This window comes from Panicum virgatum, chromosome 2K (genome assembly GCF_016808335.1).
Source record: "Panicum virgatum strain AP13 chromosome 2K, P.virgatum_v5, whole genome shotgun sequence".
Taxonomy (NCBI): Eukaryota; Viridiplantae; Streptophyta; class Magnoliopsida; order Poales; family Poaceae; genus Panicum; species Panicum virgatum.
In genome coordinates, this window is record NC_053137.1 from 35,197,710 (window position 1) to 35,269,798 (window position 72,089).

The 72,089-nt window shown below is 47.5% G+C and overlaps 1 protein-coding gene across 1 annotated transcript; it reads right to left on the reverse strand.

The window, feature by feature from the left end:
• Window positions 1–40,578: 40,578 nt before the first annotated feature.
• Window positions 40,579–41,079, reverse strand: LOC120695252. Its single transcript, XM_039978544.1, has one exon. The coding sequence runs from the start codon at window positions 41,077–41,079 to the stop codon at window positions 40,579–40,581; it is 501 nt and encodes a 166-aa protein (XP_039834478.1).
• Window positions 41,080–72,089: the final 31,010 nt, after the last annotated feature.

The window sequence follows — 72,089 nt, forward strand, 5'->3', positions numbered from 1 at the left end:
ATACCGGGTATAATCAGAAGAGAACAATTCTCTTCGAAGACCTACAAGTGAGCATAGGGGCATTCGTCCTTTCTACTAGAGAAGGACTGAGACGGATCTCGTAACCATCAGATATTATGGGGTGGCAAGATGGTGGTGGTTCCAAATACTCGCTAGATGGAACTACCGGATAACTAGGAGAAAACTCCATGGGATAAGATGGAAAGTCGTACTGCTGACTAACTCTAAATCTAGTGTTGCTACCGTTCCCCAGCAACAGCGCCAGAAAGCTTGTTGGCACTCCTAAGCCTAAACGAATTACTCCGCAAGCGTACAGAGACCGATGTAGCCATCACCAGGGAGTATACTTGGGATATCGAATCCAAGGAATGGTAAAGCTTTGACCAAATCTAGGATTACTCAACCGGACACATCAGAAGAGAAAAGGTAAGAGGGAAGAGGGCCTAACACTAGATAACTTACTATTCTACCTAGCGACAAGCTAACTACTAACTCGATCTACTTCGGCGGCCTCAGAGAAGGACTCAGACTAGGGTGAGAAGGGAGTCCAACGGTAGTCGGCACTGCTGCTATGGAAAAACCTGAACTTGGTGGACTACGAGGGACGGACAGGGCTGTCAGCACCTGCCGCCTACCACAACGGTACCATGGGGTGGAACACAACCTGAGATAGCTAACCAAGCCTGGGCACCACACCCACAACTATCGAGCTAATTGAATGTAGTTGACCGTGGGGAGCAAGACGTTAGCGACAGCCTACTTCGTCTCCGAGGTGCAAGGTAATTTCAGCTTAATACTTGGATGTGATTCGATTCATGCCAATAAATGTGTGCCTTCTACCTTGCATCAAGTTATCATTTAGTGGATCGGCGATGAGATCGAAGTACTCCACGGTGATACTTCATCCTTCATTGCAACTGCCGATTCCAACACTCTCGGGGTGCATGATGACATCAAATGTTTATCAGGATTGGATTTGTCTGATTTTGAGTTGATCAGTTGCACAAAGGACGGGTTCGTGCCTGCTACTCTAAAGCCAATGGAGAATGGACTACATTATTGCAAATAAAATGAGTGCAACATGCAGCTCATGCGAAACCGGTCAGACCGGATGTCCCGACCGGTCAAACTGGTCCTCAGATCGGCACATAGTGCCGACCGGTCAGACCAATCAGTTTAACCGGTCAGACCGGTCTGGCACAGACTGGTTGATGGAGAGGATTGAGCACTATCGGTCGCGGATGAATGATATGTTCGAGGCCATTGAGGATATTGAAGATATGGATAAGTTAGGCCAGGGGTTTATGTCGGCTGATCCTTTGGAAAAGGTAGATATTGGAGATGGTAGTGTTCCTAGGCCGACTTTTGTAAATGCAAATTTATCGGCTGAATATAAAGCCGATTTAATAAAGTTGTTAAAAGAGTATGTGGATTGCTTTGCATGGAGTTATTCTGAGATGCCTGGCTTGAGTCGTGATTTGGTTGAACATCGGCTGCCGATTAAGGCCGGTTTTAGACCTTATAAACAACCTGCTAGGCGATTTAATCCTGCTATGAATGACCGAATTAAAGAAGAAATTAATCGCTTGTTGGAAGCTAGATTTATTCGGTCTTGTCGATATGCGGAGTGGATCTTTAATATTGTGCCCGTTGAAAAAAAAGATTCGAGCAAGATTAGAGTGTGCATTGATTTCAGAAATCTCAATAAAGCTACTCCTAAAGATGAATATCCTATGCCTATTGCCGATATGTTGATTAATGAAGCATCCGGACATCGTGTCATTAGTTTTCTTGATGGTAATGCCGGTTACAATCAAATATTTATGGCTGAAGAATATATGTCTAAAACGGCCTTTAGATGTCCGGGATTTATCGGTTTGTTTGAATGGGTTGTCATGACTTTTGGATTGAAAAATGCCGGTGCTACTTATCAAAGAGCTATGAATTTGATCTTCCATGATTTGCTTGGTGTTATATTGGAGGTCTATATTGATGATATTGTGATTAAATCGGCCAGTTTGGAAAATCATTTGGCTGATTTAAGGTTGGCCCTTGAAAGAATGGGTCGGTATGGTTTGAAGATGAATCCACTCAAATGTGCTTTTGGAGTATTGGTTGGGAAGTTCTTGGGCTTTATTATTCATGAGAAAGGCATAGAGATTGATCCAAAGCGGGTTGAAGACATGAAGCATGTTGAGGCTCCAACTTGTAAGAAAGATTTGCAGAAGTTCTTGGGCAAGGTGAATTACTTGAGAAGTTTTATATTTAACCTATCCGGGAAGATTGATTCTTTTACTCCAATTCTTCGGTTAAAAGATGAAGCTGAATTTACTTGGGGGGCAGAACAGCAAGAGTCATTTGAGAAGATTAAGAATTACTTGTCTTCACCGCCGGTGCTTAAGGCGCCTAGGAGATGGGTTCCTTTCAGGCTTTATGTGGCTGCAGAAGATAAAGTTATTGGTGCTGTTTTGACTCAAGAGACCGAAGGAAAGGAATATATTATCACTTATTTGAGCCAACGACTTATTGATGCGGAAACAAGGTATACATTTATTGAAAAGTTGGGCTTATCTTTATACTATGCTTGTACCAAGTTGAGGCATTATTTGTTATCTAGTACATGCATAGTAACTTGACAAGCCGATGTTATTAAGAATATGTTACAAAAGCCAATTTTGAGTGGGAGAATCGGCAATTGGGCTTATGCACTTGTAGAATATGATTTGGCCTATGAATCTTTGAAGTCCGCAAAAGGCCAAATTGTAGCAGATTTTATTGTTGAACATCAGATTAATGATGAGCATGTTTTGGAAGTCGGCTATATTACTTGCACACCATGGAAATTATATTTTGATGGATCGGTTTGTGATGATGGGAGAGGAGTTGGCATTGGTAATGTTCTTATCTCTCCAAGTGGTGTTGTTTTTGAGTTATCAAACCAGTTGGAAGAATTTTTCACGAACAATCAAGTCAAGAATGAGGCACTTCTATTTGGCTTGGAGTTTTTGCAATCCATGGGCGTGAAGCATGTTGAAGCCTTTGGTGATTCATTTCTGGTGGTGCAGCAAGTATCCAAGGTATGCCAATGTTACAATGGGGCTTTAAATGCATATCTTGACAAATGCCTTGATATTATCTCTTGCTTTGATGAATTTGTAATTATACATATTCCAAGAGAAGATAATGAAAAGGCTAATGCTCTGGCTCAACAAGCATCAGGCTATAATGTGACGAAGAAATATTTCAACATTAGAAAGTCGATGCGAATTAAAGCCGAGTCGCTGGTTTTGGACGAACCGGTCCGACTGGTCACTGAGACCGGTCTGACCACTCCAACCGATCTGACCGGTCCAGAGACCGGTCTGACCGCTGAGGGCGGCATAAGCAGCAGTTTGGCCGAAAATTCTACTCAAGAGGTTGAGGCCGAGGTGCAAGATTGGAGGATGCCTATCATAGCATATTTAAAAGATCCTGGTCATGGTGCAGAGAGAAATATTTGGCGTTTGGCATTTAAATATGTTTTGGTTGACTATGAGCTTTATCGTCGGACCACCGATGATGTTCTTCTCAAGTGTTTGGGTACCGATCAGGCCCGTGTTGCTATCGGAGAAGTGCATGAAGGCATCTGTGGTACACATCAATCGGCTCCTAAAATGATGTGGTTGCTTAGGAGAGCCGGTTTTTATTGGCCAAGTATGATTTCGGATTGCTTTATATATTATAAAGGATGTGAAGAATGTCAGTGATTTGGTGATATTCAGTTGGTGCCTGCTGCGTTATTACATCCTATCATTAAGCCTTGGTCATTGAAAGGATGGGGTTTGGATTTCATTGGTCAACTTAACTGTAACACCCGGTTTATAAAAGGACATAAAGCGAGCAATCATATACGTGCCAGGATCAAGTCACACATATATACAACAGAATGAATAGTATATCACAGCACATATCACGTAAAAAGATATAATAAAGCGAATACAAATGTTATTTATTACATTAATGACAAAATGTCTGATACAGCGAAAGCGTAAAAACATATACGAGAAACTCTTGGAAGCAGGGCGCCACAGGGACGTCGACTGGGAGACGAACGCCTAGAAGCCCTCGTACTCCTGGTAGCTCCGGGTGCACTCCCTCGCGTCGGCAGAAACTGAGCAGCAGTAGAGTATCCCCAAGAGGAAAAAGAGTAGAGTAGGCAAGAGTGAGTACACAACTTGTACTCAACAAGTATAACACAAACTATGAGGCTCTAAGGTTGGCTGACTCGACTGCATTAGCTTTTAATCTTGGCAAAATTTTATTAAAGCTATTTACTACAAGTTGGTGAATTACCATAAAACCCAGTTACATAGTAATTAATCAAAATTATTTATGAACTACTAAGAACCAAACCAAACCAAGCCATCCGGGGAAACCCTCCTAACCAAAGGAAGATAACCCCACTAATCAAAAGGAGGATCTGGGCCACTCATGACCGTGAGCACGGCTAGTATACCAGTTTTACACTCGGCAGAGGTTGCACATCTTTACCCACAAGTCGTGAGCTACGCTAGTTGTTCATCACACTTCCTTAGGTGAGATGACTAGCAAACTCACTACGAGGCCGTTACAAAGGACCATGTTGGTAAGGTGTAACCGCTAAGGATTCAGGCAATGCAACGATGATGCCCACCTCGAGGGGGTACAAGATAACACAGACCAGCCTCGTAGCGCAGGGACCATTGAAGCTCAACCCCCCTCTTGCCCCGTCGGTAAGTTACTCCTGAACCAAAATGACCTAATTAGTAAGCCAAGACCGTCCCATTCCAGTCTTGTGGTAGCGCTGTTGTCCCAGGTTATCGCTCTATGAACTGGTCCTTATGGAGAGTGGCCAACCCAGCACTAAGCACCGTGCTGGCCCCCTAAACCATGTTTCTAACAAAAACCAATTTTTAACGAGACGTGAGCCACTCAAACGGGCCACTCCCAGAATTAAGTTGCATACAACATTAATCAAATTAATTAAAAAGGACCAAGTGTGTTATAACGCAACAACCTAGCACAACTAACCAAAATGCAACCCAAGGGATATATAAATGATATAAAGTGGCTAGGAGAGTCCTTATAGGCATACAGTATTAAAATGCAGAATGAAAATGTATTTAAAGTGATAGGTGTTGTTCATGTTATACTTGCCTTCCTCAAACTGTTCCTGCTACTCAAACTGCTCAGAAGAAGGTGGCTGCTCCGGGTACTGGTACTGGGGCTCCTCTAGTAGCTCAACGTCTACTCACGAACACATGGCCAAAAACAAGGCAATAACATAAACATACATGCAAATAAAGGCTAACACTAAGAAATAGTACAACAATACATAAAAACAGCAAACGAAACTAAGCTAGAATTATTCTACGTGTTACAACGATCGCGTGGACATAAAGAACGCCTAAAACGGAGTTAAAACGCGAAAACTAGGCCTAAAACAAGATCCAGGGACTTAACTGTAAGAAAAACAGAGTTCCTGGGGGTTTTCTGCAAAAACCAGGGACCTATACATAATTAATGTATAGATCCAGGGGCTAACGTGCAAAACCGACAGGGCTGGACTGCGCATTCTAAAAGGGAAAAGAACAGGGGTCTAGATGAATAAAACAGGACTTAACTGGAATTTCTTTTGAACAGGCTTGGACCGCGGGTTGATTCTGAAGAAGCTGAGGGGCTCTTTAGCAAAGTGGTGGGCGCTGACTGTTTTCTAGTTTATTTGACTTCGGGCCGACCGGATCTGGGCTGCAGGATCCCGATCCGACGGTTGAGAGGGGGGGCGTGAGGCGTCGCGGCGGCGTGGGTCGCCGGAAGCAGGGCTCCGCGGCGAGACCTCACCGGAGGCTCGCCGGAGTTCACGTTTCTAGAGCTCCAGGGGCTAAATCAACTTGTGTTTGGGTCTAGAGGGTACCACGCATCACGCGTAATCCACCGGAGGGTTGAGCCGGGTTCAGGGATGATTGGAGCGGCGGGTTCAACGGCAGTGGCGGCTCTGGGTAGCGGCGCTCGCCGGCACAGGGGGTTTCAGGCCATCCCAGTGCGGAAAAACGGGTGCACATGGCTAGTGGAGCATGAGCAAGGCAAGGCACACCCTTTGGTGCGCTTTACAGGGCTATACGCGCAGTGAAGGGGGGAGTTCACCGTGGCGCGGCGGCTCTACACGGAGGAGTTCACTGGCATGCGGTGCCTGGGCACCAAGGGTGCGCCACGGCCAAATTAAATAGCGAAAAAGGACGGGGAGGTGGTGTTTACGCTCACCGAGGGCTCGGGTCGGGGAATCCGGCACGCAGGGTCGCCGGCATCGAATTCTGGCGGCGGTGTACGGCTCTGAGCATGGGGCAGGGTCGATGTAGCGACGCTCAGGGCTTCTGGATCCACCAGGGAGGTCTGCGCGGCTATGCGAAGGTGCAGCGGGGGTCTGAAGAGGCTGGGGCATGGCGATGCGGCGTGGCCGCGACGGGATAGTGGCTCTGCTCCGGCGGCAAGACGGGGCGTGGACGCTGGGGTTGTGGTGGCGGCTATGGTGTGGGGGATGGGGAGCAGGGAGACGGTGGGTGCGTTTTAAGAAGGAGGGCGGGGATCCCGGGGCAGGCGTGCCCAGGGGAAGGCGCAGCGAGATCACGGCCGTGACTTGCGCGGAGGAAGTAGATCGCGCAACCTCTCGGCGCGATTTCCTGGCTCGGGTGGGGAAGCTTCTAGAAGGGGAGACGCTCGGGTGAGGCTGGCCGGTAGGGCCTGCGGAGCTGGGGTGACCCACGGGGCAGCGGGGTCGTGGAGTGGGCCACGCGGAGCGGAGGGCCATCGGCAGCGAGCTCGTGAAGGAAGGTAGGGGATGAGTCTGTCCTGTGGGACCGGGCTGCCAGCAATAGAAAAAGGAGCGAAGGCGCGGGGTGAGTGGCGCCGACGTGTGGGCCTTGGCCAGCGGGCGACGCGCGAGCGGCGTCAGCGGGGGCGCGCGCGGAGTGGGCCGAGGCACTTGGGCTGGTGCGGGAGGACGTGGGTCGCGTGCGGGGAAGGGGAAGCCCGCGGGCCGACTGGGCGATTTGCTGGGCTGAGCGGGGAAAAAGGGATGGGTGAGTGGGCTGGGCTGCTGGGCCGCGGGGAAAGGAGAGGGAGAGAGAAAGCTGGACCCGCGTGGAAGGGGTTGGGCCGGACTGGTTTGGGTTTTTTTTTTGTGCTGGATTGGTTCTCTTCTTTTTCTGTCTCCTCTTTTTCCTTTCCTTTTCTATTTCTAATTCAAACCAAACTAAACTTGTTTCAATTCAAATTTGAATTTGAATTCGAACCACAATCAAAAATAAATTATGCACCAGCATGAATGCACAAATAAGTTGAACCTAAGATAAATTTTAATTACTTTATGAAGCGAAAATAAATTATAAATGCAAGGCTAAGCACATTAAATCCTAGAAAATTAAATAAAGCCAATTAAATTTATTAGTAAAAGCTGAAATTTAAATTAGGGTGTTGCAAATCCTACCCCCTTACAGGAATCTCGTCCCAAGATTCTGGGCTGGCTTGCAAAGAGATCCGGATATCTCTTGATTAACTCCTCTTCCTTCTTCTGGCAAGTCCTCCGGAAAGACATCCGGGAATTCAGACACCACGCGAATACCATCCGTGGGTCTAGCCTCTATCTGATGAAGAAAACCAGAAGTCTCTGTAGCACTGACTGTCACCTCTTGGCCATCAGATGCTTATAAGCGAACTGTCCGCTGAGCACAATCAATACGGACTCCCCATCTGGTAAAGGTCTCCATGCCCAAAATCACATCTATCCCCGAGGAATCAATGACGATCAAACCAGTGCGGAATTGTAACCCCCTTATGACAATACTAAGTCTAGAGCATATAGAGCATGTGTGTATCTGGCCCCCAGGTGAGGTAACTACCATAGCTGTCCTCATACAAGAAACTGGTATACGATGCTACTCGGCAAATGACTTGGAAATGAAAGAATGAGTAGCACCGGTATCGAAAATCACTGTAGCTGGATGGGAGTTGACCATGAACGTACAATAACCACGTTAGGAGCCTCGGCCGCTGACTCGGCCGTCACGTGGTTCACCTTCCCCTGTCGTGGCGCCCTGGGTAGGGCTGGGCGCCCCTGCTGTCCTGTCTGCCGTGGAGCCTGAGGTGCTGGTGGAGCCGTGACATCCCTACCCCCTTACAGAATGAACAGTATATCATAGCACATATCACGTAAAAAGATATAATAAAGCGAATACAAATGTTATTTATTACATTAATGACAAAAATATCTGATACAGCGGAAGCGAAGTACAAATACGATAAAAACTCTCCGAAGCTGAGCAGGGCGCCACAGGGACGTCGACTGGGAGACGAACGCCTAGAAGTCCTCGTAGTCCTGGTAGCGCTGAGCGAACTCCCTCGCGTCGGCAGGAACTGAGCAGCAGTAGAGTATCCAAGAGGAAAAAGTAGAGAAGAGGCAAGAGTGAGTACACAACTTGTACTCAACAAGTATAACACAAACTATGAGGCTCTAGGTTGGCTGACTGACTGCATTAGCTTTTAAGTCTTGGCAGAATTTTATTAAAGCTATTTACTACAAGTTGGTGAATTACCATTAACCCAGTTACATAGTAATTAATTAAAATTAATCATGTTACTACTGAGAACCAAACCAAAACCACCAAGGTAACCCCGAGAGGCACCCCCCTCGTCGGAAGGAGATAACCCCACTAATCAAAAGGAGGATCTGGGCCGCTCATGACCGTGAGCACGGCTAGTATTCCAGTTTTACACTCTGCAGAGGTTGCACATCTTTACCCACAAGTCGAGAGCTATGCTAGTTGTTCATCACACTTCCTTAGGTGAGATGACTAGCAAACTCACTACGAGGCCTTTACAAAGAATCTCATTGGTAAGGAGTAACCGCGAGGGTTGGATCGGCGACTATGTAGCAGGTCTAGTGGGCGTCAAGAATACCATAGACGAGGCCACTCAGTACGAGGGACATAGAAGCTTACCACCCTTGCCCCGCAGGTAAGTTACTCCAAACCAAAAAGACCTAATTATTATGCCAAGATCGTCCCATTCCAGTCTTGTGGTAGCGCTGTTGTCCCAGGTTGTCGCTCTATGAACCGGTCCTTATGGAGAGTGGCCAACCAGGCAGTAAGCACCGTGCTGGCCCCCTAAACCATGTTTCTAACAAAACCAATTTTAACGAGACGTGAGCCACTGAAGCCACACAGAGGGCCACTCTCAGAATTAAGTTGCATATACCATTATTCAAATTAATTAAAAGGACCAAGTGTGTTATAGCGCGGCACCTAGCACAACTAACCAAAATGCAACCCAAAGGTTATATATGAAGGATATAAAGTGGCTAGGAAAGTCCTTATAGGCATATAGTATTAAAATGCAGTATGAAAACGTATTTAAAAGTGATAGGTTGTTCATGTTATACTTGCCTTCCTCGTACTGCTCCTGCTGCTGCTCAAACTGGTCAGAAGACGGCTGCTCCGGGTGCTGGTACTGGGGCTCCTCAAATGGATCAACGTCTACTCACGAACACATGGCCAAAACAGGGCACAACAATAAGCATACAAGCAATTACTAACAAAAGCTAAGAAACAGTACATCAATGCATAAAAACAGCACACTAAACTAGTCTATAGCTATTCTACGCATTACAACGATCGCGTGGATATAAAGAACGCCTAAAACGGAGCTAAAACGCAAAAACTAGAGCTAAAACAAGATCTAGGGGCTTATCTGCGAGAAAAACTAAGTTCCAGGGGCTTTCTGGGCAAAACCGAGGACTAAAACGTAATTAAACCTTAGCTGCAGGGGTTAGCACGCAAAACTGCCAAGGGTGGACTGCGGGTTCTAATTTAAAGGAACTCAGGGTGTTAAGTGCTAAAAACAGGACCTAAATCTAATTTCTTTTGAACTGGCTAGGAGCTCGGGTTGAATCTACTAAAGTGCAGGGGCTCTTTAGCAAATGAACCAGGCCGAACCGGTATCTTTGCATGTCGTTCGTTGGATCTCGATCGCGTGGCTCTGGTTTGGTGGGATCCGGATCTAATCAGAGCCGTTCACCTCAGATCTGACGGCCCAGATCAGATCTGCGTGAGGGCGGCGGCGGAGCTCGCCGGGGAAACCTTTCCCGCGGCGGCGCGGATTGGGAGCTCGCCGGAGATGCTCAATCCGGTGCTCCGGGGGTCAAACCGAGCAGGGCTTTGGCCTGGGATGGAGTACGCAGCATGCGTAATCCACCTGGGCCTCGTGCGCGGGGCGGGGAGGCTCTTGGCGACGGGCGCTAAGGCGGTGGCGGGCCTGCTCGATGGAGCTCGCCGGCGTGGTGAGTTCGGGCGGTTCTGGTGCGGAAATCTGGGCGCAAAAGCCTCGTGGAGCGCCTGCGAAGCGAAGGCAAGCCAGAGCGGGTCTTGCACGGGGCTGCAGAGCGCTGCAGCGAGTTCGCCATGGCGAACTTCTTTGGAGCGGCGGCGTGCGCCGTTCCGGCCTCTGCAGTGGTCTACTAGCCCTAGGATCTAGCGCAACAGGGAGAGGAAGCCGGGCTGGTGCTCACCGTGCAAGGAATGTGACGGAGGGGTGTCACAGGGAGGCCGGCGACGAGGTTGCGCGGTGGTGTTCGGGGCAGAGCTCAGGGACAAATCGGAGCAGGGCTTCTCCGGGCCTGCTGGTGCGTCGAGGAGGTCCGTGCGGGCACTGCAAAGGTGTATCGGGGTTCAGATCAGCTCAAGGCCCAACGGCGGTGAGAGAATCGCGGAGGCGGCCGACTTACCCGCGGCGGCGTCAGGCGCAAATCCGGCCGCTGCAGGTGATGTAGCTGATGTTGGTGGCCGCTGTGTCGCTACTGGCGCTCGGGCGGAGCTCCTGCGGGGGTTTTCCGGGGCTGTGGCGTGGCCGGGCTGCTGGACCGCGGCGACGCAGAGCTACGGCGCGGCGGAGCGAGGGGAGCGGGCGCTAGGGTTAGGGGTGGCGGCTGCGGATGGGAGGAGGAGGGGAGGCTCGGGCTTCTATTAGTAGGGCGGCGGGTTGCCTTGTCGTACGCGCCTGAGGTGGGAAGGCCGGCGGAATTTGTGGCCGGGGATCTCGGCGTGCGGTTGCGAGGACGGGAGAGGCGGGGAAGACGGGCCTCACCAGGCGGGCCCGGACGGTCAGTGACGGGCGAGCGGTGCACTGGCGAAGCGGAGCTGAGGCGCGGGGAACGTCTGGGCCGCGCGCTTGGGCCGGGCAAGCGGGGAATTGGGCTGCGAAGGGATGGGCCGCGTGCGTAGATGCTGGGCCAGAGCGCGGGAGAAGGAGGGGGTGAGCGGGCTGGATTGAACGGGCCAGACTGGGTCGGGTGCTGGGCTGGTCACTGGGTTTGGGTTTTCTTTTCTATTTCTATTTCCTCTCTCTTTTTCTTTTCCCTATTCAAACTCAACTCAAACTAAAACCAAATGAATTCAAATTTGAATTTGAATTCACTCTAGCACTCAAACAAATAAAACAATGCGCCAGCATGATGCAACAACAAAATTAAACCTATGAGAAAATTTTAATTACTTGAGGATCAAAAATGGATTAAATGCCATTTCTAAACACCATAAACCTTAGAAAATTAATTAAAGCCAATTAAATTTATTATTAAATACTGAAATTTAAATTAGGGTGTTACAGACCCTACCCCCTTAAAGAAATCTCGTCCCCGAGATTTAGCTGGGCTGGCTAGCAAAGAGATCTGGATAGGTCTTCTTCAGCTCATCTTCTCACTCCCATGTAGCCTCAGCTTCACTGTGGTGACTCCACTGAACTCTGCACATCTTGATGCGCTTGTTCCGTGTAACCCTCTCTGATGTCTCCAGAATCTTCACCGGATGCTCAGTATAAGTCAGATCTTCCTGCACATCTACTCCATCCAGTGGTGCCTGCTCCTTAGGTACCCGCAGACACTTCTTCAACTGAGATATATGAAAGACATCGTGAACTCCTGAGAGGCTGAGAGGTAACTCCAGGCGATAAGCAACTTCGTCTTTTCTCTATAGCACCTTGAATGGACCAACATACCGAGGTGCTAACTTCCCCTTGACATTAAACCTGCGGATTCCTCTCATCGGAGACACCTTCAGGTATACATGATCACCAACACTGAAAGTCAGGTCTCTCCGTTTGCCATCTGCATAGCTCTTTTGCCTACTTTGTGCAATCCTCAGATTTTCCCGCACAGCTTGAACCGTCTGCTCTGCATCTTCTATAATATCAGGGCCAAAGAGCTGCTTCTCACCAATCTGATCCCAATAGAGGGGAGTCCTGCACTTTCTGCCATACAATGCCTCGAAGGGGGACTTCTTCAGACTGGCCTGATAGCTGTTGTTGTATGAAAACTCAGCATATGACAGACACTTATCCCAACTAGTACCATACTGAATAGAACAAGCTCTCAGCATATCCTCCAACACTTGGTTGGTTCTCTCTGTCTGCCCATCTGTCTGAGGATAATAAGCGGTACTGAAGTGCAGCTTCATATCCAACGAATCATGGAGCTACTCCCAGAACTGTGAAGTGAACTGAGATCTTCTGTCAGATATAATCTTCTTGGGCACACCATGCAAGCAGATAATCCGAGAGATGTACAACTCAGCAAGTCTAGCACCGGAGTAAGTAGTGGTCACTGGAATGAAGTGAGCAACCTTCATCAGACGATCCACTACTACCCATATGGAGTTGTACCCTTTCTGAGTACGAGGCAATCCAACAATGAAGTCCATAGTGATTTCCTCCCATTTCCACTCTGGAATCTTCAAAGGCTGTAACAGATCTGCTGGCCTCTGATGCTCAGCCTTGACATGCTGACAGGTGTCACAAATAGCCACGTACTCTGCCACTGAACGCTTCATCCCATACCACCAGAAACGTTCCTTGAGATCATAATACATCTTCATGCTGCCCGGATGAATAGAGTAAGCTGTATCATGGGCCTCACTCAGAATCAACTTCCGGAGATCATTCACATCAGGCACGCAGATCCGGTTCTTGTACCACAAGGTACCCTGATCATCCTCTCTGAAGTGTGGAGCCTTGCCCTTCTTGAGCAACTCACAGATCTCCTGCAGGTAGTTCTCGAGACCCTCCATGAAGTGCTCCTGCTTCTTGCTGTCATCCGCAACATCGGCAGGGGCGTAGCGAGCAAGCTGCAGGAATCGATCACGATACTCCGTGACCGTCATAGTCCCCTGAAGTGAAAAAGACAGATATATATATATCGAAGGATTAATTCATGACTCAGAAAGATAGAACAAGGGATTATTAGCTCAAAAGGAAACGCTGAATGATTTTATCTAAGATTACCTGCTTCAGTGCAAGGAACTCCTTCTGCTTCATCTTCATAACGCCCGCGGGGACGTTGTGGCTGCGGAACCGCTCCCTAAACTGGAGTCAGGTGAGAGCCTCACAGTCCTGAACTGGGTGGGACTCCCACCAGTCCAAAGCTGCCCCTCGCAGCTGTCCTGCTACGTACAAGACTCGCTCACGATCATCGCACTGGGCGATGTCCAGCTGGCGCTCCACTGCACGGAGCCAGTCGTCAGCCTGAAGAGGGTCGGACGTGTGAGAAAACGTCGGCGGGTGACCCCTCAGGAACTCAGCACGCCTGTCGTGAGGCTGCGGCAGTGGAGGAGGTGGAGGCTGAGTGTGAGCCTGCTGAAGTGCCAGAACAGTGTTGTTCAGGGTAGCCATCATCTGCATCTGGAGCTGGAAGTACTGCTCCGGGGTCAGAGGCGAAGGCATCGGGATCCCAGTACCCTGGTTGTTCTGCCCCTGCTGGTCAGAACCACGCCTGGTGTTCACCATCTGATTTTTGGACAAAAGATTTCATGAGTAAGGATATTGCAGGAATAAATTCAGATGGATAGGGTAACGCTTTTGCGGAAAAGACTCAGACATGATAAAGTAGACAGGATAGAGTGGACTGTTTTACCCCCCAATGATCTAACTCATTTTATTAATTAATTAACTTTAACATCAGAGCGATTATCTTTAAACAAATTTAAACTACTACGCTATGCAATCATTCAAAAATCCAAATCAAACATGTAGCGTAATAACAAGCAGACAATTTTCACGACTTAGCCAAGTTTAACACACGACTCGACTAACACAACGCGTCGCGGAATGTGCTATCGTATTATTATAAAAGGGTCACCTAGCTTATACTCATGGTGGTCAGATGACTGATTCAGGCCAAAATCTACGAAAACTATTCTTTCGAGAGAGAAATCAAGGCAAGACGAGTAAAAGTCAAAGAATTCAAGGGGTATATTAGCAAAATAGTTTCAGCAGACAAGGCTGAGAGAGGAGAAGACTTAAAACTCGACCAGTTCTACCTAGGCTTTCGTCCTACAGTCGATACGGCTCTGATACCACTCTGTAACACCCGGTTTATAAAAGGACATAAACCGAGCAATCATATACGTGCCAGGATCAAGTCACACGTATATACAACAGAATGAACAGTATATCATAGCACATATCACGTAAAAAGATATAATAAAGCGAATACGAATGTTATTTATTACATTAATGACAAAAATGTCTGATACAGCCGAAGCGAAGTACAAATATGATAAAAACTCTCCGAAGCTGAGCAGGGCGCACAGGGACGTCGACTGGGAGACGAATGCCTAGAAGTCCTCGTAGTCCTGGTAGCGCTGAGCGAACTCCCTCGCGTCGGCAGGAACTGAGCAGCAGTAGAGTATCCAAGAGGAAAAAGTAGAGAAGAGGCAAGAGTGAGTACATAACTTGTACTCAACAAGTATAACACAAACTATGAGGCTCTAGGTTGGCTGACTGACTGCATTAGCTTTTAAGTCTTGGCAGAATTTTATTAAAGCTATTTACTACAAGTTGGTGAATTACCATTAACCCAGTTACATAGTAATTACTCAAAATTAATCATGTTACTACTGAGAACCAAACCAAAACCACCAAGGTAACCCCGAGAGGCACCCCCCTCGTCGGAAGGAGATAACCCCACTAATAAAAAGGAGGATCTGGGCCGCTCAAGCCCGTGAGCACGGCTAGTATACCAGTTTTACACTCTACAGAGGTTGCACATCTTTACCCACAAGTCGAGAGCTACGCTAGTTGGTCATCACACTTCCTTAGGTGAGATGACTAGCAAACTCACTACGAGGCTGTTGACGCTCCTTAGCGCCCCCGATTTATATACCGCAAGCGCACGGTTTCGTGTAGCTTTTCCCTTAGAGTATTCCCCCAAGGTTTATCAATCCATGGAACCAAAGAGACAAGAAACAATCTACTAGCATAGAGATTCCTTTGTGTGAGATGGTGAAAACGAATCTAATCTACTAAAAACACGACAAACACTGAAGGTAGCAAGAGAAAGTTAGAGATAACCAATCTAGATCACCTAGATCATGCATATGTTGTAGTTCCAGCTAGATAAAGTGAAGTAAGATAGATGTGAATCTCAATGAAAAGCCTCTTTAAACCCAAAATCTCCAATCCGATCCCTCGATACCCAACCTACTCTGTGGAGACGGCCTGTCACGACGCCCCCCTTTTCAACGGGATACCCTGAAGCAAGTCGAACTCACTTTGGTAGTTCCGCCATGAACCTCTAGCCACCATGATTACAAGATCATGCTAAGTGATCTATCTCGATAATAGATCTAAGATGAAGCGAACCCAAAGAAAAGAACGAAATCGAAAGAGGAGAACATGGTCGCTAAACATTCGGAAACACAAATAACTTCACCATGAATGATAGTACATCACAAGATCACAACCAGGGCCCTACCTTGATCTTGATGATCCTAGCTCCAGAACTCCAACGTGGTCTTCCTTGCAAGGTTCCCATGTTGGCTAGGGCAAACCCTAGACAACTAGCATGACCCTCGGCTCTCCGAGAGGTGTCCCTCTATCTTCTTTGCTCCTTGGCGTCGTCTTCCGAATTGCTCTCTGCGTGAACCTTGGGGAGGGGTCTTTAAATAGCCTCAGGGAACCCTCGGTCAAAGGAGAGGTCGAACCGACCTAAAAAAGGTCTGGGCCGGCCGGCCCAATGAGCCTAGGCCGGCCGGCCTGGGTCTTTCCTTCGTCGGCTGGTGCTCAACTTTCTCCCCAAGTCTCCTGGAATCTTGTAGAGTTCATGTCTTTCACGATTGCACCCCTTTAGACGTCGTTATCTTTGAGATTTCTTCGAGGAGAAGGATAGGATGGAAAATCCTTCCTTAAATATCTCTTTGCTTTGCTTAGCTCCGAAGTATCTCAATCTTATCTTGTGGGCTTTGTCTTTTGGGCTTCATTGGAGGGTGAATGTGCATGAATGGGCCTCTAATCATCATGGCCTTTTGATCCTTTGTTCGGGCTTTGGCCTTCATCATTCTTCGTGTCATCGCATGATCGTGGGCCTCGCCATTTCATGCTCCAAAATTGGTCAAAAACCTGCAAAAACGAAGTACCTCCAAAATATATGTGCAAACGTGAAAATGACCAATAATTGGCCCGAGGTTAGGATGGTTAGTGATTTTGATATTAAATTCATGCCATTATCAAAGTTAAACAGGGGATAAAATGGATACTTAAGGAGCGCCAACATTCCCCCCATGCTTCAACCTTGCTCGTCCTCGAGTAAGTCTTTGATAAAAATCAGCGCTGCCTTTCAGTGTCCAATCCCTGCACTTGATCATACACGAGAAAACACAATGCTCCCAAAAAATATTTTGTATTTATTAGTTCAAGTTGTACCCAGCTTTTTCAATGTGGAAGGTAGATACAAGTTAAATGCTTCCCCACAATTATTAAGCACATGCTCTCAAAAATAAACAAGTCTCAGGAGTAAGAAAGTAAGTTCCATAAGTAATGCTAAACCAAGATCAATAATTCAAACCTCATTGCAATTTGCTCATGGAAACTCTCAGCTCATCTTGTCTCTCAAACTTGCTGGAACTCTCTCCTTTCTTTCTCTCATATGTATGTGTGAGGCTTTATCTGGAGCTCTGGAAAGGTTAGTCCTAACAAAAGATATTATAATCAAGATATTATCAAAATAAGAAATACTTCTTATGGATTTACCGAGACTCGTCAAAAAGACAATTGGAAAATAATTTCTTTGTGGAGAGGGAGAAAATGGAACACACACTTTAGATGGTGGACATGTGCAAATGGCAATGGTTGATCCCAAGGCACGACTGAAGTCCTTGTTATCGGATTGCACATGTTTGGAATAATTGAGTATAGAATAATCTTCAAAGTACCCGGAGTTTAATGAAGCAAACGGAACCGAGGAGCTTTTCATCATTATTTATTTCATTTTTTTCTTTCTTTCTCTTTTTTTATATATTCTTTTTGCTCCTCAGAACCACTGGCAACACAATGCACTTACTCCACCTCCCCCCATGCTTGAACTTTTGCTTGTCCTCAAGCAATGAAGTGTTGATAACTTGATGGAGTATGTGCACAAAACCTTTATCAATTCTCTGGACATAACTTTGGAATTCAGGGGAGCATCTCCTCGTGAAAGATTGAAGCCAACAAAGGAGGAAAAGGGGCAAGCTGGCCGGCCTAGGGGTGTTGAGCCGGCCGGCCTAGGGGTGTTGAGCCGGCCGGCCTACTGCCTGTAGGCCTCCACTTCTTCGGATTTTTCTTCTGCGAACTCTTTGATGCTTCCCAAGCTTATGTTTTACTGAATTTTGCTCTTGATTCCACTGTTTTGCCGTCGAAATAAATATATATACTCAATATATAGGTTGTGGTCAAGGAGGTGTTTCACAAAAAGATGTTTTTGGTTAAGGGTGGATATCCAGCGAGGTTTGCGATGTTCCCGGTATAGAAACTCACAATGCATGGATAGAATGGCTAGCAAAAGATAGGTACGCAAAAATACGGAATGGTCAACTTCTTAGTCTCGTACCAAAGAAGATAAATCCTGAATTGATTCACTTGAAAATAATTCTTGCTCTATGGTTTGTTATGATATAGCATTTAGGCTTGTAGAAGGGTAGAGCAATTGCAAAAGGTATCATTGACAAGGTTAGCTCAAAATTAAATCCAAATTAAATTTTCCTTGACAAGCTTAAGTAAGAGAGCAAGAGTAAAAGATATGGGTCCTAATTTATCATAACCTCCACAATTGAATTAGCCGGCATTTAATTAATTTTCAGATCATGTTAAAGAGAGCATTAGTTTAATCATGCATAGACCAGGCACAAGAAAGTAGACAAAGCGGCAACGATCATCATATTTTAACATGGCACAAACTTTCTATCATCATTACTACCCATAACATTAAAGCGTAGGTGATGCATTTATTTATCATGGTGATGAAGACAAAATAAAACAAATTGCACACATGCTGAAATAAAATAGAAAATTGCTACGCACACACAAGCTTGCACACATGCTGAAAATAAATGAAAAGAAGTAGAAAAATCCAAACCACACATGCGAGCATTTTATTCTTGGTTATGCCTGTCGATCAATCTCCTTGATTGACTCTTGCGTTATATCCTTGATCATAATACTGCTAAAATGTTCCTCCATTAAATTGTTCCGGTGGCGCCAGACCTAGAAGTCCCATTTGATATGCAATTCCTGCAGTTCCATCTTCTAGTTGGGTTGTATGCCTCCGGATGGCATCTATATCTTCCATGTTTCTTCTCGCATAAGCACCCATAATTCTCATTCCTTGTTCTGGTTGAGGGAGGTCAAAATATTGTGCTCCAAATGACGGGTCGGGCATCTCTCCTTGATATGACGAGGGTGGGCATCCGTAGTTGCTAAATGGTGGGGGTGCCGCCGCAGCGTGCCCCCATGCTTGTTCTTGGCTTCCTTCCCATTGACTCGTCCATCCTTGCGGGTATCCCTATCCACTTGATGCACCTTGAAATTCATTTCTCCAATAAGCAGAACTTGGCGGTGGAAGATTTACTTCCAAGTCTTCTTGATGTGCCGATGCCGATGTCCCTTCAATTAACCTTCCTCTTTTTGATTTCTTCACCTTTTTTCCAATATTTTCAACTCGCCAATCAGTCCTCCCTCTTGCAAATAATTTCAGCCTTTGATCGGGGAGGGAAATATCCATCTCAGAAATAGTAAATCTCTTCTTTTCATCTCCTCCGATATAATGGCCTTGCCTCAAATGATCAATCCCAATATCTCTTCCCGGGACATAAAATTTTTGGATCACTCGTAACCTCAGATTCATTGCTCGGGCTATCATTGTGAGATAACATCCCGAACCAACTTCTCCCGTACCGGATGATGCTTCACAAAGCCACCTTTCAACCATGATGTTGGTGGGATCAATTACTTGCTTCTTCACCAATGCAGCATACATCCAACTTAATTCCTGGTCGGTGACCTTTGATTCTCTCATCCTCCCGAGAATTCTTTTGCTCAATCAAGAGTGGAATATTTGGAGGGTAACATTACTTATATTCTTTCTTTGGCGGTTGACATCTTTTGCTATTTTTGTCCAAAATTCATCAAGCTCTCCATCTTCAACTTGCACCATTTCATATGCATTATTTTTGAATCCGAGCAGGCTTCCTATTTCACCATAGATGATTACTTTCTCTTCATTCTTGAGCCTGAATTTCAGACATGAAACTTCTTCACCATCCACCATTTCTGTTGATTTTTCTAATGTCATGAACATCTCAAGAGCCACTTCTTCTTGCATATCAACCGTGACACCGTCGGAAAATAACTTCCAACCGATGTTCTCCAAGAGCTCATAGATGTCATGATGAAATCCCAGCTTCACCAATGCTTCATCATCAAAATCATAATTTGCTCGAAGTCTTCCCTTCATGAACTTGAGCCTTTCTTCTTCTTCCTTTGACAAGATAATAAACCCATATTCTGAACTCTTGGGCTTGTATGGTGGTGGTGCGGATGACCTTGTCGAACGCCGTGGAGGAGGTGGCATCCCTTCGGTGAATCTCATGGAGGAGCTTCTCGGGTCTCTCATCCCACCAAGGAGCAGCATGTCGCTCCTCGGTGCGGGGTTGTCTTCCTCCATAATCCGTGGAGACTCGGAGACCGAGTGCCTCCGCGAAGAACTTGCCGATGCGTCGGATGTTGATGAATGCGTCCTTCTCCTCCCGGCGATGAACTTCATGAGGCCACTCATGGTGACTCCTTGCTGCACACACTAAAAAATAAACACACCGGGGGTTTCTTGCCGTCGGGAGACTAATATATCGGAGAGTGGAACAAACTAGGAATTGTGGTGAATTTTCTGAGATTTTTGGAGTAGATTTTGGTGGACGAATTTTTCAGGGCTCTAACTGATGTTTCTGGGTGAAGAACTTGAAGAACATAAGCAAGGAACTGAGTGAGGAGTATACCTGCCAAAGGGGAGCACCAGAGGGGTTAAATAGGGGCCAGGCCGGCCGGCCTAGGGCCTTGGGGCCGGCCGGCCCAGGGTGTTTTTCCCTCTTCTCCACATCAATTTTCTCTGGTGGCTTCCTGGTGCAATTATTTGCTTCTGTCCAGTACATCTTGTATGCTTTGCACCGCCCAAATCATGTGAACCACTCCTTCTTTGCCTTTGATGTCCACTTGCAACATTATTTCTCCACTTTGTGTCCTTCACCTTGTCCCATGCTTAATCATTCATCACATGGTGCCATCTTTGCTGAAAATCACTTGTCCTTCCCATGCATGGCTGCCCCCTCCTTTGAATCATTTGCATGTGGTGGTAGGTAGAGAGCACAACTCTTTCCCGTGAACTCACTTTGATCAATGGATGTTAATCAAACACATAAACCCTTTCCAAATGATGCTTAGATGTTTAATCCTCCTCTAACTTCGAAATTTCAGAATTGACTCAAAGCATGCAATGAGTTTAAATGAATAATTAGAGGGGAATTGAAACATCTTTACATTTGTAAGTTGAAAAATATTTCCCGACTACATTAATTTTGGTTGCACCGGAACCGTTCACTTTCATTAATCGATAGCGAACAATCTCGAATTCAACCGTGGGTCTTGGGTTTAGGTTCTAATTTTTGCCAAAATGAGAGAGAGAATTTTGAAAAAAAAAGAGAATAATTAAGGTTAGGAAAATTCTAGTCCTATGGTAATGAAACTGAAAATTCTCTCTATGTTTGTGTGAACCTACGCATCAAGAATTTAAGTAACATAGCGCGGCTCTACTCGTGTGTTTTAACTCAACTTGGTCTGGCCGTCATGGAGAGGACGGTCGCCAAAAATAGGTATGGAATTTTGGATGTGGCTTTCTCAAGAAGAGGCAAATAAATCTTAGGATGGCTCATGTCATTGGTTTAAAATAAGAAATAACATTGGAATGACCGAGCGAATAAAATCCAAATTGAATTATTCGACTGAACTACCAATTGTTCAAAAGTATATCATGTCCTTGCGTAGCAAAATTCTCGACTCACTTACCTAAACTTTTCACGGGTTGTCCTCCCGGCAGCTTATTCTTGACTCGACGAACGGGTTGAACTCCCGGCAGCTTTATTCTTGACTCGACGAACGGGTTGCCTCCCGCAAAGCGCTTCGTTTATAGTCTATAGCTAGACTTTCTTCTTCTTCACTTCGGACCAACGCTCGGTGATGGCGCTGCAGTCTTGGGTACCCTCTTCCGCACAATCCTTGGTGCGGGTTTGTCTTCTACGTTAGTCTTCTTTTTGGTCTTCACAGGTGGGCTTTTAGCTTTCTTCTTGATGGGTGCAACAATCTTCTTTGTCGCGATGGACGCGACGACTTCTATCTCCTTCTTTGCTTCCTTCTTGTTCGGCTCCTCTTCTTTCTTTGGCTTCTCCTCTGTGACACGGCGGTGAGGCGGAACATATTTAACATTGATCATGTTGCATACCTCGAGGCGTGGACGAAACATGAATTCGCTTGTGGTGCCATTGATGTCGAACTTTATCTCCCCCTTGACAACGTCGATGTTTGCCCTTGCGGTCTTGAGGAAAGGCCTCCCAAGTATGAGAGGTGCCTTGCTCCCTTCTTCCATATCGAGAATCACAAAGTCAACGGGGACTAAGTGTTCTCCAATCTTCACGGGCACGTCTTCGGCGATTCCCAAAGGATAGCGAACGGAATTGTCCGCTAACTCTAGGCACATGGCGGTGGGTTCCAGCTCCGGTAAGCATAGCTTCTCGAACACATTCTTTGGCATGATGCTCACACTTGCACCGAGATCACAAAGTGCTCTTTCGAACATAAGAGATCCAATGGAACACGGGATGGTAGGACATCCGGGGTCCCTCTTCTTTTCTGGAGCTTCATTAGCGATTGCCGCGCTGCATTCCTCAGTTAGCTTGACAGTGCTTGGCGGTATCTCGCGCTTGTTTCCCATGATGTCTTTGAAGTAGTGAGAATACGTCGGAACTTGTAGAACGTCCAAGAGCGGCATATTGATGCTCAACCTGCGTACCATGTCAACAAATTTGTTGAATTGCTCATCTTCATGTTTACCTTTGCGGTATCGTGGCCTTGGCGGTAGAATCTTGGTGTCTATATCATCTAGCTCAAACTCTGACTCTTCGGTGACTATCTCTGGCATAGGAGTAGGTGCCTTCTCCCTGATGATGGTCTCCACTTCAACTCTTGGCTTAGGCTTCCTTGCTCCCGCTGCATGTTCGGGTTCTTCGGTCTCCTTTCCCGAGCGAGTTTGAATTGCCTTAGCCGTCTCCGGACTTTGAGGTTGCCCGGGCAATTTTCCTTCGTTGCTAGATAGGCGTCCGGCGAGCTGGGCTACTTGTGTTTCTAGCATCTTCATCATGTTGAGTACTTGAAGGTTAGAGCTCCCGACCTCCATCACCTTGCCATCAATATTCTCCAAGATCTTGTCCATAGCCTTGAACTTGGTGACGATGTCCTTGTTGATCTTGCCTTGCTCCTCCATAAACTCCTTCAATTGTATACGAAGAGGCACCGAGTTTTGAATGGAAGAGCTTGCATTAAATTTGGGTCTACCTTGCCCGTAGCGGAAGTTGGTCGGCGGAATCCATTCTCCCTTCTTCATGTAATCGAGCATCTTGGCTTCCTCCGGGCAATTCTTTTGCACATGGCCGTACTCTCCACATTCTTCACATGTAGACCTTGCTTTGGCCGCCTTCCAATTGATAGCTTGGGCTTCTCTCTTTTCCACTTCCATCTTCTCCAACCTTCTCATGAGCGAGTCGATCTTCCCTTCTAGCACTTCTTCGCGTTCCACTTGTAATACACTCTTCGCGGCGCCCACGGCTTGGAGTGGTTGCAGGCGCCCCGATGATGCCCATGCGTCATTGTCCGCCACCTTCTTGAATAGTTTGAAAACTTGAGTAGGCGTGAGCTCAATGATAGAACCTCCGGCCAATGCGTCAATGATCCCCCTTGATGCAGTAGTGAGGCCTTGATAGAACTTCTGGACCACATCCTCCCTTGAGAACTTGTGATGAGGTACGGCGCGGATGTAGTCGTTGAAGCGCTCATAGGCTTCGGCAATAGTCTCTGTCGGGGCTTGCGCGAATGTTGCAATCTTGTTGCGCAGAATCTGGGTCTTGCCCGGCGAGTAGAACTCCGTCATGAACTCTTTCATCAAGGACTCCCAATTTTGCACCGTGTGCGGTGGTAGAGAATGAAACCATTGCAGCGCTCTCCCAAGTAGAGAGAATGGAAAGAGCCTTGCTCTTATTTGATCTTGAGTCATCCCTTGCATGTCGAAGGTGCGGCATAGTTGGAGGAACGCTTGAAGATGTAGATTAGCATCTTCTTTTACAGTGAAGGGCGAGCTTTGCACCATCCTTATGATTGAAGTCTTGATCTCGAACGGAACTCCGATGTTGTCGAGATTTTGGATCGGCAAGTCCCGAACGTCCGGAGTGCATAGCTCTCCGATCGTACGCTCTGGCTCCGGTAGCGCCATCCCTTGGTGAAGTGGCGCCTCCTTTGGACTTGTTGGTGGAGTTGCTTGAGGTGAAGACGATGAATCGTCGGCTTCAACTTCTGGATCAACTAGTTCCGGCTTCCTTGATCGTTCTTCTCGTCTCCTTTGCCTGTAAATTTTTTCTGGATCATCCACAAAATTTTCGGGTTTGTTGGAGAGGCTCCCGTCCATCTCCTGTTAGGGGTTAGTGAAAAAAAAGAAAAATATATACGAGATCTAAAAGATGAATATACAAGATCTAAAACATAAAGGAAAAATAAAACAAACTCTAGATTAGATTGATTTTCGTGGAATAGATCCGTTTTTTTTTGTTTTTTAGTTAGCTCAGAAAAATAAAAGATCTAAAAAGGTCAAAAAGAAAAATCAAGAAATATTTACGAATGCAAGTAAGATTGGATCTTAAATCGATGGTTCCCCGGCAACGGCGCCAGAAAAGCTTGTTGACGCTCCTTAGCGCCCCCGATTTATATACCGCAAGCGCACGGTTTCGTGTAGCTTTTCCCTTAGAGTATTCCCCCAAGGTTTATCAATCCATGGAACCAAAGAGACAAGAAACAATCTACTAGCATAGAGATTCCTTTGTGTGAGATGGTGAAAACGAATCTAATCTACTAAAAACACGACAAACACCGAAGGTAGCAAGAGAAAGTTAGAGATAACCAATCTAGATCACCTAGATCATGCATATGTTGTAGTTCCAGCTAGATAAAGTGAAGTAAGATAGATGTGAATCTCAATGAAAAGCCTCTTTAAACCCAAAATCTCCAATCCGATCCCTCGATACCCAACCTACTCTGTGGAGACGGCCTGTCACGACGCCCCCCTTTTCAACGGGATACCCTGAAGCAAGTCGAACTCACTTTGGTAGTTCCGCCATGAACCTCTAGCCACCATGACTACAAGATCATGCTAAGTGATCTATCTCGATAATAGATCTAAGATGATGCGAACCCAAAGAAAAGAACGAAATCGAAAGAGGAGAACATGGTCGCTAAACATTCGGAAACACAAATAACTTCACCATGAATGATAGTACATCACAAGATCACAACCAGGGCCCTACCTTGATCTTGATGATCCTAGCTCCAGAACTCCGACGTGGTCTTCCTTGCAAGGTTCCCACGTCGGCTAGGGAAAACCCTAGACAACTAGCACGACCCTCGGCTCTCCGAGAGGTGTCCCTCTATCTTCTCTACTCCTTGGCGTCGTCTTCCGAATTGCTCTCTGCGTGAACCTTGGGGAGGGGTCTTTAAATAGCCTCAGGGAACCCTCGGTCAAAGGAGAGGTCGAACCGACCTAAAAAAGGTCTGGGCCGGCCGGCCCAATGAGCCTAGGCCGGCTGGCCTGGGTCTTTCCTTCGTCGGCTGGTGCTCAACTTTCTCCCCAAGTCTCCTGGAATCTTCTAGAGTTCATGTCTTTCACGATTGCACCCCTTTAGACGTCGTTATCTTCGAGATTTCTTCGAGGAGAAGGATAGGATGGAAAATCCTTCCTTAAATATCTCTTTGCTTTGCTTAGCTCCGAAGTATCTCAATCTTATCTTGTGGGCTTTGTCTTTTGGGCTTCATTGGAGGGTGGATGTGCATGAATGGGCCTCTAATCATCATGGCCTTTTGATCCTTTGTTCGGGCTTTGGCCTTCATCATTCTTCATGTCATCGCATGATCGTGGGCCTCGCCATTTCATGCTCCAAAATTGGTCAAAAACCTGCAAAAACGAAGTACCTCCAAAATATATGTGGAAACGTGAAAATGACCAATAATTGGCCCGAGGTTAGGATGGTTAGTGATTTTGATATTAAATACATGCCATTATCAAAGTTAAACAGGGGATAAAATGGATACTTAAGGAGCGCCAACAGAAGCCTTTACAAAGAATCTCGTTGGTAAGGAGTGACCGCGAGGGTTGGATCGGCGACTTTGTAGCAGGTCTAGTGGGCGTCAAGAATACCACAGACGAGGCCACTCAGTACGAGGGACATAGAAGCTTACCACCCTTTCCCTGCAGGTAAGTTACTCCAAACCAAAAAGACCTAATTATTACGCCAAGACCGTCACATTCCAGTCTTGTGGTAGCGCTATTGTCCCAGGTTGTCGCTCTATGAACCGGTCCTTATGGAGAGTGGCCAACCAGGCAGTAAGCACCATGCTGGCCCCCTAAACCATGTTTCTAACAAAACCAATTTTAACCAGACGTGAGCCACTGAAGCCACACAGAGGGCCACTCTCAGAATTAAGTTGCATATACCATTATTCAAATTAATTAAAAGGACGAAGTGTGTTATAGCGCGGCACCTAGCACAACTAACCAAAATGCAACCCAAAGGTTATATATGAAGGATATAAAGTGGCTAGGAAAGTCCTTATAGGCATACAGTATTAAAATGCAGTATGAAAATGTATTTAAAAGTGATAGGTTGTTCATGTTATACTTGCCTTCCTCGTACTATTCCTGCTGCTGCTCGAACTGGTCAGAAGACGGCTGCCCTGGGTACTGGTACTGGGGCTCCTCAGATGGATCAACGTCTACTCACGAACACATGGCCAAAACAGGGCACAACAATAAGCATACAAGCAATTACTAACAAAATCTAAGAAATAGTACATAAATACATAAAAACAGCACACTAAACTAGTCTATAGCTATTCTACGCATTACAACGATCGCGTATATATAAAGAACGCCTAAAACGGAGCTAAAACGCAAAAACTAGAGCTAAAACAAGATCTAGGGGCTTATCTGCGAGAAAAACTAAGTTCCAGGGGCTTTCTGGGCAAAACCGAGGACTAAAACGTAATTAAACCTTAGCTGCAGGGGTTAGCACGCAAAACTGCCAAGGGTGGACTGCGGGTTCTAATTTAAAGGAACTCAGGGTGTTAAGTGCTAAAAACAGGACCTAAATCTAATTTCTTTTGAACTAGCCAGGAGCTCGGGTTGAATCTACTAAAGTGCAGGGGCTCTTTAGCAAATGAACCAGGCCGAACCGGTATCTTTGCATGTCGTTCGTTGGATCTCGATCGCGTGGCTCTGGTTTGGTGGGATCCGGATCTAATCAGAGCCGTTCACCTCAGATCTGACGGCCCAGATCAGATCTGCGTGAGGGCGGCGGCGGAGCTCGCCGGGGAAACCTTTCCCGCGGCGGCGCGGCTTGGGAGCTCGCCGGAGATGCTCAATCCGGCACTCCGGGGGTCAAACCGAGCAGGGCTTTGGCCTGGGATGGAGTACGCGGCATGTGTAATCCACCTGGGCCTCGTGCGCGGGGCGGGGAGGCTCGGGGCGACGGGCGTTAAGGCGGTGGTGTACTAGCCCTAGGATCTAGCGCAACAGGGAGAGGAAGCCGGGCTGGTGCTCACCGTGCAAGGAATTGGACGGAGGGGTGTCACAGGAAGGCCGGCGACGAGGTTGCGCGGCGGTGTTCGGGGCAGAGCTCGGGGACAAATCGGAGCAGGGCTTCTCCGGGCCTGCTGGTGCATCGAGGAGGTACGTGCGGGCACTGCAAAGGTGTATCGGGGTTCAGATCGGCTCAAGGCCCAACGGCGGTGAGAGAATCGCGGAGGCGGCCGACTTACCCGCGGCGGCGTCAGGCGCAAATCCTGCCGCTGCAGGTGATGTAGCCGATGTTGGTGGCCGCTGTGTCGCTCCTGGCGCTCGGGCGGAGCTCCTGCGGGGGTTTTCCGGGGCTGTGGCGTGGCCGGGCTTCTGGACCACGGCGGCGCAGAGCTACGGCGCGGTGGAGCGAGGGGAGCGGGCACTAGGGTTAGGGGTGGCGGCTGTGGATGGGAGGAGGAGGGGAGGCTCGGGCTTCTATTTGAAGGGCGGCGGGTTGCCTTGGCGTGTGCGCCTGAGGTGGGAAGGCCGGCGGAATTTGTGGCCGGGGATCTCGGCGTGCGGTTGCGAGGACGGGAGAGGCGGGGAAGACGGGCCTGACCAGGCGGGCCCGGACGGTCAGTGATGGGCGAGCGGTGCACTGGCGAAGCGGAGCTGAGGCGCGGGGAACGTCTGGGCCGCGCGCTTGGGCCGGGCGAGCGGGGCGTTGGGCTGCGGAGGGATGGGCCGCGTGCGTAGATGCTGGGCCAGAGTGCGGGAGATGGAGGGGGTGAGCGGGCTGGATTGATCGGGCCAGACTGGGTCGGGTGCTGGGCTGGTCACTGGGTTTGGGTTTTCTTTTCTATTTCTATTTCCTCTCTCTTTTTCTTTTCCCTAATCAAACTCAACTCAAACTAAAACCAAATGAATTCAAATTTGAATTTGAATTCATTCTAGCACTTAAACAAATAAAACAATGCTCTAGCATGATGCAACAACAAAATTAAACCTATGATAAAATTTTAATTACTTGAGTATCAAAAATGGATTAAATGCCATTTCTAAACACCATAAACCTTAGAAAATTAATTAAAGCCAATTAAATTTATTATTAAATGCTGAAATTTAAATTAGGGTGTTACACGATATAACTCTGATACCACTCTGTAACACCCGGTTTATAAAAGGACATAAACCGAGCAATCATATACGTGCCAGGATCAAGTCACACGTATATACAACAGAGTGAACAGTATATCATAGCACATATCACGTAAAAAGATATAATAAAGCGAATACGAATGTTATTTATTACATTAATGACAAAATGTCTGATACAGCGGAAGCGTAAAAACATATACGAGAAACTCTCGGAAGCAGGGCGCCACAGGGACGTCGACTGGGAGACGAATGCCTATAAGTCCTCGTACTCCTAGTAGCTCCGGGTGAACTCCCTCGCGTCGGCAGGAACTGAGCAGCAGTAGAGTATCCCCAAGAGGAAAAAGAGTAGAGTAGGCAAGAGTGAGTACAAACTTGTACTCAACAAGTATAACACAAACTATGAGGCTCTAAGGTTGGCTGACTATTAGCTTTTAATCTTGGCAAAATTTTATTAAAGCTATTTACTACAAGTTGGTGAATTACCATAAAACCCAGTTACATAGTAATTAATCAAAATTATTTATGAACTACTGAGAACCAATCCAAACCAAACCAAGCCATCCGAGGAAACCCTCCTAACCAAAGGAAGATAACCCCACTAATCAAAAGGAGGATCTGGGCCGCTCATGACCGTGAGCACGGCTAGTATACCAGTTTTACACTCTGCAGAGGTTGCACATCTTTACCTGCAAGTCATGAGCTACGCTAGTTGTTCATCACACTTCCTTAGGTGAGATGACTAGCAAACTCACTACGAGGCCGTTACAAAGGACCACGTTGGTAAGGTGTAACCGCTAAAGATTCAGGCAATGCAACGATGGTGCCCACCTCGAGGGGGTACAAGATAACACAGACTAGCCTCGTAGCGCAGGGACCATTGAAGCTCGACCCCCTCTTGCCCCGTCAGTAAGTTACTGCCGAATCAAAATGACCTAATTAGTAAGCCAAGACCGTCCCATTCCAGTCTTGTGGTAGCGCTGTTGTCCCAGGTTGTCGCTCTATGAACCAGTCCTTATGGAGAGTGGCCAACCCAGCAGTAAGCACCGTGCTGGCCCCCTAAACCATGTTTCTAACAAAAACCATTTTTTTAACGAGACGTGAGCCACACAAACGGGCCACTCCCAGAATTAAGTTGCATATACCATTGATCAAATTAATTAAAAAGGACCAAGTGTGCTATAGCGCAGCAACCTAGCACAACTAACCAAAATGCAACCCAAGGGATATATAAAGGATATAAAGTGGCTAGGAGAGTCCTTATAGGCATACAGTATTAAAATGCAGAATGAAAATGTATTTAAAGTGATAGGTGTTGTTCATGTTATACTTGCCTTCCTCAAACTGTTCTTGCTGCTCAAACTGCTCAGAAGAAGGTGGCTGCTCCGGGTACTGGTACTGGGGCTCCTCCGGTAGCTCAACGTCTACTCACGAACACATGGCCAAAAACAAGGCAACAACATAAACATACATGCAAACAAAGGCTAACACTAAGAAACAGTACAACAATACATAAAAACAGCAAACGAAACTAAGCTAGAATTATTCTACGTGTTACAACGATCGCGTGGACAAAAAGAACGCCTAAAATGGAGTTAAAACGCGAAAACTAGGCCTAAAACAAGATCCAGGGACTTAACTGTAACAAAAACAGAGTTTCTGCGGGTTTTCTGCAAAAACCATGGACCTATACATAATTAACGTATAGATCTAGGGGCTAACGTGCAAAACTGACAGGGCTGGACTGCGGGTTCTAAAAGGGAAAAGAGCAGGGGTCTAGATGAATAAAACAGGACTTAACTGGAATTTCTTTTAAACAGGCTTGGACCGCGGGTTGATTTTGAAGAAGCTGAGAGGCTCTTTAGCAAAGTGGCGGGCGCTGACCGTTTTCTAGTTTATTTGACTTCGGGCCGACCGGATCTGGGCCGCAGGATCCTGATCCGACGGTTGAGAGGGGGGGCGTGAGGAGTTGCGGCGGCGTGGGTCGCCGGAAGCAGGGCTCCGCGGCGAGACCTCACCGGAGGCTCGCCGGAGTTCACGTTTCCAGCTCTCCAAGGGCTAAATCAACTTGTGTTTGGGTCTAGAGGGTACCACGCATCACGCGTAATCCACCAGAGGGTTGAGCCGGGTTCGGGGATGATTGGAGCGGCGGGTTCAACGGCGGTGGCGGCTCTTGGTGGCGGCGCTCGCCGGCGCAGGGGGGTTTAGGCCATCCCAGTGCGGGAAAACGGGTGCACAGGGCTCGTGGAACATGAGCAAGGCAAGGCACACCCTTCGGTGCGCTTTATAGGGCTATACGCGCAGTGAAGGGGGGAGCTCACCGTGGCGCGGCGGCTCTACACGGCGGAGTTCACCGGCGTGCGGTGCCTGGGCACCTAGGGTGCGCCACGGCCAAATTAAATAGCAAAAAAGGACGGGGAGGTGGTGTTTACGCTCGTCGAGGGCTCGGCGTCGAATTCTGGCGGCGGTGTACGGCGCTGAGCACGGGGCAGGGTCGATGTAGCGACGCTCAAGGCTTCTGGATCCACCAGGGAGGTCTGCGCAGCTATGTGAAGGTGCAGCGGGGGTCTGCAGGGGCTGGGGCATGGCGATGCGGCGTGGCCGTGGCGGGACAGCGGCTCTGATCGGCGGCAAGACGGGGCATGGACGCTGGGGTTGTGGTGGCAGCTATGGTATGGGGGATGGGGAGCAGGGAGATGGCAGGTGCGTTTTAAGAAGGAAGGCGGGGATCCCGGGGCAGGCGTGCCCAGGGGAAGGCGCAGCGAGATCACGGCCGTGACTTGCGCAGAGGAAGCAGATCGCGCAACCTCTCGGCGCGATTTCCTGTCTCGGGTGGGGAAGCTTCTAGAAGGGGAGACGCTCGGGTGAGGCTGGCCGGTAGGCCCTGCAGAGCTGTGGTGACCCACGGGGCAGCGGGGTCGCGGATCGGGCCACGCGGAGCAGAGGGACATCGTCAGCGAGATCATGAAGGAAGGTAGGGGACGAGTCTGTCCTGTGGGACCGGGCTGCCAGTGACAGAAAAAGGAGGGAAGGCACGGGGTGAGTGGCGCCGCTGTGTGGGCCTGGGCCAGCAGGCGACGCGCGAGCGGCGTCAGCGGGTGCGCGCGCGGAGTGGGCCGAGGCGCTTGGGCTGGTGCGGGAGGACGTGGGTCGCGTGCGGGGAAGGGGAAGGCCGCGGGCCGACTGGGCGATTTGCTGGGCTGAGCGGGGAAAAAGGGATGGGTGAGCGGGCTGGGCTGCTGGGCCGCGGGGAAAGGAGAGGGAGAGGGAAAGTTGGGCCCGTGTGGAAGGGGTTGGGCCGGACTGGTTTGGGTTTTTTTTTGGGCTGGATTGGTTCTCTTCTTTTTCTGTCTCCTCTTTTTCCTTTCCTTTTCTATTTCTAATTCAAACCAAACTAAACTTGTTTGAATTCAAATTTGAATTTGAATTCGAACCACACTCAATCAAAAATAAATTATGCACCAGCATGAATTCACAAACAAGTTGAACCTAAGATAAATTTTAATTACTTTATGAAGCGAAAATAAATTATAAATGCAAGGCTAAGCAAATTAAATCCTAGAAAATTAAATAAAGCCAATTAAATTTATTAATAAAAGCTGAAATTTAAATTAGGGTGTTACATTAACCCTCCTTCTTCAAAGGGGCATCGCTTTGTGTTGGTGGTGACAGATTATTTTACTAAATGGACCAAAGCGGTACCTTTGAAGAATATGACACATAGAGAGGTAATTGAGTTCATTACGGAGCATATTATTCATAGATTCGGTATTCCTCAAACTTTGACAACGGATCTAGGTTCATCGTTTATTTCAAAGGAGGTACGAGAATTTGCCGAATCTTACAAAATTAAAATACTCAATTCATCTCCATATTATGCTCAGGCCAATGGACAGGCCGAGTATAGTAATAAGATTTTGATAAGGCTCATCAAGAAAAAGATAGAAGAAAATCCTAGGAGATGGCATGAGGTTCTATCCGAAGCATTATGGGCTCATCGCATATCTAAGCATGGTGCTACCAAATTTACTCCTTTTGAGCTTGTTTATGGTCAAGAGGCCGTTTTACCCATTGAGGTAAATCTGGACGCTTATAGATTGGCTAAACAAAATGACCTTTTCGTTGTTGATTATCATAACTTGATGATGGACAATATTGATGAAGTAAGCGACAAGCGGTTGCAAGCTTTGAAGGAAATTGAAAATGACAAGCTTCGGGTGGCTAGAGCTTACAACAAAATGGTAAGGCACTAAATCTTTTCAGGTTGGTGAGCTAGTTTGGAAGACAATTCTGCCTCTTGGGACAAAGAGCAGTAAATTTGGCAAGTGGTCGCTGGGTTGGGAAGGTCCATATAAGATTGTCAAGGTTATCTTCAAAAATATTACCCAAGTGTTTGGCAAGACGCTTGAAGATGAAGATGTCCGGTATTTGGATATCGCCCTTAGCATTATTTTTGGGCAAGTGCTGGATTTCTAATTCTGTATTCTTAGAGCATGTTTAGGTACTTGCTTTTTGGCTTGCATAACTCACCAAAAAGGCAGGGGGGCATATATTGGAGGCCGTCGGATTCATCCCTTTGACGTACCTATCTTCTCCAGGAACGCTCTCTCTTGTTCATCTCCTCCCCTTCGGGCTATAAATAGCCCTGTCCACCTCCTACTCCGGCATCCCTCATCGTTGCACCCATTCCTCTACTCCGACGAGCCCCGCCGCCGTGGACCCACCACCTCAGGCCCTCCCCGACCCTCTCAACCCTCTAGCATGCTTCGCCGTAACCTCGCAAAGCTCCCCAGCCCCTTCCCTTGCCAACCCCTCACCGAAGCGCCGCCATCGCCGTCGGCCTCCGCCGCCGTGCTCTGCTCACCCACTGACGAGCTCCTCCAGCCACTGTTCCCAGCACCCAAGCACACCAAAAGGTGCGCCATAGCCCCCTCTTGCTCTCTGGCCGCTCATCCCTCGCCGCCAGCGAGCATCCTCGCCGGAATCCGGCCACCTTCCCCCTCCCCTTCTCAAACCCCGGCCAAGGACCTAATTGCAAGGAATTGCAATCTTTCTAGGGTCTCCTTTGCAAAAAATTCTTTTCCCTTTTATTCTTTTTCAGTGAACTTCAAAAATTCCTAGAAAAATGTAGAAAAATCAGAAAAATGCCAAACCAATTTTGTTTTTTTCCTTGTAATTAGCTCTACAAATTTGTTGTTATGAAGTTTTACTGAATCTTTGTGTATTTAATTTTAAATATAGGATTAGATTTAGCTCTTTTCTTTTGTATCCTTTGTTCTAGAGCCAAGTTTTAAATGAACCTTGAACCATGTATGCTTTAAAACATGTCAAGCCTTGCAAAATATTTTCAAAACCATTAGTGGACTTTAACTCATGCTTTTAAAAGTTTCTTCTCTATGTTTTGTTTATATCTTTAAAAGGTTATTTCAAACTTTCTTTTTATTGAAATAAAAATCCTTTTTGGTTAAAATAAAAACCCCTTTTTCATGGAATTCTTTGTATTACTTTTTACTCTATAAACCATTGCCCAGTAAAGTAAAACTTTTAAGACTAATCTTAAATGTTTACTTTATTGGTTTTCAACTTTTTAGTGAAGGAAAGCTATACTCAAGCACTTCACTAAATTCCAAATATTGCATTTCATATAGAAATCAACCCGTTAGCAGATGGAACCTACGAACTCATTCAGGAACCAGATGGGAATAATTCTTCTGAAGCCCAAGTCATCGCTGCAGAATTAACTAAAGTCCTGAACTCCGACTCAGAAGAACCAAGACCTACTGACTTTATAAACACCAATAAAGGCAAGCCCCGGTGGATAATCCTATTATTTTAAATTATGCAACTTATAGTTATTATTTACTTGTGCATTTAAGTTATTGGAGTTGAATGAAAACCTTAGATGCATAATCTTAGGTACCTATTGTTTGAACACTAGAAACAGAGTCTGAATAGATGCTATGCTAATAGGACCGGTAAAAGTCGAGTGATTGCCTGTCACTCGCGAGCTTATAGGAGTTGATTGTTTACTTTCTGCAATCACTATAAGGATCATGGATGGATTTAGTTACAAGCTTCATATTGGAATCCGTCTGTGTTGATAAATGGATAAGGCCGCAGTGTGTGGTAGTGTTGATTAAGCATTTGAAAGTACTAGCCACATGCCGTAAATATGGTACGCGGCAAGCCTAGTAACCAATCGGCCCGGCAAGTGGACTTTACCCCACTCTCTCTTAGGGATAGGATGAATAAAATGGATGTGGGATGAGGTTGGTGCCCTGTTAAACAATGTAGCGCTACACTACGACTATGAGGGACAAGGTTGGTGCCCTATAGTCGGGGAGAGTGGCTCTGACCCACAAACCGGAATGAAAAGCTAATGGTTGCTTAGGAGTGACTCGTCAATGCTCCAAGCGTGTGTGTTAGGTTTACCTTGCAAGGATTGAAATTCGGTTCGAACTGTTCTACCTCTCATGGATATTGAGACTGCTTAATCTCTTTGACACATAGAGTAAGAAGTGGAACCAAGATGATTCTCAATCTTGTTGGATGCAAATAATTTTCTCTACCATGCTTGTATAGACAGGTGCAAATCTAGAATGGTTAATCCAACTAGAATCTGAAAGCTAAAACTTGAAATTAAGGATCTAGTCTTTGTTGCTTTTCAGCAAAAGAAGATCCAGAGCCTTCACAAGCCTTGCATGTCTAGTTAAAGGGCTATGTTATACCCTTAGATGGGTCAGTCTTGCTGAGTATTAGTATACTCAGTCTTGCTTGTGACCTTGTTTTCAGGAATAACTTTAGAAGACTCAAACACTAGTTTAACTTGGCCCAATGTTTTACCTACTGGCTGGTTTATGGAATGGGAACCATCTTCGACCAGCAATGACTTTGCTGAATGATGCCATATTTGGGCTTATCATGACATCTATCCTACGGCGATTGTGTAATATTGTGTTTTACCTTTCCACTGCAGAACTTCTCTTTTACACTTAGTTTCTGTAAAACCTCTTTAAAGTTCTTTAACTTTCTAGCTCCAAATCTGATGTAAATTACACCTTTATCTATGTGATGTAAAATATTGTGGATTGTTGTATCTCTAACTCGCCTTAGTGCGGGATGTATACTTGTGTTACGATCCGATATTTAGTGGCTATATCGGGATGTTACCCGAAGGACCAACGATTATACTGGTTGAGGTGCGTTTAGGTGTTTAGTGCACTCAAACTAGTGTAATTCAAACTGGTTCTTCCATAGTGACCGCGCGTATATCGACGAGTCTTATTTGATTTAAGGTCACACACTCAAGAGAGACCAGAATGACTCTTTGATTTTCTTCTTCATAGGCTATACAAATGAGATTTCGCTGCCCAATGTGGAATTCCATATTTGTATAATTGTCGTTTGCTAACCATCCCTCTCGTTCGACGGGAAGGGGGCCATAGGCATAGTGTTTCTGGTTTACCTGGTAGGATGACACGGAGCAGGACCAGAAGGGAAGAAATGACATCACCGCCTCAGCATACTCAGACTCATACCACCATGAGGCGGGTGGTTCGTCATGGCACAGCGCAAGTACAGAGGAGTGGGCACGGCAGGCCCCAGGGTGCCGGTCCACCAGCTCCAGTTCCAGTGGACCCCCGATCTCCACCAAACGTTCAGCCTCGTCCAGAGGTTTCGCCACTCTGACTCGGCAGATAGGCAAGCTGAACGTGCGTACCACCAATATCGACGAGTCGCTAGGCCATCACATCGAGCCAACACAGAACTGGCAGCGACACACAGGCGAGAGGATCCACAACTTAGAGTGACAACAGCAGCAGACCCAGGAGGAGTGGAGGGCCTACTACCGTTGGGCTGGGTTTAACCCCAACCAACAACAGTGAGCCTGAAGCTTGGGGGAGGACCCCCACGAGAGGTAACTTGTATCAAACTCTGTCTTTACTGCTTTCAAAATATTGCATGAAACCAAATAAAAATTTGCATAACTAAAACCAAATAAAAATTTGCAAAACTTAGAAAAATCAAAAATATTTTCCTTGCTTTAATATGTGTAGTAAGCGTGGTGTGAGTTTTCCTTGTTGAAATGATAAATAGTTGCTCTGTTAATTTCCTTCATATGCTTAGTTACAACTTTGTGCTCCGCCTAGTTTTGGGTTTATTGGCTATAAGTTCAAACCTTAAAACTTGAAACTTGTGGGTAGCAAGAGCATGATCCAAATCTAAGTTGTTGTGAGCTATGATATGGTAAATTAGAGTTGCTATGATGTTTTCCTATGTGATGCTTGATATCTGGAGTATTTAATTTTGAAAACACCAAAAATATAATAAAGTTCCTCGATGATTTGCAATTCCTATCCAAAGCCATATGTTGATCTCATTGTAAACCATCCATATATGCAACTTGCTATCTCATTGAGCTTTGTCAAATTGTTGTGACCCTTAGTGAGATTCATTTCATACTGCCATGATCAAAATCACATACACGTTCACACCATATGCTATGGTTCTACACTAGGAGCAAGCACTCCACTTATCCATCCACAAAATAAAAACTCCATGCTTATGTATGACACCTATCTCTAAAAAAAATTGCATCAAGGATATGGGGCTATGCTAAAAGAAAAGAAATAAAATATGCATACCCAAAGAAGGTATGCCACATGCCTCGGCATGTCAAAAAAAAAAGAGAGAAGAAAATAAAAGAAGTATACCCAAAGAAGGTATGCCACATGTTTCGGAATGTCAAAAAAAAGAGAAGAGATAGCCCCTATCCAAAAGAAAGAAAGAGAGATGGTTCATACTAAGGAGTTCATACACCATCCACCAAAAATATCCACACACTTGCACATCTTGATCAAGGTTTATGACTTGTTCCTCCTTTGGATCCGGTCTTTGACTTAACAAAATATGAGAAGCAAGTATGGCTTCAAATCCTCCATACCTATAGCTCCACCAAAAACAACTATTATAGATAGGGTGAGGAAGAAAGGCTCAATAAAAATCCTTGGAAAGGAATTATACACATCGAGCGATCCGAGAGATCATCTGAGGAACTTTATAAAATTCTTTTGAAAAACTTAACAAAAACTCCAGATTGACGATTGAACTAAGGGGAGAAATACAATCACTCTATGATGCCGTTCTGACTCTCAACCGCCAAAGATGAGGTGAAGCTAAAAGCCCCACAGGAGTAAAGGTAAGAGGTAAGGACAAAAGGCCAACTTATTCAAAATTAAGATAAGAAGCATTCAGTTGTGCCTAAAGTATAAGTTGGAAATGCAACATTGTAGCAACTCCTGATCAACAAACATCAGCCAAGTTTTTCTTAGGACGAGCAAAAGGCTAGCTTGGGGGTGTTTTTTATGGTCGTTAAGTGCAAAATATGACCGTCAACTATACTCACAAGATTAGAAAAATAATGCCTCTTACTCACATATTTGTATCACTAACCTAGCTCCATAGTTGTTTTTGGAGAATTATTGATTTCAGGAGCACAAGTCTGGAATAAGAAGAAAACACGAAGAATACACAGGCGAAGTCACAGAATATCGCGTCTTGCATAGCAAGAGCAAAAGAGTCCCACCTGACAGACCAAACCGACCAACCAAGCCTGGCACCGACTATCTGACATCAGGGCCCACTAGGCAGTCTCCCAGAGAAGGACGGTGGCTAGAGGCGGCAAGGTGCGACCGGCCGAACTAGTGGTTCGGCAGAACCCCCCTCCTCCCCCCCCCCCCCCGCATCCTGCCTAGATGCATTTTGGTGGGAGATTAGCTCTTATCCTCTAGAGGTCGGTTATAGATGTTTCCATGTAAAGACATGGCGGGAACTGACCTCAAGCACTATAAGAGGAGCCTCTCACCACTCTCTCAAACACACACCACTTGGAGAAGCCTCTCTCTCTCACACTCTCATTGTGACTTGCACTCCTTAGGGTAGTGGAGCTAGGCTAGTTCTTCAATTCCTTAGCGAATCCAGTCGTCTCAGGGTCGGCGAGCAATCCTCGGCCTCTGGTATGGCTTTGTATTCTAACTTTTGTTATGCTATTCACAAAGAGCTCGTTCTTGGTTATCTTGCTATGTTCTTAGCCTGCCTAGCCAAGTTCTGTTCTTATTCAAGTTGTATTAGTTGCCTGCTTAGACTAGATGATCCGGATAAGAATATCGGTTTGTTGTGCTTTCGGGCTTGCTTTAGCGTCTTACTTGTCCATCCGAAGGGTGGAGGAACCGGGGGCGCTAGGGTAGTGACCTCGTATGCGGGCATGGAGCCCGGGTTTGCAGGATCCCTCGGATATGACGGTGCTCCACGGTGTGACTGGGGTAGACCGCAGGTGGTGACAGCCCTGTCGGTTCGCCGGGAAGCTGCTTCTTGGCTAGCATACTCCCCGACGTTCGGGTATCGTGTAGGAGTTCATGTAAAGATGAAACGGACTGGACGTTCTCTAGTATGGGTCATTCTCCCCAATGTACCTAATTTTCCGGCACCTGCATCTTTAGGCATGTGACTAACATAACTTCCCTGCTAGCATGAATAGTATACTTGGATCTTGTTTGCCTATGCTCCCACTAACCTTAGGTGTATTTGTTTATTCTTTATTCATGAGAGTTGGCTGATCTGTGTGTGTCACATTGCCCTCAATTAAATTTATTATCACTTAACCCTGTATGATCAGCAGTTTACACCTTATCTCATAATTGTTATGGTTATGTATCTAGTAAACATCTTTACACACCATAGCCATCCCTTGGGAAAATATAAATAATGATACCCTGAATACTTTCAGGTGAAATGCTACAATGGTATATCCATGCGCTTGCAGATCCTTCTGTAATCGTTAAGACATACCGCACGCCGTCCCATGGCATCACCGCTGTGGGGCGGCCGTCCCGGCGTTTCTTGGTGCCATTGCTGGGAACTAACCATTCCTAGTGATTGCGCTAAGAAATGCCAACAAGCATTTCTGGCGCCGTTGCTGGGGACTAACCATTCCTAGTGAGTGTGCTAAGAAATGCCAACATGAGGACGGGTGGAGTAGTGAGGAAATCTTTGAGCTGTTGGAAAGCTATAGCAGCTTCCTTGTTCCACTCGAACTTATCGGACTTCCTAAGAAGTTTGAAGAAGGGTAGGCCTTTGTCGCCGAGCCGACTGATGAACTGGCTCAATGCATCCATGCACCCTGTAAACTTCATCAGATCCTTCTTGCACCTAGGTGGCTTCATGAACTTGATAGCGTTGATCTTGGTCGGGTTGGCCTCGATGCCCCAGCTACTTATGATGAAGCCGAGTAGTTTCTCGGATGGGACGCCAAACACGCACTTGGTGGGATTTAATTTCCATTTGTATCTCCTGAGATTTTCAAATGTTTCAGCGAGGTCGGCAATGAACTGATCATTGGACCTTGTTTTGATGATGACGTCATCTACGAAGGCCTCAGCGTTGCGCCCGATCTGCCCCTAGAGGCATTTCTGAATGGCCTTCTGGTATGTAGCACCCGCATTCTTGAGGCCGAACGTCATGGTGTTGTAGCAATACGCCCCGAAGGGCATGATGAAGGAGGTCTTCTCTTAATCCAACTTCTTCAAGGCAATCTGATGGTAACCTGAGTAGCAGTCAGGAAAAGAGAGGAGCGCACACCTGGCTGTTGAGTCAACAACTTGGTCAATACGCGCAAGGGGGAAGGGACCTTTAGGGCAGTGTTTGTTGAGATCTGTATAGCCGACACACATTCTCCATTCACTATTTTTCTTTTTTACAAGGACTGGGTTTGCCCCAGACCCCGCACAGTGCGGGAAGCCTACGGCACTAGGTGCAAGGACTGGGTTTGCCAGCCATTCTGGATATGTGACTTCTGAGATAAAACCAACGGCTAGGAGCCGGGTTACCTCTACCCTAATAGTCTCCTTCCGATCTTGAGCGAAGCGACGTAGCCGTTGCTTGATGGGCCGTGCCTTTTTGTTGAGATCCAAGGAGTTCTCAGCCTCCTCCCTCAGAATGCCTGACATGTCGGAGGGCTACCATGCTAAGATGTCCTAGTTGGCATGGAGGAAGGATGTAAGCATGAGTTCCTATGCAGAACTGAGCTCGATCCCGATCAAGGCGGTCTTGTCAGGCTGCTCGTCCCTAAGGACGAAGGCTTTCGTCTGGCTATTCGGGTGCAGCTGGGACCCAGACGTCGAATCGTTGGTAGGTATCTAGAGTTGATCCTTCATGAGGTCCTTTGACGCCAGAGCGACTAGAGCTTGGTTGGTCGTCCTCTCCATGGCTTCGGCGATGTTGATGTTCTTTGTCTCACAGGAGTGAGACATCTGGATGTCACCTTGGATGGAGAGGACTCCGTTCGGAGCCGGCATCTTTAGGAGAAGATACATTTGATTTGGAATTTCCATGAACTTGGTGAGAGCTGGTCTCCCAAGTATGGTGTGGTAGGAAGTCTCAAATGACGCCACCTCGTAGATGATGGACTCGGTTCTGTAGTTGTCCCGAGTGCCGAAGGTGATGGGGAGGGTGACCTTGCCGAACGGAGTCGAACCGGCACCCAGGATGATGCCATAGAAAGCCTGGGCAGAGGGGACCAGCTTGGTCATGTCGAAGCCCATGTCCTCCAATGTCTTGGCGAAGATGATATTCAGGGTGTTGCTGCCATTGATGAGCACCCTGGCCAGACAGATCTGGCGGATCACAGGGTTCACCATAAGGGGGTAAGCACCCAGCCTGGGGAGATGTACCCAGTGGTCACGTCGGTCGAAGGTGATCGGGATCTCCGACTAGAGGAGGGGTTCAACCGGGTGCCTGAACACCGAGTTGACATCGTGGTTGTGGAGTTTGATCCTGTGCCGGCAGTATGGTGCACTGGAGCCTTTGAAGACGAAGTTGACCACCCGTTCCTCCTCCTGGAAGGTGCCGGCTAATCTGTTGCATTGCTCATGGTCATCGTCTCGCCTAGACGAGCAATTTCTGTGGCTGCGGCAGCGGGAGCTTCTGGAGCTACCCGGCCTATCGCGGTCGTCCAGCATGGGGTGCTTGGGCTCTTCTATGGCGATGCTGTTGGAGAGGGTGTGGCACTCACACGCCGTGTGGTTGGCGTCCTTGTGCCAGGGACATTTGGCATCAAGGAGCCTGTCGAGCTCCTCTTAGTTGAGGCAGATGCACTGCTGAGGTCGATCAGCGACGGTGACGGTGTTGTCGGGGCTGCACTTGCGCTCGCAGGCCTTGGATGACTCGGCGCGGTCGCGGTTCTTGTTGTGTCGGGGTGGACAATTGTTGGTTCCTACCAGCGTCACCACTAGGAAAACAACGATGATGCCCGCAGACACCCATTGGAGTGGCATGTATTTCATGAACCACGAATAAATCCGCAAGCGCAGGGAATACTGCTGTAGCATTTTATCCGGGAGTATACCGGGGTGTCATTTATATTTCCGTAGGGAAGGCGGTGAATGAAAAGATATAGACTAGTTGATGAACTTTATCTAGATTGGATATCCTCTTGCATAAACAGGGATAAGATAGATAACATAGTAGGAGGTAGTGTGACACGCACACAAACTACCCTCTAGATAAACAAATAAAAGAAAATAAAAGATGCTTTAGGCCGGGAGCAAGGTAGAAGTTAGAGCTCAAGTCAACTGTGCTAGGCTAGCTATATCTATGCCATCTTATGGTTAGATCGTCAGAGATTAAACTACACAACAGGGAGACCGCTATCGAAGCAACTGGAAGAGCCCGTACACCACAGCGGCTTTATGCTCCTCCTACCCCCCATACCGAACGTGGAGGATTACTAGGGCTCGAACAGGGCTGTCACCACCAGCCGGCTACCTCTACAAACCGTGGGTATAGTTGACATCAAGCAACTCTTAGCTAATCTAGACACCATGTCTACACTAGTAAGCAATACTCTAGTGTCCCGCGCGGAGCTCCCACCATCCGGATGGACAGACATCACACTAGAGCAAAAATACAAATACTGGAGCAGTTGATAGAGTTCTAAGGCCGATGTGCTAACCATCGCAAGCACAGGGCGATCATGCAAAAAGCATTGAACAATAAGGCAACCAGATCAAGAAGCATATATCCGATAACTTAGAATATACTTCGAGTAGATATCAGTAACCATAGTCTATTTCTATTACAAACAACCGAATATTACAAGAGAGAGCTAGAGATGAACCCATACAGAACTCTCGAGCAACTCCGGCGACTCGATGACTCCTAGACTTCTCCTAAACTCCACTATGCCTAAAGACTATGCAAGATGAGCAAGAGAGGAGAGGTAAGTGGTGTGTGTGTGTGTTCTAATCTCTACGCCCCTTGTATTTATAGCAGGGAGCCATGGGGTGAGACACTTGCAACCGACCTAAGGGACCTATGAGGAGGTGACACGTGGCTTTGTTGAGGTGGTGGGGCCCACGGGCCTGGTCGGCCGACGGCCCAAGGGCGCCAACCACCCCCTGCTTCGTCCATCAGGCTGTCCTAGGCATCCTTGTCTGGTCCATGTTGGTCTTGGTCTGTCTTGGCTTGTCTGAGCTGGGTTCTAGAGCCACTTTCGGTCCATTTTAGTCTGAATCGGTGCTCTGATATATTTTGTGATTTTATATTGGGCCAAAGTGTGCTTGCAACCTGCAAATTAGCCCAAAAACACAACTTGCATTTCCTAGAAGGTGAAGTGTGGTTTAGGGACTTTATTGGATAAAGATGCGTCTAGGAAATGCAAACTCTCATGATTTTCTGATCAAATTGACGCCTGAAAATTGTTGTTAGTGAGCGTCAACAAGATCCCCCAAGCTGTCCTTGCTCCTACCTTACCTGTCATGTCATAGTCTGAAGCAGAGATGTTCATCTATAAGCTTAAATAAGTTGGCTATCATACCTTTGCACAATTACCTTACTCCTTCATGGGGCTTCTTAGTTATCTCCTCGCCTTGGGCTGTTGAGAGTTAGAACGGTGCATAGAGTAGTACTTACTTGTTCATAGATCTGCAATCCATCTGGAGATACTTTTTGAAATATTTTTGAAAACATGGCAAAGTTCCCAGGATGACTCTCTCGAGGCACTCAACTTTTATTATCCTCACCAGGGCAGTATCTGCCTTCAGTCTTTCCTACTGCTAAAAAGCTTTTGTGGAGCTCAAGGTAGGATAAGAATACGGTATACTTGCATTCCATATATTGTAAAGTCAAAGAGAGGATCCATAGAGAAACAAGTCATGCAATCTCGATCAAAAGGTGCAAGTGTATGAGTGGATGGATGGATACATGTGGCTTACTCCTTAAGGCATTGGTTTTCTCTCTCAAATCATCCCTGTCTCTCTTTTTTTTGTGACATGGCTACCCCTTTCTCTCTCTTTTTTTTGGGTCATGCTTCTTTGGCATGCCATCTTTTCTCTTTTTGGGGTAATCATAATCTGATTTTATTTTATTTCAGGGATGTTCTACGAGAGACATTACCAAGACATGGAGCATTTATTAATGGGAAATGGATGGATGATGGTGCTCAATTGCAAATGTAGGAATGTAGCAAATGGATGGGACATGTAAGTACTTATGATCGAGAAAGCATGAAAAGCATCTGACTAGGGTCACACAATTTGACAAAACTCAACAGAACATCAAGTAGCATATGTGTAAGGTTTTTTCGTTGAATATGACATATGGCTCTGGTAGGACTTTGCATATCACCGGGGAACTTGCCTTTTTAGATTTTTGAAAATAACTCCAGATTTCAAGCATCAGTAGAACAAACTTGTACCACTTTATTTACCAAATCTATACTCACAATAACTTAGACTTGGATCAAGCATATGCAACCCACGGAACTTTTAGGTTCATTGGCAAGGTATTTATATAACCAATAGATTTAAACTCAAGAGAACTCTTATTTCCAAACTATGCACAACAGACATGGTAGAGCAAAGCAAAACTCATCCTTTCAACTTTCATAAGGAGTTAAAACATTCTTACCGCGCATGATAAAAAGGGAAATAAAGCAGTATATTTTTATTTTATTTTAGAAGTTTTTATCAAATTTTATTCAAAAAGCAAATAAAGGATACAGTTGACTTAGGGGAGGGAACCTCCCCCAAGCTAGCTCTTGGTTTAGGGTCCGAAAAGCAGGACCTTTCTCCATACCTGATCAGGTTGAGGTTGTTTCGTCTATACCTGGAGAAGTAGTAGCGGTCGATGACGTCTTGTTCTTCTTGCACCATGTTTTCTTGTTCTTCTTTGGTGGCGTAGACGGCGCAGGAATAGGATCCTCAGATGTAGGATAGACGATCTCCAGATCTTCCCATACTGTATTGGTTATGAAATCGGGGATCTTCTGGTCGTCTTCCACTGACTCGGTTGGGGGAGTATGAATCTCCTAATCCTCCCAAGCTGGCTTGTAAGGGGAGTGATAATCTTGATCATCCCAACCGGGTTCTGCCCATAACCCTTGTTTCTTGCTATCCTCATGGATCAGGAATACTTCCCTCTTATTTTGAAATTTGAACTTCATGGTCTTTCCCATGATACGGAGGCTGATTCTTCTTGTCCTTACATCAATTCTGACGTTTGTATCCTTGAGGAATGGTAGCCCAAGTATGAGCGGGATCCCAAGATCTCCTTCCATATCGAGGACTACGAAGTTCACTAATATGTAGGTATTCTTGACTTTTACCATAAGATTTTTCACAACTCCTTCGGGATATCTCACAGTGGAATCTGCCAGCTGAACACACATAGTAGTGGGGGAAATTGATGGATAACCTAACTTCTCAAATGTTACCTTGGGCATGATGTTGATGCTGGCTCCAAGGTCACATAGGGCGTGATCAAACTCATAATCGAAGATTGAGCAATTGATCACTGGGGTTCCAGGATCTTCTCGTACTGTAGCTGCCAATTCTCCCCACGCACCTCTTCTTGGGTGTGTGAGCTTCCCTGTGTAGCTGAGGGGTGTCCTGCTAAGTGGTTCTTTCCACATAGCATTTATGACTTTGATACTCTCTAGAGTTGATTCGGGTTGCCCTAGAATCTTCCCTAATTTAGCAGCAAGTGTGACAGCAGCTAGCTAAGCCAATTGAGTTTCGAGCATCTTCTTGAAACTCAGCTGGTTCTTGATAGTAGTGGAGAATGTGACACCCTAGGTGTCTGCATAGTAGAACAACATTTATTTTCTGTGCTTCATGTGTGAAATTGCTTGAGCAAGGGTCTATTTTAAAAATATCAGGCCCATTTGTGTAAATATGAATTGATGTAGGGTCATTCTTATAGTTTTATTTGAATAGGATGTGTGATTATTGTTTTGGTGGAGGGTTTATTTGCAAAATTCAGTGCAATCATTACATGGCACAAAATTTTACTTTTTAGTCTGAATTTGAGGTGAATTTGCATTGGAAAAGACAAAGGTCCATTAAATCCAAAATCCTTCTTATGTTTTCAAAATAACTCTTTAACCTTTGGTCAAATCAATTTTTGCACATCACCAAAGTTGTAGATCTTGAAAAGTTGAACAACTTTCATGTTGGGTACTTTTTCAATTGAGCCATAGTTTAGGAGTTATTTTTGTTTTACAGTAGGGCCCCTAAACTTTTTGGAAATTGCAAATCAGTCCAGACTTCATCTCCCACCTCTCTGCCTCTCTGTTTCTCTCTACCGCCGGCGTGAAGCGGCGCCGCCCGCCACCGTGGAGGGCCGCAGGCCACCTCCTGCTTGCCATGGTCTCCCACGCGTCGCGCCTAGACTCCACGCCGCCCTCCTTCCCTCGCCACGCCACCCCGACGAGCTCTGCGGCCGCCACCTCGCCGCCGCCGTGGCCAGCCCGACGCAGCGCCCCAGCTCTCCTTCTTTCGTGCGCCCCAGCACCCAAAGCACCCCAGCAACCCAATCCACTCGCTCACTCGCTATCCCCTAGCCCAGAGCCCCCAAAACACCGCAGCCACCCTGCCCAAACACCGGTGAGCTCGAAGCTCACCATCGACCCGCCATTCCAGACCCGCTCCACCCGCGCTGACTACACCATTAGCTCTGCCTCGTCCTCGCGCAGCTCGCAGACCTCTCCTCCTCGCCCAGAACCCACCGGAGCACCCTCGCCGCCATTCTCCTCCGCCGCCGCCGCCCTGCTCGCAGCGGACCCGCCTCCTCCGACCGTTCCAGACCCGGCCAAGCACACCTACAGGTGCGCCCTGACCCGGTGAACCTCCCCAGCCCCTCCACCCTCGCCGCCGGCTATGAGCCCCGCCGGAATCGGCCGGTCAAACCTCCCTCCCCTGCTCTGACTCCGGCCAGGGACTCCCCTGCAAATACTTTTAGAATTCTAGGGTCCTGGATGCAAGTTTTCAATCCTTTCTCATTTGTTTCTAGCCTGAACTTTGAAAATACCTAGAAATTCGTAGAAAAACCAGAAAAATACAAACCCAAATGTTTTGGAATCCTTGTTACAAGAACTACAAGTTTTGTTATATCCACATCTTCATTTTTGGTCTGTATTTTAATCCATGAAAAAGGAAAGAATAAATAGGCTTTAATTGTTCTAGGAGTTCTACTCATTAACTGACTATGATTTTTGGTTTGATTGTGTTTATAGTGTTACTAGTGTCTGGTAAAAATTTGAAGCCTATTTGACATAATTAGCTAGGTCAAAGTTTCAAGATTCCTTGATCTACTAGTTATGCTAATATATTTGTGCTGGTAGAAAGATTAGAGTTATGTGTGTGAAACTTTTTCCATACTTACATATCACTACATCTTTCTATTACCCAAGTTTGGGAAATTTTAGAGTTGTCTAGCTATATCTTTGATTTAATGCTTGTTAAGTAAACTTTAATTGTGATAAATAGTTTCCTTGCTTAGAAAATTCCGAGAATTTTTGTAGAACTCTATTTTGGTCATATGTTCATGTATGTAAAATTTAGGATCCAGAAACACTATATAACTTCCTGTACTAATTAGTTTTATCATATGTGGTTTAATTTTGTCAAAATTATTATTTCAGTTTTATGCCTAGATAAATTCCGAAAAATGTATCAGGTTTCATAATCATGTGAAGCCTGTTCTGAAAAATTTTGAGCTTCATAAGTGCTGTAGTTTGTTATGTAGAATTTTATCTTGCTCTAGGTGTAGTATGAATAACTGTTTTATTCTGATTAATTGGTGGCATGAAATGGATTGAATTTTACAGGGTAGATTTCTCTCTGTATTTACTATTTGAATTAATTTTACTGAAGTTATATACTGTTTGTATACTGAGTTACTCAATTCTTTGCAAACCATGATTTATATGCTATATAAACTAACTAACACTTACTTTGTAAGTTTAATCAAATTGTTTTGTGAAGTTGATCTTGTTGTTTTGTGTAGTAATCATTGTTAAATAACTACCCTATAAACGCTTGCCTATATGAATGTTTGTTTGCTAAATGTTGGACTACAACTTTATCGTGAAGTGTGTTTGTGTAATACTGTTCTTGCATCACATATAGATACGACTGCTCTAGCGGATGGGATATACAAGTTGATCCCATAGTCCGAAGAAGGTGATCCAGAAGTCTAGGTGAACACTATTGTACTGACTGAAGACCCGGACCAAAGTTCGGAAGAGCCCAAGGCTAATCTAGCTAGTGACTACCGCGAAGGCAAACCCCGGACATAACCCAGTATTTCAAATTATTACAATTTATCATTATTACTTACTTGTGCATTTACAATTCTTAGGATTTGAATTGAAACCCTAGATGCATGGTCCTAGGAACCTATGTACTGAACACTAGACCTGAGTTCGAATAATTGCTAAGCTTATAGGACCGGTAAAAGTCGAGTGATTGCCTGTCACTCGCGAGCTCTATAGGAATTGCTTGTTTACTTTCTACTATCAATATAAGGACGATGGACGGGGTCATGTTCGATATCATGACCTTGTGTGAGACCCCGTCTGTGTTGATGAACTTGCTAAGGTCGCAGTGTGTGGTAGAGGTGGTTAAGTTTTTGAACGTACTAGCCACATGCCGTAAATATGGTACGCGGTAAGCCTAGTAGCCGATCGGACCGGTGAGTGGATATACCTTTCACTCTCTCTTAGAGATAGGTTTTTATTTATGTATATGTTGTGCAATACCGCGGCTACAGGGAGGAAGATGGTGCCCTGTAGTCGGGGAGAGTGACCCTGTAACACCCTAATTTAAATTTCAGCATTTATTAATAAATTTAATTGGCTTTATTTAAATTTCTAGGGATTATTGTGTGAGACTTGCATTTAATCTAAATTTTTGTTCTATAAGGAATTAAAATTTATCATAGGGTTAAAAATGTTTGTAGCATTCATGCTGGAGCATCTCTTTTATTGGTTTGAGTGCTAGGGTTTGAATTCAAATTTGAATTGGAATTCAAATAGTTTGAGTGGTTAGAAATAGAAATAGAAAGGAGAAAGAATTAGAAGAGAGCCGAGCCCGAAACTCAACCCAAGCCCAGCCCAGCCTTCCCTGGAAAACCCAACCCAAATCCCTGGCCCAGCTGAGCCCCACGCGGGCCCAGCTCCCCTCCTCACCTGCGCTAGCCCAACAGCCCACGCCGCGGACATCCTCTCCTTCTCTCCAGCGCGAGGCCGCTTTCTCTCTCCCTGGGCCTGCCCCTTCCCCTCGCCAGACCGCAGCCCGGCCTGCTCCGCTTAAGCCCAACCCGCGACCGTGCTCAGCCCAGCGCGACTCAACTCGCCCGGCACTCCCCCACTCCACTCGCGCGACGCCGGCCCAACCCACAGCGTGCCGCTCAGCCGCTCACGCGCGCCCCGCCACTGACACGCCGGGCCCACCTGGCAGTCCCGTCCCCTTCCTCCGCCTTCCACGCGCTGCAACGGCCCCACCGCGTCTCCCCGCGATCCCCGGCCGTGATACCCACAGCCATCCCTCCCTATCCCACACGCCGGGATCTTCGGCCCGGGCTCTTTAAACCACCCCGACCCCCCTTCTCCTTACCCGCACACCAGCATCGCCAAACCTAGCCGCTGCCTCCCCTTTGTGCCGCCGGCGCAGGAGCTCTACTCCACCCCGGCCACGCCACCCCGCCGTGCCCCAGCGCCTGCAAACCACCACCCTAGCCCGCGCAACAGCTTCGCATCGAAGTCTACAACACCCCGAGCCGCTGCCCCGACTCCGGACCACACCCACGCCGGATTTGCTCGCGAAGTTGCCGCCGCAGGTGAGCCCCATTCGCGAGAAATTGCCCACCGTGGTTGACGCTCTAGCCACACTGACCCACCTCCCGACTCCGCAGGTCTATCCCGAGCCTGATCGTGGGACTAGCAGAGCCGGAGACGCTCTGCAACGACCCCACCACCAAGCCCCGCGAGACCATCGCCGAACCTCACCGCCGACGTCCCGCCACTGCGACTCCGAGCACCCCGCGCCCTTGGTAAGCCCCGACCCGCATCCCTGGAGCTTTTAAACTAGATCCTAGAGCCTCCCGTGACCGGAACACGCCAGCGCCGGCGAGCCCTGCGCCGCCGAGCCGCCATTTCCGACGAGCGTCACGCTCGGAGCCCCGAACCACCACCCCATCGCCACCAGCGCATTACACGTGCCGCGTAGGTGCCTCCCAACCCAGATCTTGTCCTTTTTGACCCCGGGAAGGCCGAGATTGGCCGTCGCCGGCGATCCCCCTGCCGCGGGAGCACGCATCTGGCGAGCTCCGCCGCCGCCCTGCGCCCTGTTGAATCATTAGATCTAAACCATTAGATCCAGATCCAGCGGCCCACGTGCGTGGATACCGATTCGGCCGGTAAGTTTTGTTAAAGAGCCCCTCAGTTTCCTTAGATTCAACCTGAGCTCCAGTCCAGTTCAAAAGAAATTAGACTTAGGTCCTGTTTTTAACACTTAACGCCCTGAGCTTCCTGGTTTTAGAACCCGTTGTCCAGAGCCATCGGTTTTGCAGGTTAGCCCCTGAAACTAAGGTTTAATTACGTTTAGGCCCTCGGTTTTTGCAGAAAACCCCCTAGAACTTAGTTTTTCTTGCAGATAAGCCCCTAGAACTTGTTTTTGGCCTAGATTATGCGTTTTAGCTCCGTTTTAGGCGTTCTTTATGTCCACGCGATCATTGTAACGCGTAGAATTGTTTTAGACTAGTTTAGTGTGCTGTTTTTATGTATTGATGTACAGTTTCTTAGCTTTTGTTATTGTTTGCTTGTATGCTTATTGTTGTGCATTGTTTTTGGTCATGTGTTCGTGAGTAGACGTTGAGCTACCGGAGGAGCCCCAGTACCAGTACCCGGAGCAGCCATCTTCTGACCACTTTGAGCAATAGCAGGAGCAGTATGAGGAAGGCAAGTATAACATGAACAACCTATCATCTTTAAAATACAATTTCATACTGCATTTTAATACTGTATGCCTATAAGGACCTTCCTAACCACTTTTTATCCTTTATATATTACCTTGGGTTGCATTTTGGTTAGTTGTGCTAGGTGCCGCGCTATAACACACTCTGGTCCTTTTTAATTAATTTGATTAATGGTTTACTTGAACTTAATTCTGAGAGTGGCACTCTGTGTGGCTTGAGTGGCTCACGTCTCGTTAAAAGATGGTTTTTGTTAGAAACATGGTTTAGGGGCCAGTACGGTGCTTATTGCCTGGTTGGCCACTCTCCAAAAGGACCGGTTCATAGAGCGACAACCTCTGACAACAGCGCTACCACAAGACTGGAATGGGACGGTCTTGGCCTACTAATTAGGTCTTTTTGGTTTGGAGTAACTTACCTGCGGGGCAAAGGGTGGTAAGCTTCTATGGTCCCTGCTCCTCCGGCTGGTCTGTGCTTGGTTTGCGCACCTGTGCTTGTACCCCCGTGAGGTGGGCCCCATCGTCGCCGATCCAACTCTTCGCGGTTACGCCTTACCAACGAGATTCTTTGTAACAGCCTCGTAGTGAGTTTGCTAGCCATCTCACCTAAGGAAGTGTGATGAACAACTAGCGTAGCTCACGACTTGTGGGTAATTATGTGCATCCTCTACAGAGTGTAAAACTAGTATACTAGCCGTGCTCACGGTCATGAGCGGCCCAGATCCTCCTTTTGATTAGTGGGGTTATCTCCTTCCGACGAGGGAGGTGCCTCTCGGGGTTACCTTGGTGGCTTGGTTTCGGTTTGGTTCTCAGTAGTAACATGTTTAATCCTGATTAACTACTATGTAACTGGGTTAATGGTAATTCATCAACTCGTAGTAAATAGCTTTAATAAAATTTTGCCAAGACTTAAAAGCTAATGCAGTCAGTCAGCCAGCCTAGAGCCTCATAGTTTGTGTTATACTTGTTGAGTACAAGTTGTGTACTCACTCTTGCCTCTTCTCTACTTTTTCCTCTTGGCTACGCTACTGCTGCTCAGTTCCTGCCGACACGAGGGAGTTCGTCCAGCGCTACCAGGACTACGAGGACTTCTAGGTGTTCGTCTCCCAGTCGACGTCCCTGTGGCGTCCTGCTTCAGCTTCGGAGAGTTTTATCGTATTTTGTACTTCGCTTCCGCTGTATCAGACATTCTCGTCATTATTGTAATAAATAACATTCGTATTCGCTTTATTATATCTTTTTACGTGATATGTGCTATGATATACTGTTCATTCTGTTGTATATACGTGTGACTTGATCCTGGCACGTATATGATTGTTTGGTTTATTTTTATTTATAAACCGGGTGCTACAAAGTGGTATCAGAGCCGTATCGACTGTAGGACGAAAGCCTAGATAGAACTGGTCGAGTTTTAGGAGTTCTTCTCTCCAATCCTTTTCTGCTGAAACTATTTTACTATTATACCCCTTGAATTCTATGACTTTTACCCTCCTTGCCTTGATTTCTCACTCTGAAGAATAGTTTTCGTAGATTTTGGCCTGAATCAATCATCTGACCACCATGAGTAAGCTAGGCGATCCGTTTATAATAATACGATAGCACATTCTGCGACGCGTTGTGTTAGTCGAGTCGTATGTTAAACTCGGCTAAGTCGTGAAAATTGTCTGCTTGTTATTTTGCTACATGTTTGATTTGGATTTTTGAATGATTGCATAGCTTAGTAGTTTAAATTTGTTTAGAGAAAATTACTCTCATGCTAAAGTTAACTAATTAATAAAATGAGTTAGATCGCTGGGGGTAAAACAGTCCACTCTATCCTGTCTACTTTATCATTTCTGAGTCTTTTTCCGCAAAGAGTTATCATATCCATCTGAATTTATTCCTGCAATATCCTTACTCGTGAAATCTTTTGTCCAAAATCAGATGGTGAACACCAGGCGTGGTTCTGACCAGCAGGGGCAGAACAACCAGGGTCAGAACACCCAGGGGACCGGGATCCCGATGCCGCCGCCTTTGACTCCGAAGCAGTACTTCCAGGTCCAGATGCAGAAGATGGCTACCCTGAACAACAGTGTTCAGGCTCTTCAGCAGGCTCACACTCAGCCTCCACCTCCTCCACCGCCGCAGCCTCGCGACAGGCGTGCTGAGTTCCTGAGGGGTCACCCGCCGATGTTTTCTCACACATCCGACCCTCTTCAGGCTGACGACTGGCTCCGTGCAGTGGAGCGTCAGCTGGACATCGCCCAGTGCGATGATCGTGAGCGTGTCTTGTACGCAGCAGGACAGCTGCGAGGGACAGCTTTGGACTGGTGGGAGTCCCACCCAGTTCATGACCGCGAGACTCTCACTTGGCTCCAGTTCAGGGAGCGTTTCCGCAGCCACAACGTCCCCGCGGGCATTATGAAGATGAAGCAGAAGGAGTTCCTTGCACTGAAGCAGGTAATCTTAAATATAATCATTCAGCGGTTTCTTTTGAGCCAATGCCACTTGTTCTATCCTTATGAATCTTGAGTTAATCTTTCGATATCTATCTGTCTTTGTCACTTCAGGGAACTATGTCGGTCACGGAGTATCGTGATCGCTTTCTTCAGCTGGCTCGCTGCGCCCCTGCCGATGTTGCGGATGACCGCAAGAAGCAGGAGCACTTCATGGAGGGCCTTGAGGACTACCTCCAGTACATGCTGCTCAACCTCCGCTTCGACGACTTCAACCATCTGGTTGACAGCGCGCTCAACACTGAGCGCAAGCACCTGGAGATGGAGGACAAGAAGAGGAAGGTTGTCCCCGTTGCTACCGGCAGCAACACTCGTCCACGCCTCCAGCAGCCTCAGCAGTACCAGCAGCAGTACCGGCCTCCTCAGCAGTACCAGCAGAGGCCACCGCAGCCATACCTGCCTCGACAGCAGCAGGCAGGTCAGGGCCTGAGGCTACCGGCACCTCCGGCTCGTGCTCCACCAGCTCCACCGGCACCGCAGGCTCCACGTCCGGCAGCTCCTACTGGACAGCAGGCTCAGGGACCCCCTCGTACCTGCTTTCACTGCGGCCAGCTGGGGCACTACGCCAACGCTTGCCCCCGGAAGGCGCAGGCGGGACAGCAGGGGCGCCCAGCTCAGCCCAGGGCGCCACTTCAGGGCAGAGTGAACCACGTGACGGCCGAGTCAGCGGCCGAGGCTCCCAACGTGGTTATTGGTACGTTCATGGTTAATTCATATCCAGCTACAGTGCTTTTCGATACTGGTGCTACGCATTCCTTCATTACTCAGTCTTTTGTCGAGCATCATGGTATTCATACTAGCACATTAAAGAGGTGCCTGTTAGTATCTTCACCGGGAGGACAGTTGAGGTCTCACACTTACTGCCCGAGAGTCAGTGTTTCCTTGAGGGGAGTAGAGTTCTGTACTGATCTGATGGTGCTAGACACCAAGGGCATTGATGTCATTCTGGGAATGGAGACTCTGGCCAAGTGGGGAGTTCGGATAGATTGTGCTCAGAGGACAGTCTTGCTATCAGCTTCCAGTGGCCAAGAGGTTGTTATCAGTGCAGTAGAGCCTTCTGGATTTCTTCATCAGATGGAGGCTAGACCCACGGACGGTATTCGCGTGGTGTCTGAATTCCCGGATGTCTTTCCGGATGATCTGCCAGGTATGCCGCCTGAACGCGCCATTGAGTTTTGTATTGATCTCTTGCCTGGCACAGCTCCTATTGCAAAGCGGCCCTACCGTATGGCACCTATAGAGCATGAGGAAGTCAAGAAGACTATTGATGAGTTGCTAGCCAAGGGCTATATCCGTCGCAGCTTCTCTCCTTGGGCTTTTCCATTGTTGCTGGTAGATAAGAAGGATGGCTCGAAGAGGATGTGTGTGGATTATCGGGAGCTGAATGCAGTCACTATCAAGAACAAGCATCCACTACCCCGTATTGAGGATCTCTTCGATCTGCTTCGAGGTGCTCGTATATTCTCGAAGATTAATCTTCGTTCGGGTTATTTTCAGCTGAGGATCCATCCTGGGGATATTCCGAAGACGGCATTCACCTGCAAGTATGGGCTATATGAGTATACAGTCATGTCCTTCGGGTTGACTAATGCCCCGGCTTTCTTCATGCATCTGATGAACATGGTCTTCATGGATTATCTGGATGTCTTTGTGGTGATTTTCATTGATGATATTCTGATCTTCTCCAAGACAGAAGAAGAGCATGAGGAGCATTTGAGACTCGTATTGTAGAGACTGAGGGAGCATCAGTTGTATGCCAAGTTTAGCAAGTGCGAGTTCTGGATTGACGAGGTTCCATTCCTCGGTCATGTTATCTCTCCGGGAGGCATTGCTGTTGATCCGAGCAAGGTGAAGGATGTGCTAGAGTGGGAGACACCGCAGACAGTAAAGGAAGTCAGGTCTTTCTTGGGCTTAGCTGGATATTATCGGAGGTTCATTGAAAATTTCTCCAAATCATGAAGCCTTTGACTTCTTTGCTGGAGAAGAATGTGGCTTTCGTATGGACTGATGAGCGTCAGAGAGCCTTTGATGAGCTGAAGAAGAGGTTGACTACGGCGCCAGTCCTGACTCTGCCAGACCAGACGAAGAGGTTCACGGTATATTGTGATGCTTCGAAGGATGGTCTTGGGTGTGTTCTGATGCAGGAGGGCATAGTGATTGCTTATGCTTCACGGCAGTTACGTCGGCATGAGCTGAATTATCCCACTCATGATCTTGAGTTAGCCGCAGTTGTGCATGCTCTGAAGATTTGGAGGCATTACTTCTATGGGCAGCGGTGTGATATCTACACTGATCACAAGAGCCTCAAGTATATTTTCACGCAGAATGAGCTGAACATGCGGCAGAGGAGATGGCTAGAGTTGGTCAAGGATTATGACCTGGAGATTCACTATCATCCAGGCAAGGCCAATGTTGTAGCAGATGCTCTGAGCAGAAGAAGTTATGTCAACATGGCCGTGGCTTTCCAGATGCCTCCAGAGTTATGCGAGGAGTTCGAGCAGTTGAGTCTGGGCTTCTTGCATCATACCTCCAGTGCAGCATTTGAGGCAGTACCGACTCTAGAGTCAGAGATCAGGCAGCATCAGAAAGAAGATGAGAAGCTGCAGGAGATCTGTGAGTTGCTCAAGAAGGGCAAGGCCCCACACTTCAGAGAGGATGATCAGGGTACTTTGTGGTACAAGAACCGGATCTGTGTGCCAGATGTGAAGGATCTCCAGAAGTTGATTCTGAGTGAGGCCCATGATACAGCTTACCCTATTCATCCGGGCAGCACGAAGATGTACTATGATCTGAAGGAACATTTCTGGTGGTACGGAATGAAGCGTTCAGTGGCAGAGTACGTGGCTATTTGTGACACCTGTCAGCATGTCAAGGCTGAGCATCAGAGGCCAGCAGGTCTGTTACAGCCTTTGAAGATTCCAGAGTGGAAATGGGAGGAAATCACTATGGACTTCATTGTTGGATTGCCTCGTACTCAGAAAGGGTACAACTCCATATGGGTAGTAGTGGATCGTCTGATGAAAGTTGCTCACTTCATTCCAGTGAACACTACTTACTCCGGTGCTAGACTTGCAGAGTTGTACATCTCTCGGATTGTCTGCTTGCATGGTGTGCCCAAGAAGATCATATCTGACAGAGGATCTCAATTGACTTCACGGTTCTGGGAGCAGCTCCATGATTCGTTGGATACGAAGCTGCGATTCAGCACTGCCTATCATCCTCAGACAGATGGGCAGACAGAGAGAACCAACCAAGTGTTGGAGGATATGCTGAGAGCTTGTGCCATTCAGTACGGTACTAATTGGGATAAGTGCCTGTCTTATGCTGAGTTCTCATATAACAACAGCTATCAGGCCAGTCTGAAGAAGTCCCCCTTCGAGGCATTGTATGGCAGAAAGTGCAGGACTCCTCTCTATTGGGATCAGATTGGTGAGAAGCAGCTCTTTGGCCCTCAGATCATAGATGATGCAGAGCAGATGGTTCAGGCTGTGCGAGAAAATCTGAGGATTGCACAGAGCAGACAGAAGAGCTATGCAGATGGGAAACGGAGAGACCTGACTTTCAGTGTTGGTGATCATGTATACCTGAAGGTGTCTCCGATGAGAGGAATCCGCAGGTTTAATGTCAAGGGGAAGTTAGCACCTCGGTATGTTGGTCCATTCAAGGTGCTAGAGAGGAAAGGCGAAGTTGCTTATCGCCTGGAGTTGCCCACCAGCCTCTCAGGAGTTCACGATGTCTTCCATATATCTCAGCTGAAGAGGTGTCTGCGAGTACACGAGGAGCAGACACCACTGGATGGAGTAGATGTGCAGGAAGATCTGACTTATACTGAGCATCCGGTGATGATTCTGGAGACATCAGAGAGGGTTACTCAGAACAAGCGCATCAAGATGTGCAGAGTTCAGTGGAGTCACCACAGTGAAGCTGAGGCTACATGGGAGCGAGAAGATGAGCTGAAGAAGACATATCCAGATCTCTTTGCTAGCCAGCCCAGCTAAATCTCGGGGACGAGATTTCTTTAAGGGGGTAGGGTCTGTAACACCCTAATTTAAATTTCAGCATTTATTAATAAATTTAATTGGCTTTATTTAAATTTCTAGGGATTATTGTGTTAGACTTGCATTTAATCTAAATTTTTGTTCTATAAGGAATTAAAATTTATCATAGGGTTAAAAATGTTTGTAGCATTCATGCTGGAGCATCTCTTTTATTGGTTTGAGTGCTAGGGTTTGAATTCAAATTTGAATTGGAATTCAAATAGTTTGAGTGGTTAGAAATAGAAATAGAAAGGAGAAAGAATTAGAAGAGAGCCGAGCCCGAAACTCAACCCAGGCCCAGCCCAGCCTTCCCTGGAAAACACAAACCCAAATCCCTGGCCCAGCTGAGCCCCACACGGGCCCAGCTCCCCTCCTCACCTGCGCTAGCCCAACAGCCCACGCCGCGGACATCCTCTCCTTCTCTCCAGCGCGAGGCCGCTTTCTCTCTCCCTGGGCCTGCCCCTTCCCCTCGCCAGACCGCAGCCCGGCCTGCTCCGCTTCAGCCCAACCCGCGACCGTGCTCAGCCCAGCGCGACTCAACTCGCCCCGCACTCCCCCACTCCACTCGCGCGATGCCGGCTCAACCCACAGCGTGCCGCTCAGCCGCTCACGCGCGCCCCACCACTGACACGCCGGCCCCACCTGGCAGTCCCGTCCCCTTCCTCCGCCTTCCCCGCGCTGCAACGGCCCCACCGCGTCTCCCTGCGATCCCCGGCCGTGATACCCACAGCCATCCCTCCCTATCCCACACGCCGGGATCTTCGGCCTGGGCTCTTTAAACCACCCCGACCCCCCTTCTCCTTATCCGCACACCAGCATCGCCAAACCTAGCCGCTGCCTCCCCTTTGTGCCGCCGGCACAGGAGCTCTGCTCCACCCCGGCCACGCCACCCCGCCGTGCCCCAGCGCCTGCAAACCACCACCCTAGCCCGCGCAACAGCTTCGCATCGAAGTCTACAACACCCCGAGCCGCTGCCCCAACTCCGGACCACACCCACGCCGGATTTGCTCGTGAAGCTGCCGCCGCAGGTGAGCCCCATTCGCGAGAAATTGCCCACCGTGGTTGACGCTCTTGCCACACTGACCCACCTCCCGACTCCGCAGGTCTATCCCGAGCCTGATCGTGGGACTAGCAGAGCCGGAGACGCTCTGCAACGACCCCGCCACAAAGCCCCGCGAGACCATCGCCGAACCTCACCGCCAACGTCCCGCCGCTGCGACTCCGAGCACCCCGCGCCCTTGTAAGCCCCGAACCGCCTCCCTGGAGCTTTTAAACTAGATCCTAGAGCCTCCCGTGACCGGAACACGCCAGCGCCGGCGAGCCCTGCGCCGCCGAGCCGCCATCTCCGACGAGCGTCACGCTCGGAGCCCCGAACCACCACCCCATCACCACCAGTGCATTACACGTGCTGCGTAGGTGCCTCCCAACCCAGATCTTGTCCTTTTTGACCCCGGGAAGGCCGAGATTGGCCGTCGCCGGCAATCCCCCTGCCGCGGGAGCACGCATCTGGCGAGCTCCGCCGCCGCCCCGCGCCCTGTTGAATCTGATCCGTCCTATCCAAAACCAGCGCTCTAGATTAGATCGAAGTTTCATTAGATCTGAACCGTTAGATCTAGATCCAGCGGCCCACGTGCGTGGATACCGATTCGGCCGGTAAGTTTTGTTAAAGAGCCCCTCAGTTTCCTTAGATTCAACCTGAGCTCCTGTCCAGTTCAAAAGAAATTAGACTTAGGTCCTGTTTTTAACACTTAACGCCCTGAGCTTCCTGGTTTTATAACCCGCCATCTAGAGACATCGGTTTTGCAGGTTAGCCCCTGAAACTAAGGTTTAATTACGTTTAGGCCCTCGGTTTTTGCAGAAAACCCCCTAGAACTTAGTTTTTCTTGCAGATAAGCCCCTAGAACTTGTTTTTGGCCTAGATTATGCGTTTTAGCTCCGTTTTAGGCGTTCTTTATGTCCACGCGATCGTTGTAACGTGTAGAATAGTTTTAGACTAGTTTAGTGTGCTGTTTTTATGTATTGATGTACTGTTTCTTAGCTTTTGTTATTGTTTGCTTGTATGCTTATTGTTGTGCATTGTTTTTGGTCATGTGTTCGTGAGTAGACGTTGAGCTACCGGAGGAGCCCCAGTACCAGTACCCAGAGCAGCCGTCTTCTGACCACTTTGAGCAGCAGCAGGAGCAGTATGAGGAAGGCAAGTATAACATGAACAACCTATCTTCTTTAAATACAATTTCATACTGCATTTTAATACTGTATGCCTATAAGGACCTTCCTAGCCACTTTTTATCCTTTATATATTACCTTGGGTTGCATTTTGGTTAGTTGTGCTAGGTGTCGCGCTATAACACACTATGGTCCTTTTTAATTAATTTGATTAATGGTTTACTTGAACTTAATTCTGAGAGTGGCACTCTGTGTGGCTTGAGGGGCTCACGTCTCGTTAAAAGATGGTTTTTATTAGAAACATGGTTTAGGGGCCAGCTCGGTGCTTACTGCCTGGTTGGCCACTCTCCAAAAGGACCGGTTCATAGAGCGACAACCTCTGACAACAGCGCTACCACAAGACTGGAATGGGACGGTCTTGGCCTACTAATTAGGTCTTTTTGGTTTGGAGTAACTTACCTGCGGGGCAAAGGGTGGTAAGCTTCAATGGTCCCTGCTCCTCCGGCTGGTCTGTGCTTGGTTTGCGCACCTGTGCTTGTACCCCCGTGAGGTGGGCCCCATCGTCGCCGATCCAACTCTTCGCGGTTACGCCTTACCAACGAGATTCTTTGTAACAGCCTCGTAGTGAGTTTGCTAGCCATCTCACCTAAGGAAGTGTGATGAACAACTAGCGTAGCTCACGACTTGTGGGTAATTATGTGCATCTTCTGCAGAGTGTAAAACTGGTATACTAGCTGTGCTCACGGTCATGAGCGGCCCAGATCCTCCTTTTGATTAGTGGGGTTATGTCCTTCCGACGAGGGAGGTGCCTCTCGGGGTTACCTTGGTGGCTTGGTTTCGGTTTGGTTCTAAGTAGTAACATGTTTAATCCTGATTAACTACTATGTAACTGGGTTAATGGTAATTCATCAACTCGTAGTAAATAGCTTTAATAAAATTTTGCCAAGACTTAAAAGCTAATGCAGTCAGTCAGCCAGCCTAGAGCCTCATAGTTTGTGTTATACTTGTTGAGTACAAGTTGTGTACTCACTCTTGCCTCTTCTCTACTTTTTCCTCTTGGCTACGCTACTGCTGCTCAGTTCCTGCCGACACGACGGAGTTCGTCCAGCGCTACCAGGACTACGAGGACTTCTAGGTGTTCGTCTCCCAGTCGACGTCCCTGTGGCGTCCTGCTTCAGCTTCGGAGAGTTTTATCATATTTTGTACTTCGCTTCCGCTGTATCAGACATTCTCGTCATTATTGTAATAAATAACATTCGTATTCGCTTTATTATATCTTTTTACGTGATATGTGCTATGATATACTGTTCATTCTGTTGTATATACGTGTGACTTGATCCTGGCACGTATATGATTGCTCGGTTTATGTTCTTTTATAAACCGGGTGCTACAGACCCTATCCACAGGTCGGAATGAAAGGTAAACAGTTGTTTGGGAACGACCCGACGGTGTTCCAAACGTGTGTGTTAGGTCTGCCTAGCCAGGTTAACAAATTTGATTCGAATCGTCCGCTTCTCACGGGTTGGGACTTCTTGATCCCTTTGCCACACAGAGTAATAAGAGCAACATTTTTATGATCAATCTTGATGTTTGACTAAAGTTCTACCATGGTTGGATAGGATTAGTTGCTTACATAGAATGGTTAATCAACTAGAATATGGAAATCTAAAATGTGAAGTAAGGACCTACTCTTTATTGCTTTTCAGCAAAAGGAAACCAGAGCCTTACAAAACCCTGCATAGTCTAGCTAGGTGGGCTAAGTATACCCGTTGACAGTTAAGTCTTGCTGAGTATTAGAATACTCAGCCTTGCTGTTGAAACCTTTTTCAGGTATGAGTTTTGAGGACCAGATCGCTAGTCTGTCTTGGCCCTGCTCTTTGCCTACTGGCTGGTCCGTAGAATGGGATCCGTCTTCGGCCGGCAATGACCCTGACGAGTGATACCTTGCTTGGGCTAGCTTGGTACCCTTTTGCGACGTGTTGTAGCCGTCATGTTTTCTTTCCGCTGCTTAAACTCTGAACATTAAACTTATGGCTTGTATAACTATTTTACTAAGTTTGGACCTGTAATATTACTTTGAACTTGTGTAATAACTACTATGCCTGTGTTGTAAAATATGTATGGTTGTAATATCTCTGGACTCGCCTTCGTGCGGGGTATGCTTGTTCGATCCGAGAACCGGTTGTTGTATCGGGACGTTACCTGACAGACCAAGAATTGTTCTGTTTGAAGTGCGTTTGTGTCGGTGTTGCCCTTATGGTGATGGCCAGCGCACTTGAGCTGGGATAATTCAGGTGGTTTTGCCACAGAGAATCTATCCATCTTGGCATGGATGGTCTCCATAGACTTGTCTGTAGCGGCCAGCTGCTTCTGAAGGGACTCATTGATCTTCGCTTGGCCGTAGACAAGATTTCTCAAGGTAGATTGTTAGGATTGAAAGAATTTGGATTGCCATTACCGCCTTGATAGTATGGGCGTGGTTGATTCCACCCCTAACCTCCTTGTGGATGAACCCCATTATTGTTGCCATTGAGATATAATGCTTCTTCTAGGGTTTCTGGGCAGTTGTCGCCCAAATGTCCAATATTCCCACAGACCTCGCACATCATACGAGTTTCCAAGGCTTGAAGTGTTTGCATTTGAGACTTATGTTGGGAATAATCCTTGAATTTCTTGAGGAGGAGATCAATCTTCATAGCAAGCATGTCGGACACCTTGGCGGAGTGCATGCCTCGCTGGCGTGGTTGGAGGCGATCATCGCTCCAACCTTGGTTGGACACTATCTTCTCGATTAATGATGTATCTCTTTCAATGGTCAGCGAGAAGAAAGCTCCACCCGTAGCGGCATACACATGATCACGGGATGACTGCGTCAACCCGTTATAGAAGTTCTGAAGAATGAGCCAATTGTCCATTCCATGGTGTGGACACGCTAGAATGTACTCCTGAAGTCTCTCCTAAGCTTTAGGAATTGACTCATTTGATGCCTGCTGGAAGTTCGAAATCCATCCACGAAGGGCATTGGTTTTGCCCGTTGGGAAGAACTTCGCGAGGAACGCCTTGGCACATTTGTCCCAAGTGTCCACAACAGCCTTGTTAGCATAAAACCATTGTTTCTCTCTCCCCAATAGAGGGAACGGAAACAGACGGAGCCGGATTGCATCTTGTGATACACCCTTGATAACAAAAGTACTGCAGATCTCCAGGAACTGCTGGAGATGAGTGCTGGCATCCTCATTGGCCTTGCCATAGAAAGGGCTGGCCTGCACCATCGTAATGAGACCCGTCTTGATCTCGAAATTTTCCCCTCCGGTTTTAACCTCGGGCCTAGTGGGGACCTGGTTAGCAGACAGAACAGAGTAATCACGGAGTGTCTTCTAGGCCATAGCTTGAGAAGCTGACGATGATGCGATGACTGGTTCGACTACCGAGTCTGGTCTCCAAGGTGATGCGAGACGAGCTCGTATCCTCCTCAAAAGTGACTCTGGAACGGAATGAAAGTTTTGCGGCAAGTCAAAACTGGTCATACACTACCCTGTTTTCATATCAACAAAGACAAGAAAACAAAGCCAAGTTAGCCTATTTAGCAAGCTAATACCAATTTCGATTTTGTTCATAACTTTGTCTATATACTTCAATCTGTGCCTTCCCCACCAACGGCGCCAAAAATGCTTGTTGGCACCTACCAGCGTCACCACCGGGAAAATAGCGATGACGCCCGCAGACGCCAATTGGAGTGGCAGGTATTTCATGAACCACGAATAAATCCGCAAGCGCACGGAATACCGTTGTAGCATTTTACCGGGGTGTCGTTTATATTTCCGCAGGGAAGTCGGTGAATGAAGAGATATAGACTAGTTTATGAACTTTATCTAGATTGAATATTCTCTTGCATAAACAGGGGTAAGATAGATAACATGGTAGGAGGTAGTGTGACACACTGTAACACCAGGTTTATAAAAGGACATAAACCGAGCAATCATATATGTGTCAGGATCAAGTCACACGTATATACAACAGAATGAACAATATATCACAGCACATATCACGTAAAAAGATATAATAAAGCGAATATGAATGTTATTTATTATATTAATGACAAAATGTCTGATACAGCGGAAGCGTAGAATACATATACGAAGTCTCTCGGAAGCTGGGCGCCACAGGGACGTCGAGTGGGAGACGAACGCCTAGAAGTCCTCGTACTCCTGGTAGCTCCGGGTGAACTCCCTCGCGTCGGCAAGAACTGAGCAGCAGTAGAGTGTCTCCAAAAAGGACAAGAGGAAAAAAGTAGAGTAGGCAAGAGTGAGTACACAACTTGTACTCAACAAGTATAACATAAACTATGAGGCTCTAAGGTTGGCTGACTCAACTGCATTAGCTTTTAATCTTGGCAAAATTTTATTAAAGCTATTTACTACAAGTTGATGAATTACCATATCCCAGTTATATAGTAATTAATCAGAATTAATTATGATACTACAGAGAACTAAACCAAACCAAACCACCCGGGGAAACCCTCCTAACCAAAGGAAGATAACCCCACTAATCAAAAGGAGGATCTGGGCCGCTCATGACCGTGAGCACGGCTAGTATACCAGTTTTACACTCTGCAGAGCTTGCACATCTTTACGCACAAGTCGTGAGCTACGCTAGTTGTTCATCACACTTCCTTAGGTGCAATGGCTAGCAAGCTCACTACGAGACCTTTATAAAGAATCTCGTTGGTAAGGACTAACCGTGAGGGTTGGATCGGCGACTATGGAGTAGGTCTAGTGGGCGTCAAGAATACCACAGACGAGGCCACTCAGTATGAGGGCCACAGAAGCTTACCACCCTTGCCCCGTCGGTAAGTTACTCCAAACCAAAAAGAACTAATTATTACGCCAAAACCGTCCCATTCCAGTCTTGTGGTAGCGCTGTTGTCCCAGGTTGTCGCTCTATGAACCGGTCCTTATGGAGAGTGGCCAACCCAGCAGTAAGCACCGTGCTGGCCCCCTAAACCATGTTTCTAACAAAAACCAATTTTTAACGAGACGTGAGCCGTAGGTAAGTTGCATATACCATTAATCAAATTAATTAAAAGGACCAAGTGTGTTATAGCATGGCACCTAGCACAACTAACCAAAATGCAACCCAAGGGATATATATAAAGGATATAAAGTGGCTAGGAGAGTCCTTATAGGCATACAGTATTAAAATGCAGTATGAAAATGTATTTATAGTGATAGTTGTTGTTCATGTTATACTTGCCTTCCTCAAACTGCTAGTGCTACTCAAAGTGCTCAGAAGGTGGTGGCTGCTCCGGGTACTGGTACTGGGGCTCCTCCGGTAGCTCAATGTCTACTCACGAACACATGGCCAGAAACAAGGCAACAACATAAACATACATGCAAACAAGAGCAAACACAAAGAAACAATATAACAATCCATGAAAACAGCAAACAAAACTAACCTAGAACTATTCTATGCGTTACAACGATCACGTGGACATAAAGAACGCCTAAAACGGAGCTAGAACGTGAAAAGTACGCTTAAAACAAGTTCCAGGGGCTTTTCTGCAAGAAAAACTAAGTTTCTGGGGTCTTTCTACAAAAACCAGGGTCCTAAATGTAAAAACTAGAAAGATCTAGGGTCTAACTCGCAAAACTGCAGGGCTTGGACCGCGGGTTCTAAATCTAGAAAGCTCAGGGGCAAAAATGCTTAAAATAGGACCTAGCTGTGAATACTTTTGAATAAAGCTGGACCGCGGGTTGATATCAAGGAAACTGGGGGGTTCTTTAGCAAAATAACCAGGGTGAAGGGGTATCTTCAGATTTGATCCATTGGATCGAGATCTGTGGGCTCTGAATCGATGGGATCTAAATCTAATCGTGGACGCTAGTTTCAGATCGAGCGGCCGGGGTGTTCCACGGGCGACAGCGGAGGCGGAACACGCGCGGCGATGCGTTTTCCGCGGCGGGGCTTACCGGACCTGTCCAAGCCTGGCCGTTCGGGCACGAAAACAACTTGGGTTTGGTCTTGGTGCATGCCTGTGGCATGCGTGATCCACTAGGAGTGGTTGCGCGGGCTATCCGTGGCCGGAGCAGGGGTTTCGGGTGGCGAGGCGGCGAAACCCGCCGGCGTGCACGTTTGGACACCTAAAGGGCGCTACGGCCTATGAGAACTTGCGCAGAAGGGAAAGCGGGGTGTGTTGATGCTTACCGAGGGTCGGAACGGGCTGGTGCGGCCGTGCAGGGCGGTCGGCGATGAGGTCGAGCGGCGGCTCGCGGGCGGCGCTCGAGGAGGAGGGTGCTGCAGGGGTTCTCTGGGCCTCTGGATCCCGTGGTTCGACTTGTGAAGCTCCTGCAGGGATGCTAGAGGGGTCAGGGGGGCTTCAGAGTCGCCGGCGGCGAACAATTGCTCGAAGAAATGATCACCTGTGGCGGCCGGTAGGTCCGCGGCAAAATCCGGCGCGGCGAGGACCGAGAGCGGGAAAAGCAGGCCCAGGGAGCTTCTCGAAGTCAAGGTGAAGCAGCTGCGTGGTTCTAGAGGGGCTAGGAGGCCGCGGAGTAGCACGGCCTCGGCGGAACGGGGTGCTCTGCACGGCGGGGCACGGCGGGGTGGTGCTAGGGTGCAGAGGTGGCGGCTGCGGGATGGGAGGATGGGCGCAGGGGGTCCGCGGGCCATTTAAAGGGTAAGGCCGGGGATCTCGGGGAGGCGTGCCCGGGCGTGATCCCGGCAATGATTGCAGGCGGGCCGTTGCTGCGCGGCCGGGAAGGGCGGGGGAAGGAGGAAGGGGCCGACAGGTGGGCCCGAGAGCTCTTTGAGAGAGGCGGGGTACCGGGCGAGCGCGCTGTCGCGGCAGCGGGCGTTGACGTGCGGGCCCAGGAGCGCAGTGGCTGAGGCGAGCACGCGGAGGGAGGTCACGGCTGGGCCTGGTACTGGGTTTGAGCTGAGCGGGAGGTGGGGCGAGCTGGGCCTAGTGCTGGGCCGTAAGGGGAAAGAAAGGAGCTGGGCCGTGCTGGGAAAAGGAGAGGGGTGAGCGGGCTGGGTTCTTTTCTATTTCTTTCTCCTTTCTATTTCCTATTTCAAACACCACTCAATCTAAAACCATTTGAATTCAAATTCAAATTTGAATTCATACCTAGCACTCAAACAAAAGAACAGTGCACCAGCATGAATGCAACAACAAATTTTTAAACTTAGAAAAAAATTTAATTACTTGTGATACAAAATTAGATTAAATGCAAGACTAAGCATATAAAACCTTAGAAAATTAAATAAAGCCAATTAAATTTATTACTAAATGCTGGAATTTAAATTAGGGTGTTACAGACCCTACCCCCTTATAGGAATCTCGTCCCCGAGATTCAGCTGGACTGGCTAGCAAAGAGATCTGGATATGTCTTCTTCAGCTCATCTTCTCGCTCCCATGTAGCCTCAGCTTCACTATGATGACTCCACTGAACTCTGCACATCTTGATGTGCTTGTTCCGTGTAACCCTCTCTGATGTCTACAGAATCTTCATCGGATGCTCAATATAGGTCAGATCTTCCTGCACATCTAACCCATCCAGTGGTGCCTGCTCCTCAGGTACTCGTAGACACTTCTTCAGCTGAGAAATATGAAAGACATCATGAACTCCGGATAGGTTGGTAGGCAACTCCAGACGATAAGCGACTTCGCCTTTCCTCTCTAGCACCTTGAATGGACCAATATACCGAGGTGCTAACTTCCCCTTCACATTAAACCTGCAGATTCCTCTCATCGAGGACACCTTTAGATATACATAATCATCAACGCTGAAGGTCAGGTCCCTCCGTTTGCCATCTGCATAGCTCTTTTGCCTACTCTGTGCAATCCTCAGATTCTCCCGCATAGCCTGTACCATCTGCTCTGCATCTTCTATAATGTCAGGGCCAAAGAGCTGCTTCTCACCAATCTGATCCCAATAAAGAGGAGTTATGCACTTTCTGCCATACAATGCCTCAAAGGGGGACTTCTTCAGACTGGCCTGGTAGCTGTTGTTGTATGAAAACTCAGCATATGACAGACACTTATCCCAACTAGTATCATACTGAATGGCACAAGCTCTCAGCATATCCTCCAACACTTGGTTGGTTCTCTCTGCCTGCCCATCCGTCTGAGGATGATAGGCGGTACTAAAGCGCAGTTTCGTATCCAACGAATCATGGAGCTGCTCCCAGAACCGTGAAGTGAACTGAGATCCTCTGTCAAATATGATCTTCTTGGGCACACCATGCAAACAGACAATACGGGAGATATACAACTCTGCAAGTTTAGCACCAGAGTAAGTAGTGTTCACTGGAATGAAGTGAGCAACCTTCGTCAAATGATCCACTACTACCCATATGGAGTTGTACCCTTTCTGAGTATGAGGCAACCCAACAATGAAGTCCATATATAGTGATCTCTTCCCATTTCCACTCTGGAATCTTCAATGGCTGTAGCAGACCTGCTGGCCTCTGATGCTCCGCCTTGACACGCTGACAGGTGTCACAAATAGCCACATACTCTGCCACTGAACGCTTCATCCCATACCACCAGAAACATTCCTTGAGATCATAGTACATCTTGGTACTGCCCGGATGAATAGAGTAAGCTGTATCATGAGCCTCACTCAGAATCAACTTCCAGAGATCCTTCACATCTGGTGCACAGATCTGGTTCTTGTACCACAAGGTACCCTGATCATCCTCTCTGAAATGAGGATCCTTGCCTTTCTTGAGCAACTCACGGATCTCCTGCAGCTTCTCATCTTCCTTCTGATGCTGCCGGATCTCTGCCTCTAGAGTGGGCACTGCCTCGAATGTCGCACTCGAAGTATGATGCAAGAAACCCAGACTCAACTACTCAAACTCCTCACATAACTCCTGAGGCATATGGAAAGCAACGGCCATGTTGACAAAGCTTCTTCTACTCAGAGCATCTGCCACCACATTGGCCTTACCCGGATGATAGTGAATCTCCAGATCATAGTCCTTGACCAGCTCTAACCATCTCCTCTGTCGCATGTTCAGCTCATTCTGCGTGAAAATATACTTGAGGCTCTTGTGATTAGTGTAGATATCACACTGCTGCCCATACAAGTAAAGCCTCAAAATCTTCAAAGCATGCACAACTGCGGCTAACTCAAGATCATGAGTGGGATAGTTCAGCTCATGACGGCGTAACTACCGTGAAGCATAAGCAATCACTCTGCCCTCCTGCATCAGAACACAACCAAGACCATCCTTCGAAGCATCACAATACACCGTGAACCTCTTGCTCTGGTCTGGCAGAGTAAGGACTGGCGCCGTAGTCAACCTCTTCTTCAGCTCATCAAATGCCATCTGACGCTCATCAGTCCATATGAATGCCACATTCTTCTCTAGCAAAGAAGTCAAGGGCTTCGCGATCTTGGAGAAATTCTCAATGAACCTTCGATAATATCCTGCTAAGCCCAAGAATGACCAGACTTCCTTCACCGTCTGTGGTGTCTCCCACTCAAGCACATCCTTCACCTTACTCGGATCAACTGCAATGCCTCCCTTGGAGGTGATATGACCGAGGAATGGAACCTCGTCAATCTAGAACTCGCACTTGCTGAACTTAGCATACAGCTGATGCTCCCTCAATCTCTGCAACACGAGCCTCAGATGAACTTCATGCTCTGCCTCTGACTTGGAAAAGATCAGAATATCATCAATGAAGATCACCACAAAGACATCCAGATAATCCATGAAAACCATGTTCATCAAGTGCATGAAGAAAGCCGGGGCATTAGTCAAGCCGAAAGACATGACCGTGTACTCATACAGCCCATACTTGCAGGTGAACGCCGTCTTCGGAATATCCTCAGGACGGATCCTCAGTTGAAAATAGCCGGAATGCAGATCAATCTTCGAGAATGCACGAGCACCTCAAAGCAGATCAAACAGATCCTCAATACGGGGCAGTGGATGCTTGTTCTTAATGGTAACTGCGTTCAGATCCCGATAATCGACGCACATTCTCTTCGAGCCATCCTTCTTATCTACTAGCAACAATGGAAAAGCCCAAGGAGAAAAGCTGCGATGGATATAGCCCTTGGCTAGCAACTCATCAATAGTCTTCTTGACTTCCTCATGCTCTATAGGATCCATGCGGTAGGGCCGCTTTGCAATGGGAGCAATGCCAGGCAAGAGATCAATAGAAAACTCGATGTCGCGTTCAGGCGGCATACTTGGCAAATCGTCCGGGAAGACATACGGGAATTCAGACACCACGCGAATTCCATCCGTGGGTCTAGCCTCCATCTGATGAAGAAATCCCAAGGGCTCTGAAGCACTGACTGTCACCTCTTGGCCATCAGATACTGACAAGTGAACTGTCCACTGAACACAATCAATACGGACTCCCCATTTGGTAAGGGTCTCCATGCCCAAAATCACATCTATCCCTGAGGAATCAATGACGATCAAACCAGTGCGGAACTCTGGCCCCCTTATGACAATACTAACTCTGGAGCATATAGAACATGTGTGTATCTGGCCCCCAGGTGAGGTAACTACCATAGCTGTCCTCATACAAGAAACTGGTATACCATGCTTCTCGGCAAATGACTTGGAAATGAAAGAATGAGTAGCACCGGTATCGAAAAGCACTGTAGCTAGATGAGAGTTGACCATAAACGTACCAATAACCACGTTAGGAGCCTCGATCGCTGACTCGGCCGTCACGTGGTTCACCCGACCCTGTGCTGGCGCCCTGGGCTGAGCTGGGCGCCCCTGCTGTCCCGCCTGCGCCTTCCGAGGGCAAGAGTTGGCGTAGTGCCCCGGCTGGCCGCAGTGATAGCATGCGCGAGGAGGTACTGGAGCCTGCTGTCCGGCAGGAGGAGCTGCCTGCCGTGGAGCCTGAGGTGCTGGCGGAGCTGGTGGAGCGGCACGAGCCGGAGGTGCCGGTAACCTCGGGCCCTGCCCCGCCTGCTGCTGCTGTCGAGGCAGGTACTACTGCGGCCGCTGCTGGTACTGCTGAGGCGGCCGGTACTGCTACTACTAGTACTGCTGGGGCGGCTGGAGGCGAGGATGGGTGTTGCTGCCGGAAGCAACAGGAGTGATCTTCCTCTTCTTGTCCTCCATCTCCTGGTGCTTGCGCTCCGTGTTGAGCGCGCTGTCAACCAGATGGTTGAAGTCGTCGAAGCGGAGGTTGAGCAGCGCGTACTGGATGTAGTCCTCCAGTCCCTCCATGAAGTGCTCCTGCTTGTCGCAGTCATCAGCGACCTTGGCAGGGGCGTAGCGAGCGAGCTGAAGGAAACGATCACGATACTCCGTGACCATCATAGTTCCCTGAAGTGAAAAGGACAGATGTATGATGAATGATTAGCTCATGCTTCAGAAAGATAGAACAAGGGGGATACTAGCTCAAAAGGAAATGCTGAAAGATTATATCGGAGTTTACCTGCTTAAGTGCAAGGAACTCCTTCATCTTCATCTTCATAACGCCCGCGGGAATGTTGTGGCTGCGGAACCGCTCCCGGAACTGGATCCAGGTGAAAGCCTCGCGGTCCTGAACTCGGTGGGACTCCCACCAGTCCAAAGCTGCACCTCGCAGCTATCCTGCTGCGTACAAGACACGCTCCCGATCATCGCACTGGGCGATGTCCAGCTGTCGCTCCACTGCACGGAGCCAGGCGTCTGCCTGAAGTGGGTCAGACGTGTGGGAGAACGTCGGCGGGTGACCCCTCAGAAACTCCGCACGCCTGTCGCGGGGTTGCTGTGGTGGAGGCGGAGGCGGCGGCTGAGCGTGGACCTGCTGCAGTGCCTGAACGCTGTTGTTCAGGGTGGCCATCATCTGCATCTGGAGCTGGAAGAACTGCTCCGGAGTCAAGGGTGGAGGCATCGGCATCCCGGTACCCTGGTTGTTCTGCCCCTGCTACTGGCCAGAATCGGAACCGGTGCTCCTGGTGTTCACCATCTGATTTGAACAAAAGATGTATGAGAAAAGATGTTGCAGAAATAATTTCAGTCGGATATGATATCTTTCGGCAAGGAAGACTTAGGCATGATAAAGTAGACAGGATGGAGTGGACGGTTTTACCCCCAATGTTCTAACTTGTTTTATTAATTATTTAATCTTTAACTTAAAACTGATTTTCATTAGACAAATTTTAACTACTAAGCTATGCAATCAACCAAAGATCCAAATCAAACATGTAGCATAATAACAAGCATTCAAAAGTTCATACTTTAGTCGAGTTTAACACACAACTCGACTAACACAAAGCGTCGCAGAATGTTCTATCATGCTATTATAAAGGGGTCATTTATCTTACACTTATGATGGTCAGTCGACTTACTTCAGGCCAGAATCTACGAAAACTATTCTATAGAGAGAAATCAAGGCAAGACGAGTAAAAAATCTTAGAATTCAAGGGGTATAATAGCAAAATAGTTTCAGCAGACAAGGCTTAGAGAGAAGAAGGCCTAAAACTCGACCAGTTCTATCTAGGCTTTCGTCCTACAGTCGATATAGCTCTGATGCCACTCTGTAACACCCGGTTTATAAAAGGACATAAACCGATCAATCATATACGTGCCAGGATCAAGTCACACGTATATACAACAGAATGAACAATATATCACAGCACATATCACGTAAAAAGTTATAATAAAGCAAATATGAATGTTATTTATTATATTAATGACAAAATGTCTGATACAGTGGAAGCGTAGAACA

Bases quoted from the DNA above. Each gene is read 5' to 3' on its own strand.
- LOC120695252 (XM_039978544.1), bottom strand. From the start codon at position 41,079: ATGGTGAACCCTGTGATCCGCCAGATCTGTCTGGCCAGGGTGCTCATC.